General features: G+C 41.6%; 1 protein-coding gene across 5 annotated transcripts; it reads left to right on the forward strand.

Annotated features, from left to right (window-relative positions):
- Window positions 1–1,185: 1,185 nt before the first annotated feature.
- INO80D (INO80 complex subunit D) lies at window positions 1,186–44,944 on the forward strand. Of its 5 annotated transcripts, none has more exons than XM_057411790.1 (13): window positions 1,186–1,807; window positions 3,154–3,223; window positions 10,993–11,088; window positions 11,201–11,447; window positions 17,173–17,921; window positions 21,019–21,127; window positions 26,370–26,594; window positions 28,621–28,730; window positions 30,330–30,463; window positions 31,696–31,913; window positions 32,212–32,369; window positions 33,340–34,532; window positions 44,265–44,944. In XM_057411790.1, exons 4-12 carry the CDS (start codon window positions 11,230–11,232, stop codon window positions 34,506–34,508), a joined length of 3,090 nt encoding a protein of 1,029 aa, XP_057267773.1. In that variant the 5' UTR covers window positions 1,186–1,807; window positions 3,154–3,223; window positions 10,993–11,088; window positions 11,201–11,229; the 3' UTR covers window positions 34,509–34,532; window positions 44,265–44,944. The 5 variants fall into 5 exon arrangements, with proteins under 5 accessions (XP_057267773.1, XP_057267774.1, XP_057267775.1 ...); XM_057411791.1 differs by having other exon boundaries at window positions 44,268–44,944; XM_057411792.1 differs by lacking the exon at window positions 44,265–44,944 and adding an exon at window positions 35,277–37,469.
- The last annotated feature ends 10,465 nt before the right edge of the window (window positions 44,945–55,409 follow it).

The raw sequence follows: 55,409 nt of genomic DNA on the forward strand, positions 1-55,409 counted from the left end.
TTTGTTTAAAGATTACAGTAACTGAGCTAAACCAACGTATTTCAGATTTGACAGCTGAGGGGGAGAGGTTGATAACACACTAAGTAGTAATTCAATACCTGCATTCTTATGACCTTAGTCTGACTGCAGTTCAATTAGTCTGTAGCACCTGAATAATCATTACAAATGGAAAGAACTTAAATACTTTTTTTTTTTTTAATGTATATCCTATTTGTTTTCTAATTATTTCCTCTTAGTTCAGGACAAATAATCTTTGCAGTTCATCTCTGAGCAAGGCTGTGCATAATTTATCACAAGAAACATTATCACAGGTCTGCTGAACACAGTGATCAATGTCTTCACCCATAGATACACCATAGCATCTCACACGGTTTTGACAACATTTCTTATATTCTTTTACTATAAATAGTAAAACTAAATAGTAAATGGTCTAATAAAAACATCTGCAACAAACAAAACCACAACTATTTTATATTACAAGATACTGTAGAATACATTTAGAGCATTTCTCAACTCTGTAAATAAGTCAGGAATATTATTATTCATAAATACCAGGAACAAAGCCCCCAAATCAAAACAGTAACTTAAAAAGAACTAAAACTGATTTTAGAAGGCTGCAAAGCGCTTTGAAAGCATTAAAACCAAAACTCAACCAAATTTCTTGCTACAAGCTTTATTTTTTCACATCCCATCCTGAAGGGCAGACAATGGTACATTTATTAGCAGGTTAACAGAATTTCTCTGATAATGTATCATAGGTTCCACTGGCATTAAATCCCCCAGAGCTCCTCTACATAACCTATTCTAGGAATAAAAAAAAAACCACCCAAAACACCAGCCAACAGAAACACCCAAACACCCCCCCCCCCCAAGAAACCAAAACAACCCAACACCCCAAAAGTAAAACCTTGCTGTTTTTTTTTCCTACCTGTACATTCAGTTTTATTCACAATGCTTTACGAGAAAGACATAATAATACAGTTATGTGGAACTATCCCACATCAATCTCAGCTGTTTTACTGAAAAGCTACCAAAATAGTTACACTAACTTTTACAATTACACATTAATTTTAAATCTATCACACAACAACAACAAAGTTATCAACTCTATGCATTATAGAAAAACTTACGAATTTTTAATTTTTGAAGAAAACAGAAGTTACTAAAAATATATTTTTTACCGTACCTCCTTTAATTTTTTTTTTTCCAGAAAGCTGATCTTAACAGGTTACAAAGAAAATTTTTCTTCAGCCACACGCCTTTGTATTTTATTTTTATTTAAAATAAAAAGCCACATAAATGATAAAAAAAAAAACTGGTTTTGGCCATTTGGCTCCCTCCCGCAAACTGACACTTTATAAAAACCTTCCGTACTTTTTTTCCCCCTCCCTCTCTCCCTCTTTACTACCTCCAAGATGGTAGGAAAGTTGTTGTTTTGGAGGGCAGAGGAGCCGCTCTCTGATGTTATGTCCTCGCAGTGCCTGTAGTGGTGCTGTAGGAGGCTGCTGGCTCTCTTCTTGAGCAGCCCCAGCAGCCCTGCCTTCTTTGCTGGAGAATATATTCAGGGATTCCCCTTAATAATCACCTACCCTCTGAGCACTTTGTAGTTTTAAAATAATAAAGAGCCCCCAAAGCTTCCTCCCCACAAAAAGCAGGATCTTCTCAGAGCCAGGGGGGCAGCAGCTCCACAGCACAGAGCCCGAGCCCATTCCCAGTCCCTCTGCTGGGGAGGAAACTCTGATCTGTCAGCCCAACAGAGGGAAAGGGGGGAGAGGAGAGAGAGGAGAAAAAAAAAGCAGCTGGAAAGGTAAGCCAGGCCCGGCCTGCATCCCCGGGCTCGCGTAGCGCGGCAGGCGGTGCGAAGGGTGCAGGGCGGGCGGGGAAGCGGTCTACGTGAGGCCGGGGATCGGCCGGGGCGGTGTAGGCCGCAGCGGGGGGTGAGGGGAGCCGGGCGGGGGTTCGAGGCTTTCGGGAGCCGAGAGGATCGCCGAAGGGGGGTGAGACGGTCGCCGGGGCCCAGCGGGAGGGTCGGGGTGCGGCGCGGCGGCGCCTATGCCCGGGAGGTGAAGGGCGGCTGGGGAGAACGGGGACGGCGGGGGGCTAGGCCTCAGCGCGGCGCGGCCCGGCAGCTCCGCTCCCCGCCCTGCCGGGCCCCCCGCGCCGGGCCCCGGGCCCAAAGCGGGCCGAGCCCTGCCGCCGCCGGAGCTTGGCGACTTGGGGGAGGCGGCGGGGACGCTTCGGCCGGGGCCACTTCCCCCCCCACCCCTCCGGCGCGGGGCGGCGGGGCGAGGGGCGCCGCGGGACGGGACTGGGGGCTGGGGGCGGCATTAATTTTCCGAAAAGACTTTTAATGAGCGGCGGTGGCCGGAGGGCGGGGGGGGGGGGGGGGGGGTGTGCACCCCTTCCCCCAGCCCGGCCCGGGGCCGCCGCGGCGGAGGCGGTGCCGGTCCCGCGGGGCGTGCGGGGCCGCTCCGGCCGCGGCCTGGAAAGTTTCGCGGCGTTTTTAGGGTGCTTCCCCCGCCGCCACCGCCGCCGTCCGCCCCGCGGCCGTGGGGACGGAGCCGGCGGGGAGTTGGGGCGCCGCGGCTCCCCTCCAAGCCCGTCCCGTGCCCTCCCCCCACCCCCCCCCCCTTCCTCCCCGTCGGTGAACCCCCTCGCCCGGGCCGGTGTCGGTCTGACTGGCCTCACAACTTTTTGGGTGTGGGGGTGGGGAAGTGGTACTGGGGGTGTGGGGAGGCCGCCAGAGTGCCCCCCCTGCCCCGTAAGCTGCCGGCACATGGGGGTCCCAGACCAGTCCCATTAGCGGGGGCGGTGAGGGACAGGAGCGAGGGGCTGCCTCGGCCTCGCCTTTGCGACCCGCCACGTGCGGGGTGGGCAGCCCCCTCAGCGCGGCCGGGGTCCCTCAGCTACCCACACTGCCCGGGGACGGTTGGCATCAGCAGGACTGGGCCAACAGCCCCCTGGCCCCACAGCCACAGGAAGGGATCACCTCGGCGGCCCCTACACGGCAAAGGCTGTGTCTGGATTTGGGCCCGGGGACCCTAGCTGTGCCTAGGGGCCCAGGTCCCACTGGCGTGGGGGGTCCCTGTGAGGTGCTGCTGCCCCCCAGGACTGAAAATGAAAGGATAAGTTTTTTTTTTCTGTTGTTTTCAGGGAAAAGAACGTCTGGTAGTTGTGAAGTGAGTCCACTGGAAAGCCCACCAACGCACTTCGCCCCGCACAGGTGAAATAGCTCTGGTTTATAGTGTGGGAGGTGTCTGGTTTTGATCAAATGCTCTTTACTGTGTCTTTTGGCTTGAACTGCTAATGGCTCTGTACAGGTAGCCTCTAGTGAGTTTAGGAAATTAAAGTAATGCTTACCTTAAAGCCTTGTATTATACCATCTGATTAAGATACATAGATCTGTAGTTGCTTCAAACTTTGTTACCTAACAACATACGGTAAAGATCTATTTTAAGGCTGTTCTCAATTCTTGAGGATTGGTAGACTTAAAATTGGCAAATTTAGGGCAACGCATCAGTCCTCTGTAGTTGAGTGCCTTCTCTTATGGACACCCCTGTGCTGGCAGTGTTTCACACTAGGGCTGTCCATACCCACCAGGTACCACTGCAGATGCCTGAAAGAGCGCCTGTATTCTGTTCTTAACAGCTTGGTAGCATTTCCACAGCCATCTTCAGCCTTTTATATGATTTATTTGTAATACATACCTGTATCAGACAAGTTTTATTAATCATAAGTTATCTACAGAAAGCAACCCAAAATTTACCTAGTGGGAGTTTGATGTTTCAGTGTTGTTACGATGAGTGAATTGATCTGTACGTAGGGCCTGGTCCTACAGAGTTGCGTGTACTGTGTTTTTACAGTATGGTGAATCCTCAGGAGGTAGAGATTTATTGTAATATCATATTGAAACTTTGATAGCTTATTACTGCTAAAAGGCTGTTCCGTCAGGAGCTCTGCTCCTTTATTGAGTATTCCTACTGAACCAAGAATGGTATTCCTGTATTGTGTGAAAATGAACCTGTTTGTCTTTGCAATATTTGGTCTAAAAATAAGACTGAGGCATTTTGTTTAACCTCATATGCAAGTGCAGATTGTTATTTGAATAAATAAAAGACTTGGACTTACAGCCTTTTTTTTGTTCAAGTACAGATGTAAAGTATGCTGTGGTATGTTTAGTCTCTGCTTTCTCTCAGGATCATGGTTTTGATACTTTGAGATAATGTTTTAAAGTACATTTCTGCAATGTGGCAATGGCCTAATGTTCCATTTGTTGCTGTATCTGATTGAAGGCTGCCTCTCTGCAGCCACTCGCACCCTGGCAAAACATGGGCCTGTTTACAGCCACACTGAAATAAGCATGAGAATCTGCCTGTGAGGATGTGATTGCAGGACTGGGGCCTGCGACCTTCTGCTCACATAGAGAAATCCTTGTTGGAAAGACTTCGAAGATAAGGAGCCTGTCTAGAACTTTAGGTCCGGAATAACCATGTATAGGAAATTATTTTATTGAAGTCTATAGGAGTGTGCTCTTAGCGACAGTTTTGAATCTTCGCACTTAACATCTTTTCTCTTTATATATCCTTTGAATTTTCCAGAACAGAATTCCTAGAGTCTTAAATGGTTGTTGGTTTTTAGGCTTTGGGCTATCGTTGTCGCATTTCCTATATGGTACTGTTCATCAGATGAGTGAATCAGCTGAAATTAAAATTCCTGCCTAAGTTTTGTGTAGGAAAACAGAGAAGAATCTGTTCAGTTTTGGAACAAAAAGAGTTATTTTTCCATCCTCTTAATTATGTTTTCTGTTGTTGATTGAAACTTGTTACAAGTCTCTAAGTTTTCTAGCCATTACTGTTATTAGGAATAATACTTGAATTTAATTATCTATTTATTGCAGTGTAATCTGTGTTACCAGTATTGCCTAAAATACACTGCTGCTTTTCTGTTAATACATCTGACATCCTTATGCAATATAAACTGCCTTTTTGCACAGTTGAGGTAATAAGCTTTCAAAAAAGGCAGAATGAGGACAACGTTGCTCCTTCTATCTTCCTAGGTAGATCTTAACAAGTGAAAAGAAGTAGTCCGAAACATGATTCCAGGTGGTAACTAAAAATGTCTAGTAAGATCTTAACATATTACAGTGCCTTGATATGTCAGGCACTTGCATGTGTGTGGAGTACCTTGACTTGTGTGTGGCTTTTCAGAGGTCTTCTTGAGTAATGATTGTACTATAGTTAATAAAAGCGTTCCCTACAGGAACTCTTGTAGTTGACTTTGGTTGCTTCCCAGTGTTTTCTGTCTCAATTTGGATGCTTTTACTAACAAAAAGACTCTTGTTTTCAAAATTACAGTAAGCTTGGTTTGGTAGCTTAGTGTAGTAGAGCATTGAGCTGTTAAATGACCAGAACTAAGCCAAAGTTATGGTTAGATCGTAGAACAGGGACAAAAGTTATAACTTCGTTGTGTTGATGCCAACCACAATTCAATGTGGTGCAGCTTCCCTTGATAGAACAGAGCACTTCACGAGAGGTACTAGTTGCCTAAAGTCTCTTAGTATGGAATAGGAAAAAGGAATGTATTTTCTCTCTAATAATATCATTTTTACTAATACTGACTGAAAGGTTTTAGTTGAAAAAGTAGCTTTAAATGCTTGTCTTTTTGCAATGATTTTTATGGTCTATGTTAATCTCTGAAGAGTGGATGTAACTCCATGTTGCCCAAACATCTTCAAATCTCTGTATTTAGTGTTAGTTTCAGCAAAAGGGTCAGGCAGTGACAATGCAAGGAATTGTTCTTTCTTGGTAAAGTTGAGGAATCAACAAAACTACTTCTTAGCTGTTTGTGGAAAAACTGATGTTTTTGGAGATCCACGTTCCACTTCTGGCCCCAAGCTGCTAGTTTAGGAAACATATGTAGATGGTTATACCTTGTCTGTGAGATTTCATGAAGACACCAAGAAATTTAACATGAAATTTGTGCTAGTATTATCAAATGCTAAATGACATAGCTAAGACTTCTTTAATCGTGGCTTTTATTTGGATGCAATGTGTGAAGCTCAGAGTTCAGTCCTCTTAATTATACATCTTTTAACCACCGACATATAATTGCCTTGCAATTTACAATGCATTTGGGGATTCCATTGCCTAAAAGGGTCTTACGTACGTTGAATGTCAAGTTCTGAGCATACATTTAAGAATGTATCCAACCCACATGATTTAAAATATTATAATATTCTCAGCACAGTGTTTCCTCAAAATTACTGATTGAGTTTTGGGACTGTAATACTTTGGGCTTTCTAATAGTAACTAAGCCATTAACTTCTCTGTAGACTACAGATGATGTCAGGTACCAGATTTCTGCATTACATAATGCTGATACTCAGGATGGTTTAGCAAAGAGTGCCCCCCAAAGTTTGCTGCTGTGCCGTTTTCCAGCCTCTCTGAAGGACTGCTTAACTGTATTGGGAGAGGGTGTGTGGGGTGCAGAGCTACAGCTTTGTTGTCTTGGAGCTGATGTGTGCTGCAAGGGAAATGATGATGCCTGCTTGTGAGTACTAGAAGCAGTTGGAAGCTGGCTTCTTCCTGTGCATGACAGTAGGTACAGACGCTTGCGCAGGTATGTACCTGTGTGTATTTAAGTCTTTCATTTCTCTCTTTACAGTCACTTTGCAAACCACCTTCTGGTGTCTTACTGACCACCAGTGGCTGCACTCAGCAAGACAAGTAGCTCTGCTTTAAGTGATGATGTCACAGAGTGTGGCTTTGCTCTGTGTCCTGTGTGTACTTGCTGTAAAGTCTTGCTGGGATGCTAAGTTTCCTGGCCTTCACATGTACCAGATAGGGCTTTCGCCAGAGGGGTAGGATTTTCTTCCAGTCAACTGCTCAGGAATAAGAAATGGGAGAACAGGAGAAATGAGTGTGTTATAAAATTACAAATGTTAGCGGTAATCTCATAAAAGCATAAGAAATACACTGCACTGCTGGGTCCGATCAGGGGTTGATCCAGCCTAGTATTCTATCTTGGGTAGTAGGAATAGATGATGCTATTTAGGAAGAGCATGAAGACCCAGCTGCTTTAAGTGTTTCCTTCTCCACCATCCATATTTGTTAAATTAGACAGGCTAGGAGGTACATCACTTATGTCCCCACTGTCTATGAATTTTTCTATTGTTTTTTTGAACCTGATGATACTTCTATAGCCTCTTGTGACAGGAAGGTCTAGCAGTTCACTAGCCATGAGTGGTAAAAATGAAGTGCTACTTTAATGTTTTGAGTCAGTCTCTCACTAGCTTCATGAAGTGCCCGTAGTTCTAATATTGTGTGATATAGTATACAATTGTTCTGTACTGACCTTATACCCTACCAGGATTTTTTAAACTTCACTCATGTCTTACATGATTTGGCAATGGCACACATACATTTTTTTATCCTTCTCTGTTCTTTGCCATGTTGCTTCTGATCAGCTCAAAATCTTTTATTCAGAATGAGTTGTTTAAGGAAAATTAACGTTCTTCAAGAAGCAGCCTCTGGTTTCTCTTTCATGGGTTGTGGCTAATGCTAGTTTGAGTATATGCAGGCATAAGCTATGTTTCTATGCAGGCGTATATTATGTTTCTGTTGAACCTTTCTACATCTTCAATGTAGAGTGTAAATGCAAACCTCAAAAATAGCTTCCGGAAAGTTTTGTTCCCTGATATTTTTGCAGTGAAGTACAGCTGCTTAAGCATTTGACTTTTTCCAGGGGAAGTCCATGTTTCCGTCATCTCTTACTGAATCCTGTGGGACAAAAATAGTTTCTCCCCCACCCACTGTTTAGCTAAGTGTAGTTTCAGTTCTCTTCAGTTAAGCGACATGTGTCTATTCCATGTTTGTGCTACTTTTTTATGTTGCAACAAAAAGCTCTGTTAAGAACTCCTATATATTTTGTTCAAAATAAAATATGCCATCAGATTAAATCATAATAAGTAGATTCAACAATCTTTGTTATTTATATATATAAATATAGATATGGTAAGCCATGGAATTAATAAATATAAAAAGCTATTTTTTTAGATTATGTGCAATCTCAGCCCCCGATCCTGCCAGTGTATACGCATAGAACCACTGTCTTTTGGGAAGTCTGTGTAGGAAACTACCAATAAAGATATAATTGCAAGGTTGTGAGTGTTGCAGTAGGCTTTTTTAAGGTAACATTGGCTGCTAGGTGTATTAGCTTTGCTTTTGTTTGTTGCACTAATTGATTGCTATCAGGATTTTTAACATGATTATATTTGCATGAGCATCTCTTAGTATATATATAGACCAAAAATTGGTGTTCATGCTCATTGATTTCCCTGAGGAGTATTGTCAGTATTTTTTGCTTAAACGTTTCATACGGCATTGTACTTGGGCCCTGTATCTTTCAGACAAACGAGAAGTAAAATACTATGTTTGCCTTGACACAGTCAAGTTAAATGCAAAAATAAGACTTAATTATGAGTTAAATCCAAAACTAAGACTGGGGACACAAGAATAAACCCGGCATTATAGTGGCTGGGAACTGTGAAGCAGTTTCTTTACAGAAGCTTAATGGAGGCACATCAGGTATATATTTCTTGCTGGTTGCTTTGGAATGTTCTGAGGTACTCTTTTTCTTTGGTCTGCTGCCTGATAACCTTCAGAAAAGAATGTTGCTGGGTTGTGCAGAAAAGGAGAAGGTCATTGATCTGTCAAAAGCTCTGCAAAGCATGGTAGTAGCTTGAAAGAAGGTGGTAAATAAAACAGAAGTAGCAGCACGTGAGTCACTCCAGCTGAAAGATGCACTCATTCTGTCAAATTTTTCATCCTGTCCAGTATGCCACCAAATAAAAGCTTCAGTTGTGTGTATGGGATGCAACTAGTTAAGGCTAAGACAACTTTTTTGCTGCCGTAGTAATGGAGGAGGCTGTATCTCATATGGGACCCAAACCCAGATCACCCGTCATCACCCAGAGCACCCCAAGCCCTGTGTCACCATGGGATTTATGTTTTTATTTCATGTTGTTGCTGAAGTGTGTGTCAGTATGTGCCTTAAAGGTGTCTGAAAGGATTATTTGCTTCCTAGCATGCCAAAGAAGAGAGGGTTCCCTCTTTCCATTCTGTTTGTATGAAGAGCATGGCCAACTTTATTGTTCTTAATACTGATGTGTTGTGAAGGGTCATACTCCAATGATTGATTTCAGTTATATATAGTAAGTGCTCCTTACTTTCATGTACTCGTAATGCTTGCAGGCATTGAGGGAAGTTGGGAAAGGTGACTGGAACTGGATTCAATATCTGTGTTTGTGTTGTGGTTATCCGGTATAAACAAAACGGGAGGCCTCTACCCCTGGGCATGTGTGCTTGCATGTGTGCGTGGAAGGGGAATTTTGTATGAAGAGGAAATGTGAAATGATCCTTATTATTGTCAAATGATTAATCAGGTCACTTGCGCTAGTTATGTTTTGTAGCGCGTCTCCATTCCGTCTGCTGTGCATGCTGCACATGTACAACTGTTTCAGTAATTTTAAGTGTGTTTTTAAATTTTTAGTAGTCTTCTGTCCTTCTGCTCTTAGATAATATGCTAATGTAAGGCCTGGTTTATACAGTTTACTGTTAGAAGTGTGATAGGGTGTTTTGTTTTGCCCTGGTGACCTAAAGATGCTTTTGTAGGTCCTCCAGTGCCATAGTGCTTTTCGTTTTCTCATGGTACATTTACACAGTGAAAGGTGAAGCCTTATACCTTCACAAGAGGAAACTGCATATTTCCTCAAAAGTCTGTATAGGTTCCCTCCTTGCACTCATGTTCTTGCCGTTTCAGGCCTTGGGAATAAGTAAATTGATTGGGGTGGTAATCTGACAAATCGGTACGTTTGTCACATGCCTCTGATTTATAATGTATTTCCTCATTATCACCTCTGTGTACATTTGTTTGCTTGGTATATGACACATGAAACAGAACTGAGTGACGAATATACCATGTTTAAAAGCATTTATTCCAGTGAATATATGGTGTTTCAAAGAGTTTATTCCAGTACTTTTGGGATGGCCTTTCTGAATAAGAGCTGCCTTTGAAGGCTAAGCTGAGTGTAGCTGAGTAGCTGCAGAGTATGTGTACTGTTAATTTTATTTGAAGCTACTTTGGGTTTGTTTGTTTTCTTTGTTTCTTTGTTTGGGTTTTTTGTTTGCTTGTTTGTTTTTTTAAAGATGATTGCCAAAGACTCCGTAATGTTGGGAAATGAAAAGTATGATTGCATGAGTTTGCACTGTAGGAGTCTATTTTAGAGTGAGGAAAAAACCCCAGCCTCTTGCTGAAATATTTCAGCTCTCCTGGCATTGATGGGAGTACTTTCTCCGACATTATTAATGATCACATTTACCTAAAATTAGTACAAGGAGGTAGGAAAAGCTCTGAAGAGCCGTGATGACCTCAGGAAAGACTGCATATTGATGCTTGCAGAAGCTGCGGGCAGCCGCAAACTCTGAAGACTGTTTATCAGTAATGGTCTTCATGGCAAAGAAAGCTTTAAAACCAAAAAAGCGTCCTTGCACTGCTTGATGAAATTAAAATTTTGCAGAGCAGGGGTAGTCACCAGCCTTTTTGTAAGCAGATACTGGAAGTAAAACCTCTGCATTCAAATGGGTTAATTATCATTCAACTTGATTCCTGAAAGCAAGTGATCTAATCTGACACTTAACCTTTTTCAACTTGTAGCTTCCAGTCGCTGTATGGTAGATGAGTAGAGTTTTGTTTAACAGGTTTAAGTGCGGTGGCAGTAGCATTATCCTCCCCCCTCCCCCGCCCCAATAATTTCCTTTCATGGTTTCCAATGATCTGTGAATACTGATTGAAAGCTATTGTGCTAGCAGATTTGGCTTATTGGGTGCTAACTGAACCACAGGTTTAGTGACTGCACCTGGCCACTTAGTTCTTAAGCAGTAATAATATCTATTTTATTCTGTCTGACTTTGACCTTTTTGATATTTTCCTTAGACAATCTACTTCATCTTGACTCATCATCATTCCAGGATAGAGGTGTCCTTGGGGCTCTCTCTTAACACTGATATGGTACAGAAGATTTAAAATCAGGTATTGTTCTGGGTCCCTTTTTCCCACCAAAATGAAACACACGATCTAGAACTGAATGCCTTTTATTTTTTTCCCCCTTATGTGATTTGTCTTAACATTATGATTCTTTCAGCTGATGTTCACAAGGAATAGAGTCACGTGATGTATGAAGGCAAACACATACACTTCTCTGAGGTTGACAATAAGCCCTTGTGCTCATATAGCCCCAAACTGTGCAAGCAGAGGCGACTTAACGGCTACGCCTTCTGTATCAGACACGTTCTGGAGGACAAGACTGCCCCCTTCAAGCAATGTGAATATGTGGCCAAGTATAACAGCCAACGCTGCACCAACCCCATCCCCAAATCTGAGGATCGTAGGTGAGTTGTGGTTACCTGTTACAAAGTGGTAAGTGGCTGGGACATAGGCGTGAGCTTTCTTTTACGAGGCTGCCTGGTTTCAGAGTGAGGAAGGAACTGACCTAAGTGGATTGAATTCCAGGAGGGAATTTTTTAACAGTTTTAACACCAGTAAACTGTATTTTATTTTCTGTGGGAGCCAAGTACTCAGGAGACAATAACGTGCTGCCAAGGAAGTTTCTGGGAGTTTTTTGCTTTTCTCAAATTCACTATAAACTGTGGATCAAACCTACTATGCACTACCTGCTGTTCTAATTAATTTGCTCTGTCACTCACAGTATATGCTCTTAGAAAGGCCTGCTTGTTTGGCCAGCTGTGCCAAAAGCACACTTGCATCTGCTTTTCATGACAAACAGTTGAAAATGCATACCTTCTGGGCTTTGGGAGCAGTGACACATGGGGGCAAATCCAGAATTACAATTCAGTGTTTGTGATTTGGTATTGATATGTAGTGTTGTATTACTGGATTAAAATAAATATTTCTTAATAACAGATGAACCAGATGGGAAAGTGATGTCCACTCCCATTTCTTCTTTGCTTCCCCGCTTCATCTGCCCCTCTTCCCAAATAGAGATGCCCAGGGTGCCCAGGTATTAAATGTCTTGCAAGAGATAGCACTTGCAGTTGTTGGAGAGCTGGGAATTCAGACCATATTTACTGAATTGCAGCCCATACTGCAACCGCAAGGGCATTCTTCTTTGCTTTTTAAGGCTTTATGAACACCAGTGTCATTGGTGTTGCTTGGGTTGAAATAGTAGAATTTGTCTTGTCTTGTCTGCCAGGAATATATGACTTCAGTTTTTCAGTCAGTTGCATGCTTTGCCTGCAACTCAGTATTTAATTAATGTGTATGTTAACTATCTGAGGCTTGATCTGTTAGAAGTGATTTTTTAACCTAAAATATAAACAAAATATGCCAAAACCGAGTCAAGCCACCATTCACTGACCTTTCACATTATGAGCTGCTATTCACTAACCTTTTGCATTATTAGTCGTGTTCCCACTGTGCCCTACATACAACTTCCTTCTCAGCTCACAGCTCCCTCTCTTGTCTGAAACAACAGTTGGACTGTGCTCTAAATTAACTTGCACTTCACCTGCCATTTCAGTTGAGGAGACTGATGAAGTGAGAAAAAACCATGAATGTTTGTCAAAAGCTGTAGGGCAAATGCTCAAATGGCACAAGATGAATAACTTTAAGCTGTAATTTGACAGTCGGTGACTGTTTCTTTGCTGCTGTACAATTGAAGCTCTTTGGAAATAAGCTTGCAGAAATGATCATGGAAATTGTTAGCACAAATGGTATGCTGTAATTTCAGATGCAGGAGCTGACTGAACCAGAGTTGCTGTTTACCAAGGGTCATACTTAAAAACAATAGAAATAACACCACTTAATGACACTTTTTTAGGTCTTATATGTTGCCATGGAATTTGAGATTTTTCTTTACACCTTGAATTGAGTTCACACTTTGTTCTTTTTGATTTTTCTCAAGTTAAAGTGAAGTGTGGTCATGACATCTGGTGTATGTTATATTAGAATAATTCAATTGCATGTCGAGTGTCATATTACAGTACTTGAAGAGGACAGCAGGTGTCTGAAGGAGAAAATAAACTTTTAATTTCAAATGAGAGGATGTGATAGTTTGAAAGAATATTTTAAAAGACTGCTTCTTAGGGCAGAGCTTAACTTTAACAATAAAACTTAATGAATGCGACTGTGCCTGCTCTAAACTTCCTCTTTTTTGGCAGGCAAACCTGTATCTGTTTCTTAGGTGACTTTTTTCACACTCCATTTGATATAAAGATCTTTGCTATGTCTGAGGTCTTCACTCATAGCTTTTAATTTTCTGTGTACAAAATTGCTGTCAGATGGTCATTTTGTCACAGTTGTAGACATGTAACTGTACATGATCAGAAGCAGGCTGTATGATGCTCTGACAGCTATCTTTCTGGATACTTTTAAAGATGATAAAAAGAGTCTTAACAGGACACATGCATTACATTCCAAAAGCTTCATAGTCTGTCCACAGATAATTAAAAAAATTATCACTTGACCTCAGACAAATGAGATGCTACCAGCCACAAAGATGTTTAATATGCTCCCATAATAGTAGATTTCTTGTTAACCATTAACATTCTGCAAATTAAATCTATTAATAGTGCATGACTTCACTGCTTTATTTGAAGTCTAGTTTCTCTATTCACTATCTTGCTTTTTTTAAAGAGTCTGCATGGGGTGATACAGACATGGGTTCTGTATATGTATGCCCTCTGAATATGTTCCTAATTCTTTTTTAGCCAAATATATGCATAAATGCTGAAATTCAACTTCATTTTTAAGTACAGGGTTATTACAATTTAGCTGGGTTAAGTGCCATTTTATCTCTAATTCTCCTCTTTCAAGAGAATCTTTAAAATATTTTGTTAATATGCAAGATGCTTTCCAGTTTATTTGGATCTACATTTAAATAAGGGACAGAACGCGATACCAGTCTGGGATGTACTGGGAAGCAGAATGGAGTTGTATGTGGAAAGCCATGCCCTGGGATGTACTGGGAAGCAGAATGCAGTTGTACATGGGAAACTGTCCAGCTGAAGCTTTCAGAGCCTGTCACCCTTTGTGTGTCTCATGTTACAATAGTTTTAGTGGATATCAACCCACTTCTCTTACCATATGTGCTCATTGCATTTGACCTCACCTGCACAAAATAAGTGCCTTTGTCACCGAGTAGGGAAGGGGTGGAAAAGACTATATTAGATAACTCCATGTGATCCTGTTAGCTGGGAGTAACTCACAGGCAGGTTGTAGAAGTGACAAATTGAGCCACTAAGACAGTCGCATCAGAATTGGCTCTCATAGGGCCAGCTTGACCGTAACAGGTTTCACACTCAGAGCTATGTGGAAGGGCCTGTGCTACTTAGAGGTGCTGTTCCGGTCTTCCCAGTAATCTGTCATCCATGGTTATGGCTTAAACCCAGCCAAAACACAGTGCTGTACCAGCTACATGGAAGAAAATTAACTCTATCCCAGCCAAAACCAGGAAAACTACTAACGCCTTTCCTGGCATTACATCTGATCCAAAGTGTTTATTGCCTTAAGTCGGCTGGTTATAGACTGGTTCTGGCCAAGTCAGTTAATATCTGCAGCACTGTGTAAAGTCAGAGCCCATTTGGACCAGGGCCAACAAAAATGTCATCCTAGAACTTGAAGGATGGGGAAGTTGGTGTGTATGCCTGCCTGGCTGTGCATGGGAATAGCTAGAGCCTGACAAGGCCAGGGTTGGGTTGGTGCTATTAAATTATGTCTGGCCAAAACTGCCTGTGTGTAGTCTCTCTAGCCAGAGAGAGAAAGACCTAAGCACTCTTCCCAGTTTCTTCTTGCTTCTTTTACTCCAAGGTGTATCAACCTCAGTTGTGCTGAAAGGCAGAGAGTTGATAAGAGCCTAAAGCACAGAGCCAACTCAATGTGTACAGGAGTCTGCAAGTGCTTGTGATCTATGTTTTCATTATGTTGTAGCCTGGCATCTATGAGTTTGTGTCCAGAGGTGTAAGATATAGTTGATCCAGTGATGCAGTATGGTCAGTTGTAAGAGCCAAAGCTTTGTTCTGTGCCATATAAAAATGATTCTGTTACGGTTAAATGAACAAGCAAAACCCTTGCTAGCCTAAAACTCAGAGAATGTTATCAAGCTTCTTACCTGTTTATTTACCTTATCTATTATTTGCTTTCTCTTTGTTTTTCACAATGAAAACACACAGGCTAGTTTTACCTTCTCACTTTGGCACAAGCACAAAGTGGCAATATTTAAGTTCTGAACAATAGGAAGGAAGCATTCACGTGCAGCACAGCTCTCTTTTAGTTAGAATTAGAGGGGGGGAAAATCCCCTTGTATTTTTTGTCTGTTTATTGTTTTGTTTTCTGTCATACTTAAAGTGCAGTTGCAACTGATCTTAGTCTTGTTCAAACAAAATACTTTAAAAGTGCTTAATTGTAATTTTGGGAATAGTGCTGTTAACTTTAAGGAAAGCTTTGTTGAGCCCTCATTATATAATTTTATTTTTAGAAGTGTGTATCTCACTATGAATTTACAGTATTCCAGTGTGTTCTAATAAGGATTTCACACATCGCTGGCTTTCAGCTTGCCTCATCTAGATTTATTTATTGCTTGCAACTTAATTATTTAGACAATAATAAGTAGCTGTACTTTTCAGCCTTTTCTGATTTATGAGTCCTTATGGGTGTGGATGCTTCAAGAAGCTACTTATATGGAGATTGTTAAAGAGCATATATGAATTTGCTTTTTCGGTTTTTACCTTTTATGGACCCTTTAGAAGCAATTCATGCATTGTTTCTTTAGGGGTGGTTCAACAGGCTGGAAGTCACTAAACTGAAGTGTTAAACCTGGAGGGGGGGTGGGGGTGTTGGTTTGGGCTTTTCTGCTGTTTTTTCTCCATGAAGACCAGGAATAATTTAATTTTAATCTATTTATTCGAAAAAGCCCTTTTCTTGGATTTATATTGACTGGATTTTGAAGAATACCTTCATGGGTGTTTCCTTATCTTATCCATAGATACACTGATGTAGACATCACTCTTTCCCCATATCTTTGTTTTCATCTATAAGCTGCACGTTATAGGTGGAATCCTGCAAGGGCAGAAGTCTTGATTGCTGGTGGCATTCTACAGAGGCAGAAGGGGCCTGCCTGTGTGAAACAGGAAAAGGATCAGATAATAGTTTCTACATTTCTATTAACTGCTTGTTTTAATCAGACAAAGATTAATTGTTTACTTCTTAGTATGTTTTTTTTTAATCTGTGGCCATAAGTTGCAACTCTTTCCTTTTAATTTTCGTTACAGACTTTCAGAGGCTTGTTTTTTTTCTTTTAATAACATGACTTTCAAAGCTTTTTTTAATACATGTATTAGAAGAGTTTAAAATCCATGTTTATGGATTGTATGTATACATATTCCTGTCATTGTGTAAACATTTTCTAGCAGCAGAGAACTTCTTTTAAACTAGGTTTTTGTTTGAAGAACATTCAGCTAATTCTCTGGCTACAAAATTCGTCATGTTAAACTACTATTAAGTATTTATGCTACTTGTTCATCAGGTGCAAATAGTGACCCTTCTCAGCAGGTGTCTGTAGTGAGATTGTCCATATAAGAAACTGCTCCCTACTACAGTGGAATTAATAATAATACTAATGTGTGTACTGATGAAAATGTTAGCTACTTCCAGTGAAAGAACAGTCAAATGGAAGGAAGTAGTCTTCAGTGTACTTTTTCTTGGGAGCTTTTCAAATGATCGGATTTAATGGCTTGAGTTCTTGCTGGTTTATGTGTCAAGACAGTCCATTTGTTTTGTTCACTTTGTTTTGTGAGTATTTACCCTGTTAGAGAGTAAATATTTTGAATGGTTGTGTGTGAATTTCCTTTGAGTAATGAATGAAGACTTTTATATCTTGAGATTACAAATTGTCACTTGTAAGTTTTTGTTTTCTCTTACAGGTTGGGAACACCACAGTTGTCTGTTGTATTAGAAACAGTTGTGTACGCTTCTTATAAAACCTCTTGTGTTTCAATCTGTATTCACGAGATTGAGGGGGCTTCGCTTAGTGATGTCTGTTTTCTTCAGATTTTACTTACAGGAGTTGAGTTAGTCACTGACTGCTTTTACTTTTCAAAGGTACTGCAACAGCCACCTACAGGTACTTGGCTTTATACCGAAAAAGGAGAGGAAGAAAAAGAATGATCCCATAGAGGACGTAAAGGTCAGGCATCAGATGGATGCTATGGCCTTCAGTCTGACAGTGCCCACCCTGGCCTTGAAGATGCCCAATGGACTGGATGGGATGTCCCTCTCCCCTCCAGGGGCTAGGCTTCCTCTCCACTACCTGGAGGCAGAATTAGAAGACCCCTTTGCTTTCAATGAGGAGGATGATGACCTAAAGAAAGGGGCGACGGTGAGGAAAAAGTTGCAGAGCAAGTTGGCTCAAAACCGGCAGCGCCAGAGAGAGACAGAGATTTTAAAAGTTCGCCAAGAGCACTTTAGCCCCCTTCCTGCACCTTTGCAGCAGCAGCCTCTGCAGCAGCAGCGCTCCCATCTGCCACCTTCATCAGCTTCGTTAAAGCCGACAGGGCTACCGCAGGGCGTAGTCTGCAAGTCACCTCAACCTCCGAACACCAGCCTACCAATGCAGGGAGTGGCACCCACCACACACACTATAGCACAAGCCCGGCAGTTGTCTAACAAGAGACCTCTGCCTCTCCTGCCACCCGCTAGGGCTCCTGTCACGGACCCTCCAAGGACTGATCGGGTCCTCATGAAAGCCACAGCCTTCTCTCCGCACTCGTCCTGCATGAGCCGGCTACAGAGACTGGTGAAACTGTGCACTCGAAAACAGCAGCTGGAGACTGATCTGTTTCCACATTTAGGTGGGTAGATAATAGAGGCACTGCCACTTCTTTTTTTTTTAACTTGAAAAAGGGAAATATCTTCCTAGCTCTGTCCTGCATTTGTGTGTTGCCCTGACAAATAACCCTGACTAGGTAATATCTGGATGTTTTCTTAAGCCCTAAAGTGCTCAGGGAATGCCTGGACCCATCCAGCATGGTTTACAGCATTTTGCTTGTTTCTTAATGTTCTGTTAACCATTTGGGAAATCAGTCAGAAGTGTAGAAAACACTGCTTGTATGATACAGGCATTGTATAGAAGGTTCGCAACTCCAGTAATAAAGGTGATGCCAGCTGTACCTACACAAGTGAGCAAAGTCAGAGTGATAGCTGTGTGACAAGTGCACATTACAAAATGAGCGAAATTAAAAGTTTGGAGATTTAGTCCATCATTCTCTGCAGATCCAAATTTCCAGTGGCCTGGGAGAATTGAAGCACAAGAGAATTTTTCTTGATGGGGCCTATTGGTGTATGGAATACGGATGAGCAAAAGCAAAAGACTACTGCAGGAGGGCAGCACCGTTACAGAAGATAATTGGAGAGGTGGAGTCTTGTCCGCATTCCAGAGCAGGAATAATTTCCTTCTTATTATCTAGGAATCATTACAATCACTTGCTTCTTGAGAAGATGTAAGTTAATATAGCCAACTTGCTGCTAGGGCAGTAGTACTCTCTAAAGCATTAAAAAGGTAGCTGATCTCATGGCTTATTTGTCTGATTATGAATGCAGACCTAGGTAGACCTAGGCAAACTTGTTTTCTCCCTCACCTTCCAAAGTCACCTTACTTTTCTGGTTAGATTGAGCTTTTCTAACAAGTAAAATACTGACGCTGGTTAAGAGAAATGGGAATCGGTGGGTGATACTAGAGAAGGAATGCCTTTTATGATGGGCCTTTCTTTAAAAGAAAAAAAAAAGACTTCAAATAAATCTGGACATTTTTCATACAGCATCTTATTTAATTGAAAGCATCTGTAATTTTTGCTATTTCAATTAACCTTTTTTAATTTGCTATTAAGATCTGACCTTTGGCACTCATGGGATAGCTTGGCTATTTGTTCAGAAGATAATTAGCGTCCCATAGCATGTCTCCAAAGGAGGTTGTTCTTCAGAAAACCTCTTTGATGGTCCTATATATAATGCAGGTCTTTTGAGGAATGGCAACTCCAGAGGCGCTTCTGAGTGTCACAGACCCCAAAAGCTTAGAAAGTGACCCATGTTTTGAGAGACTGTAGAAACATCACTTTCTGTGTTTAAAGTTTCACATTCTCAAGTGGTGAAGTGAATACACTTTCCTGAAAAAGAGGCATAGTACAAGAACTGATTAGACCTACGAACATGTGCATCTGCATAACTGTATGTGTACGCAATTAGAACATTTTCTATTTGGCAAAGTAACAGAATTCACGTATTAATTATGTGAGAGTGGAAAAAACCATTTCTTATTTATTCATAATATGCCTTTATATTAAGGACTGCTTATGCTGGTTCAGAGAATTTCAGGATTTCTTTTTTATAACAGAGTAGCACTGGAGATGACTACACAATATTTAAAAAGATGCAGCTAGTTTTAGGTGTACCTACATCATAGCCAAGTAATTGAATATTAATGTAACTGCAGTCTTCAGTGTGAGTATAGCTGAATCTGGATTAGATTTTATTCCTTCATTTCTGCAGTGCCCATTAGAAGCAATTCAGAGCAATCTCTGGTTTTATTTTTAAACTTTAGGTAAATAATTTGTTACATGGTAACAATTGTGGACATCTTTATCCAGTTACCGAGTTATTTTATTCATTAATGGAAGGGGTGGGAGTTAACAAGTTGAAGGTAAATTCTGGCATTTTATTAAATGTCTTAATAGATTTGAGTTTATTTCAAACGAATATCTTGAAAATAGGAATGAAGAATAGAATTTTCAGGATGCTGAAGTTCTGAAAAATATGGTTTCTGATATTGATGGTTTATGTTAAAGTGTTGCTTCTCAATGATGAAGGTGCTCTTGATGGTGGGTGGTATTCTAAGTATGTGTGTCTAACTCTGAAAGCAGGTGACCAAGTACTGATGCATTTACCAAAAAGCATCTGACTTCAGAATCATCTCAGATAGAGTTGTTTAGTTTATTTTAGCAAAAATAAAGTGCTCCTTAACTCTGCCCCAGCTACTGCTCCATTTTCAGGGAGCACACAAGAAAGTGAAAACGTAATAACGCTGGCTTGTAAATGCAGTTATGGGATTTTATCCCACGTGCTGCAAGGAATTGGCAAGGATTCCCCTGGATGTGGAGAGATAGTAGGAAAAACTGCAAAAGGTGAAGCTCCAGATAAACTGTTCCACCTGAAAACTTGCTGGACTCTGCTTCTGGCTGTCCTGTTCAATTGTGTTTAGCTTGACTGAGGCTGCTGGTTCATACAATAAGTTGATCCTACTGCATCATCATTAAGCAAAAGCATGCTGCTTAGCAAAAGTGCAAGAGCATTTGCATCTCTCCCTTAAGCTCTCTTTTCATGCTAATGTATGCATTTGGCAGGCATTTACAGAGGCTGAGCAGAGGAACATTCTGTGTAGCTGTGTGTCTATCTCTGTCCATGCTGTTCTGTTTTGCAGTTTTCCTATTCTCCCTCTATTCTGGCACAGAGGAGGGGTCAGAATATGAGCAGAAATGAAAGTGACCTATTTAGATCATACAGTATTAAAAATTACCAGGCACTCATTTCCTCATGGCAGGGAGTTCTCTGTTACCTCTTCTCTAAAGATCTCGTGTGCTTGGTATGAAAGCTGGAATATTTTTCTGTATTTGAGAAAGCTGGTCATCTTTCTTCCACTGCTTGTGGATGAAGAAGCCAATAAGGATTTTTAAAGGCAAACTCAAATTTGACAAAAATCAGTGCATGCTGTTTGCGCACTGTAATGGAGCTGTTACTGTAACTTTTCCTATATAATTGAGGATATTATATGACTTTCTCAAACATAATTATGCTTGTGACTATACACACATTCATCTTCTGTACTATAGTTTGCTCAGAGACTTGTATGAGGTAGATACACTTCTCATCCAGCTTTCATGTTTTCAATTCCCTTAGGGCTGGATTGGTCTGAAGACAGTGGAGAAGAGTTGGAAGATTCAGAGCAAACCTCCCCTTACCAGGTTGCATGGTCTATCCGAGAAACTCTCGGCTATGATAGACATGGGTGAGTATAATTCTTTAGTATTCATGTTGGCACTGGTGGAATAAATCATGTAAATGTGAGCTTCAAGTGGAGTTAGTAGAATTTAAGCACTTGTTCAAGTGCTTTGCTGAAACAAAGGATTGTTTGAACTCATTTGTTTGTAAGAACTATGAAACAGCTTGTCACCTTCTGTCCCAGTTTCCACCTGACTTAGACACCTTTGTGCAGTCTGCTATCAGAAGGATGCATCGGGAAATAATTCAAGCTTATTTGCCTAAATTTAATTGAGTTTGGTTGGATTTATTCATTAACTTGCATGCCTTGCTTAGTAGAGATAATTCCTGAATTAGAACCAAATGAAAGTAGTTGACATTGGTTTCTTGTCTTTTCTACTGTCTGTGAATGGCTTTATTAGTAAACTTGCTACATTTTACTCATTAATCTTTACAGTAATTGTGCAGGATGATGTTTCAATGTGGTTTTTTTTAAAAGGGTAAGGCACTTTTCATAATTAAGTGTTGAATAAACCTCTGTCAAATAGTTGGGAGCATGGGAGAAAATGTTGTGATTGAAGGGATAAGCAGAGCTGGTGCAGAAAGACTTACAGTGTTCTCCGTATGCTGCTACATCATAAATCTGAACTTACAGCAGAATATGATAATATATGTCTATTAATGTAAACATTTTAAAGTGCAAAGTTAAAGCAAAGCATCCCAAGCATAGTATTTTAACAGAACTGAAGCATGTTGATAACAAAATGAAATTTGGGTCTCAAAATTTGTGCTTTTTATAACATGATTCTCTTTCACTAAAACTGGACTTTTTGAGACTACAACTCTCTCTAATTTTTAAATATCACAGAGTAATGATGTTAAAGAAATGTTATTTTGCTGTTACATGAAAATTCTGAAATTTACCAGCACTTCTCACCATCTCTAAAGTCTGCCCACAAGGTGAACAGCTTAGCTCTATCTGCCATGAGGACAGACACCAGGATGCTGCATACAGAGAGCCTTCAGTGAAATCAAAGCTGTGTAGACTTAACAGGAAAAACCCCTTCTTTGTAAGAAAGTTATAAATGACCATTGTTTTTTAGGGCATCAGCAGTCAGAAAGAGAGACTGAGCTTTCACAAACACTAATTTTAACTTAAAAGACAACTTTTAACTGTTTTGGGAAAACATGAACAGACTTTCAGACTTTTAAATCATACATAATTTTCAGAGCAGACATATCTGTTAAATAACTTCACTTGAACTCATCTCTCTTTGACATTTGATCTGCTTTTCCCATAGATCCTTTTTTTTTTTTTGTAAACTTATAAAGGTCATCTCTGTGTGTTCTGTCTTCTATTTGTCTTAACATCCTTCAGATTCTTCCTATTCTTTTCACATACTGAGAGAAAAGAATAGCTTGTCTGGATGTTTTCTATTCCATTATAGCATTTTTTGCACGTCAGTTAAACACTGTCTTAACTAACCATGATGGATAATTTTTTGTATGGTGCTAGCTGGTTTTGTACTTCCCATTAGCCTGCCCAGTGTTAGCTCTGTAACTACTTTCCTAATTTTGTTTATAGATAAATATTGATGCATTCACTTGATGTCAGACTTCTTAAACTTTAATTCCTATTCTGCAAGCTTCTGTAGTGGCATCTATTACCTGTAATGTTTCACCTTAACACTTCTGCAGTGGTCTGGCTGCTGCTAAAAACGAATTATCTCAGGCTATTTCTTAGGTGATCCGAGTTGTCAAGACTCTGTCTTGCTAATCTGGAGTGGTGTCTCCTAACTTAGTAAGCCAATGACTTGTTATGAGTCTGAATTTTACCAGGAAACCAATGGAGATTGTTTCCCAAGACCTTTAGATTCTGAAATCACATACCTGAATTTTACTATGAAAGCTACTTTTTCCTCTGTTCACTTGTGTTTGAGCTCATGGTCCCTGTGCAAGAGGGGTAATTCTCCACCAGCTAACTCCATTCTTTTTCCGTTTGACTTCGTGGAACACAGTGGGAGTGATGCTTCTCAGAACAGATCAGTAAAAGAAAGCCAAGAATCAATTTCTTTGTTACTGGACAGCTTGTTCTCAGCATTTCTGGTTGTGTGATTATGAGGGTAATGTAACTTCCTGTTGAACTTTTTTGTGATACTCTAGCTGCTCTTAAGCTATCAGAAATTCACCGGATTGATTTAAAATTCAGGTCTTAACAGTAATACATTTTTGAGTTCACCTGTGTTCTGGCCTTTAAATCTGTAAAACTCATGTTGTTCCAGTCATTTGTGTAAACACAGGGCAAATGTTTGCTTTTATTATTCTGTCCTTTAATTTTGAAAAATTGGGGTTCCTGTGTGTCACAGGGTTCCAGGATGCAGTGCTTCGAGGCAGGCATGTTTGAATTCACATAGTAGTGCAGGAGTTGGCGCTGGACACAGTGCAGACAGGAATTCCCTACAGGAGCAGTGATTTGGAGGGAAAGCAGGGGCTGTTCCCAGCCATAGATTAGTGAAGCTTCCCCCCAGATGATTCAGTTACTAGATCTTGCAGCTTAGAAAGTGCTGGAAAACAGATGACTTTAAAACAAAGTAGTTTTTCACTTCTTATGCTGAAATACAGATAAAGTGAACATTTCAAGTAGCGAGTTTGAAAACGGAGTGTGAAGGTTGGAGGCCTGCCTCATACCAGCTCACTCAAAGGAGGAAATACCACTACCGTATTGTGGAAGTTGGATTTAGTAGCTCCCTGTAACTAGGAGAACTAAAAAGAAGGGAAGGTTCTTCAAATCCCTCCTTACAGAGGGTTTTGAAGCATAGTTGTTGAGGTGTCTCAGACTAGAGAGTGTATTCTCCTGGTTCCCTGGTGGTGCCTGGCTGCTCCCAGCTACCCTTTTGCTCTTCCTTTCTGCTGCTTCATGCTGCCTTCGTTTTCTTCATGAACACACAGCGATAATTCCCCTGATGTTTACATATGACAGTCTTAAAGGGGAGGGTTGGGAAGGAGCATTTTGGATTATCAAATGGTTTGTGTGCACTTTCATAGGAAGGAAATGCCACACATTAAGTTGAACTTTGAAGTTTTGTATGCAGCTTAAGAGAATAAACTGAACAGAAGTTGGTAAACTTGTTTATGAAGAAACAATAAAAGTACCTTTCAGTTTCAGTACTTGCCTAATGAAGAAAAAAAAAGGCAGTGTTATTGTGATATTTTTAGGTTTCTTTAAACATATGTTTCGTTTAATGTTGCTGACCTGGAAACAGAGTTCTGAATAGACTTTTAGAAACTGCCTCAAAATAAGCCTTTGCCCATTGCAGGCATGATGTCTTTCTATGTCTTGTATGTGTGTCTTCATCTACTTCCTTAAAAATGATCTGGTAAACTGCAGTTCAAAATACTGTAACATAAGATGACTTTTCTCTGTCTATTTCAATAAGAGAGAAGTAAAAAGTCTCAAATATACGGACACTTGCATTAATAAACCATCTTTTCACCAGAAAGAAACACTGAGGAGTATTCCTGTCTTTTTAAAAACCTAATTTGTAACCATATTTAAAATTAAATCAGTATATATGCAACTTCATTTAAAAATCTTGGCCCAGAATCTGAGACCTTAAACCTACCTATACCTAATTGATCCCATCCATATATATTAAATAGCACACAATTAGATTTTTCTAAACAAGTTGTTTTTCCCAGTGGCCATTCTTGCTATCCCAGATCTTTCCATTGACAATGTTTAAGTTGTATTTGTTGCTAGGCACGTAACTGGAGAGGTTAATTACTTGTAATTTATGCTTCTAGAAAATTACCTGTATTCTGTTTTAACAAGCAAAATATGTAGTATGGTTGACTTTAGATAACATTATATAAAAATGTGTTTGTGTCAAGGCAGTGTTTACTCCTGTGGAGTAAATGTGGACAGCCTTAGTGGAGATGGATGCAGTCTCTTATATTTGGCCTGCATGTAAATAGAGTAAGAGTTTCCAGAAAGAAAAGTAGGTCTTAGTCATACTGCCTTTCAGGGATAGCTGTGCTGCCTCCATTTCTGGATCTTGCTTTATTTAGTAAATATAATGGCTGGTATCTTGCATCTCTTCTATCATCGGCTAGTTGGGGTCTACTTTGCTCTGCACAGGTTTGGATGTAAGCACATTCAGTGTCAGTGGCCAAGCGCTGCAGTCTGAACCCTGGGAGCTTTTAATTTCCTTCATTTGTTTGGATTTGGTTCTTTCCCCCTGCCATTCCTTTGTTTCACAGGTAGGGAAGTTAGCAGGAAGTTTCTCTGATCTGTAAGGAAAAACTGAACAAACTCTGCTTTGCTTAGATTCACTGCATGTACTTTGTTGCTCCATGAGCAAAAATTAATAATTCTACAAACTAGAGTTCTTGTTGTGGAGGGCTTCTGGGTAGCTTCGTAGGCCTTGTTGTTTTAAAAAGTCCCAGTGATGGTTTTATTGTTACATGATTTTTACTTCATTTAACTGAATGTGTTGTCATGGTTTGATGGTCTTGCTGACATGTATCTGGACATATGGAAAGCCAAGATAAATGGGAAAAGGCTTTCTTAAGCAGACAAAGAATTGGATTAGTGCTTCATCTGATCACTGCTTAGCATTGGTCTGATTTTTTTTCCCCTCAGTGCCTTTGAAGTTAAACGTGCATTTCTTCTCCATGGCTGTATTGTAACTCAACTGTAACTCTGCAGCAAGGGGAAAGCAGTATCAGCTGCTAGGTGTGTTAAGTGTGTATATTTGTTAAGAAAGGAGTATGCTACCTGCAGCAGTAAGAGCAATTGGAAAAAGTCAGCAGTTTTGGTACTTGTTAATATTGGACCATCTTTTCCAGCATGACCTTTCTTCAATAAGCTTCCACTACATAGTTCCCCACCCTTGTCCTCTCCATTAATTGCACTTTGATTTAAGAGTTTGTCTCATTTGCTGAGACATTTACAGTAAATAAAGGTTAACAGTATAGATTTTTTTTTTGAACAGCAGGCTCCAGACATTTGAATGTGTCAGATTTCATGATGAATTGATGTAATCTCTAATAATGACATACTAAGAAGGGCAAGTACCTTTAGACTTCAAAAGGAATCCTGCTGTTACCGTTTCTCAAGCACCCCTGCCTGATTTCAGCCTTTGGGTGTTTGTGGGGCTAGAAGATGGATACCAACTTAACCAATCTATTAAAATGACAAATTAGTTTCCTTGGAAAAAAAAAAAATTAAAGTACTTAAAGCTTATTTGTTTTTATCTTCCCTTCCTTAGGTGCGGTGATGACAATGCAGATGACAGGAGTTCCAGGGTGACCAGACTTTGCACTTACTTTCAGCAGAAATACAAGCACCTCTGCCGCCTGGAGCGGGCAGAATCTCGTCAGAAGAAATGCCGGCACACACTCCGGAAAGCCTTGCTGCAGGCGGCCAGCAGAGAGCCGGAGCGTACTGGGCAACTGATACAAGAACTCCGAAGAGCTACGTGTGCTCGTACCAGGTTAGACCTTCCCCTGTGACTGGAGTAACCTGGGGTCTGGACAGGGTGGAGATGGACAGAATATCCAGCAGCTGAAATGCTGAACTGTGAAACTGGTAGGCATGCACAAGGCAGAAAATCCTCATAAATGCCTGCTGGTGAAGTAAAATAAACATGGCATACAGGGCTTTCCATGAAGAGAGGCATTCTTCAGCTTTGTGCTTTAAAACCTGAATTGTTTGTTCAGCAGTATCGGGGTCCAAGTCCTTAAATGTTACAGAACAAGTTAGTGACATGCTAAAATTTATTCTTGTGAATTAGTCTATGCATTTCGGCTGCCTTCAAATATGTGGTACTTTACTAAGGCTGGTTCTTTAGAAGGTGTGCAGTCTGGTTTGCCGGTCACTGCTTCAATTCAGATTTTGTTTTTCAGACAGCTTTTTCTGAAAAGTCTTTACCTCCTCTTAATTACCTTCCCAGCAAATCAAGCTTCAGTTCATGCTTTTTGTTAGACTTAACTCAATCTAACATTAAATGAAACCTGGCAACAGAATGAATATCTTCTAACAACTCGGAAGGTTACCTTCTGTGGGAATTATTTCTAGATAATGTCAACATCCCTCCAGCTCTCAGCATACTGAGAGTTGGTTGGTTTGTGTTTGTGTAGAAGCAGAGTAAGTCTGAACCCTGGCGTTGTCTGGGGTATCAGCAACATACTTTTGCTGTTGTGATTTTGCTTTACAAGATGTATGACTGTGGGGGTAGGAGAACCAAATATGAGAGGCAGGCTGGAATAGGGTACTGAGAGTATATTCTTGTTATGGGATGCTTTTGTTCCTGGACAGCAGGCTGTGGTTCCTGAAAGTTGGAGGGTTTCTTGTTGGGGAGGCGGGATGATGCTGAAGAGCTGCTCAGAGATGTAATATAGAGGTATATTGCTAGTTTACAAAGTTGTGTAAATGCCTTCAAACTTAAACTACAGCAAAACCTTGCCAGAACTGACAAGCTTTTGCTGTTTGGTTTGGGTTTTTGAGGTTTTTCCATTATTTTTGCCTTCTGTTACGCAAAAAAGATGATGTTTTGGTAGACTGACAAAGTCAGGTATGCCAGTCATCACTGCTCTGGTTAATTTGAGTAATCACAGTCGTTTCAGTTATGAAATTTTTCACAGGAGTAATATTGCTAAGTAAAACTTTGCTCAGTCAAAGTGCAGTTGATGACAGAGATGGCTCAAGGAAAACAGTCAGGCTGCAGACAGCTTTTTGTCAACCTAGAAAACAACGTGTACAGAGGTGAAAGTCAGCCCTGGAATCGCCAGCTTTGTCTACATGAAGGTGACAAATGGCTCGAAAGCAGGCCAACACCAAGCAAGCTGTGTAACGCTTACAGTACTCATCCACACTGCTGTCTGGTCGCCTGCTTGCAGCTCAGGCTCAAAGCATTGAGGCTGTGCTGAGGGAGCACTCAGCTCTGGGCACCTGCTGGTGGATTGGGCTGTAGCACGTTGTTGAAGGAGAGCTTTTACCCATGTTGAGCACAGTCAGACTCTACCACTCCAGAGATCAGTCTAAGTTTGTTTGAGCACATGCTTGCATGTAAGCTCTGGGGATGCTCGGCATGTTTTGATTTATGAACAAGCTTGGAAGTGCACTTGACAGCCTATCTAGGCATACTCAGTTACATGGTATTCTAGAGGTTGACCTCATTTTAAGGGTCACCTGTGTTGACACTCACCTTCTGCTGTCCTTGGCTCTGTTGCAGGGTGTTGTACTATTTACATGGTAGTAGCACACAGCACCTTTCATTACAATTAAGGCCCTGTGAAATAAGCAATAATCCTGTTACTGCAGTCACGCCTTTGCCTGTCATTGACATCTGTCCCTGTGTAGAATCTGGTAATAGTGTGCACCCATCTGAATCATGACACACACACGTGTGTTACAATTTTTCATCCTACTGTGCCACATTCAGTGCAATAGTTTTGCTAACTAACCACCTGAGCCTGGGGTTTTGTCTCTAAACTCTTCCTTGTTTCTTTTCTTTCCAGCACAAGCCAAGTGAGGCAGAGAGATGCAGAACCAACAACCTGTAGTGGGACTTCGAAGGGAGAACAGTGCACTAACAAGGCCCTTCCATTTACCAGGCATTGTTTTCAACGTATCCTCTTAACACAGTGTGGGATTTGGATTCAGGCGTGGGTGCTGCTTTGTTGTAGGGTTTTTTGTTTGTTATGTTTTGCATTGCCAAATAGTTTTCACAAAGAAATACTTGTTTCTTAGTGTCTCACCATCACTCTTAGAATCATAGAATCATAGAACAGTTAGGGTTGGAAAGAACCTTAAGATCATCAAGTTCCAACCCCCCTGCCATTTTTCTCCATTATTTGGGTCTGTAGATGGTGGAGATAAGTAGTTTGCCAGTGGCACCTCTTATGGTCACATCATTTTACCTTTGTAAGCTTTTTTTGGTGGCTGCACATTAGATGTGAGGCTTGATTCTGAAGGCTATAAGTAGGCAGACTTCTGACCTGGAATACTTAAGAATTTTGCAGACTGTCTTTTTTGGTTTTAGCTGAAGAATTGTGCTTTTGTTGGAGTGGCTTCTTTTGTTGGAGCTTGTAAGTGACTAGTGGTGTCCCAGTAGCTATCAGACTGCAGCACCTTTACAGCCTTTTTGGTTTGCAGATGCCTTGCTTTTCTTAGTTAATTTTTGCAGTCTCCTTAGAAGTAGTCTGCAGAGAGCTCAAAATCTCTCTATGAGAGAGCACCATGGTGTACAGCTGTGCTTGGGATTTGCCTCATGATCCTGCTTTTTTTGTTTTGGCTTGGGGTTTTTTGTTCTTGTTTATGGTCTTGCTTGTTGGTGTGCATAAAGCAGAGAAGTCAGGACTAGTGATTTTACCCATATTTTTTCCCTTCTGCACTTCCTTCTCAATGGAAAGTGTTTCTCGTAAAATGAACAGGCTCTTGGTTCTGAACCATCAGTACAAGTCTGATGGCTGAACTGTTCTGAAGGTTTTTAATTTTCTTTGTCCTTTCTTTTGCATTTTAACATTTTATGAACATACAGAGTGATGTTGAGGTGTGAGAGCTGTTCAAGATGGAAGGAATGCTTCTAATGTTGTTTGAAAAAACACAATGAAATATCTGTTTGATTTGCTGTAAGTCTGGAAACATTTTCACTCCTGCAAGGGATTTTTCTGAAGGAAATCTCAGCAAGCTTACATTTGGATTTACTTGACCTTTCTGTCTGATTGCACATCTTTTTTTCAGAGGAGCAGGAAGGATCTTGAAACTTCTTTGTCTGTGCTCTAAAGATAAATGCCAAAAATGTACCTTAAAAGATTGAATTAAGAAATACTCTTTCTTTAATGTTTCAGTATGGATTGTCATTAGTCTGTAAGGAAATAGTCCTGTTGACTACACTGTTCCAACTGTTTCTATTGATGTATTGATTAAAACTCCAGGAAAAGGCTTCTTTTTGCTAAGAACTCATTAGTGAAATGACTGCTTCTGTAAAACTATCTCAATATATAATAAAATCATTAGAGATCCTGCATTTATGCAGTTTTTCACTTTAAAAGTTGGGTTTGAGCTTTACCTAGCTTTGAACTTGCATAACAAAGTTAAGGTACTCATTAAAAATAGCATCTATGGACAGGTAGAGTTGAAGGCTCTGATCTTCATCAGATTGATAAATCAAAGGGCATTCCTCCATCACTGCCTTCTGTGTTATTCCTGATTCAGAAATGTACAGATATCTTATTGAACCGTTCTCAGCAGCTCTTCTCAAGTTGCACAGCCAAGTTTGCGGATGGTCAGCAGTGCTCTGTGCCAGTTTTTGACATTACACATCAGACACCTCTGTGCGAAGAACATGCCAAAAAAATGGTAAGTACAAAGCCAAAAGTGTAATTTATATATTTGTATATTGGGATGATCAGGAGTTTTAACCCCAGTCTTTCTATGAACTCTTGCTCGACAACTAGGAAGTTTATCAACTTAAGAGCTTGTTTCCTTTTATTTCTCTTAAGAGGGTACAACATGCCAAACATTCCCATTTAGTATAAAGTATGTTGTGCAAGTCTTTTACATACTTTTGAGGATATAGTAAAATGTGCATGAGAATATCCTTCACTGGAAGAAATCTGATTCATCTCTTGAATCGAGAAATAGAAAATCATTGTGAGAGATCCTGTGGTTATTTTATTTGGGCTTACTCCTGACCATTGGATCTGAATATAGTATGAGTGTGGTGTGGGTAAGAACACTGCTTCTCAAGCAGTCTCAGTACATGGGGCCCAAAATATTTTCTAGAGGACGTGTAGATAGCAGTTACAGGCATACAGATAATGGGTTTGCTGCTTTATTTACCTGTTGGTGACTATTAGAATTTATCTTTAACATCCCTTAGGGATCTGTGGATCCCAGAGGGAAAGCAGTGGCCTACTACAAGTTGAGAGAATATGGAAATTAAGATGATGTTCTCTGCTCTCCTTTTATGCCTCCCATCTTCCAGAAAAAGCTTTTAGAATAATTCACAAACCCACTTCTGTGTAGCCCCTCGTTCAAGGCATTAGGCATAAAACTCCTGAAGACTGATGATGGTTGATTTATTTTTTTCAGTGGTCAGTGATTGCTGTTCAAAACCAATGAAGCCTTAGTTGTTCACCCACATCCTTGCCCTAGTCACACAGCATTAATTCTGTTTCTTCAGTGCTGTCCTACTCTTTTATGGCAGTGGGCAGCTGAGGATGTTGGCTTCAGCTGCTGCACCCTTTTCCCATTATCTCTACTTCACAACAGTGTTCTGTCTTCAGTACTTACAGGAATGCTGCCAAAGGTTACAGTTTTGCAATTATTTTAGTTAGGGTTTGCTATGATTATATTTAAAGCAACACTGCATGATCTCCTATTTAGCATACCTCATAATATAATCTATGATTTTTGCCATTGGGATCGATGAGAAAGGAAACGGCTTAATTTTTGTAACCGTGCCTGGGTGTAAGCTAGCAGTCTTTCTTGGATTACACATGAATGTCTGTGGAATGACTGGGGGAAAAAGAAGGGAAAGTACTGCATGATCCGGATATGCTCCCACTGTTACTGTCTTATTCCCAAAGGACAATTTCTTGAGAGGGGACAGCTCCCGTAAAGTTCAGCACCAGCAGCAGAGGAAACCCAGGAAAAAAACGAAGCCACCTGCACTTACCAAAAAACACAAGAAGAAGAGAAGGCGAGGCCCACGCCGGCCCCAGAAACCCATTCCTCCTGCAGTGCCCCAAGGGAACCTCACCATGCCTGCCAGTATCTCACTGCCAGTAGAGATGCCCCACATACGGTCAGTGGTAGCCCTGCCCCAGTTTCCCATTGCTACCTTTAATGTTGTCAGTGTTTTAGACTTGAGTAATTATTTGGTTTGTTGGATAAAATGTCTTGCTCCTGATGCTGCATTTTACCTATCTAATCAATAGGCTAACAAGCTTCCTAAAGAAACCTTCTAAAAACATTTCTTTTCCTAGAAAAAGAGGAAAACAAAAGGTGTGAGGAAGCACCCATTATAGATGGATATGCATTTGTAGTAGTTCTTTGGAGGAATCAGAATTGAACACTGGGGACTAATGGTACTTTCTGTCTAGGAGCCCCTCAACGCCAGAGCTGAGTGCCGATGAGCTGCCTGATGACATCGCCAATGAAATCACAGACATTCCACATGACTTGGAATTGAATCAGGAGGACTTCTCTGATGTCCTGCCACGGCTGCCCGATGACTTGCAAGATTTTGATTTCTTTGAGGGTACTGTTTTATTTTGTTTTATGCTAACGTGAACACAGTCAGTGAACTGAAAAAGGGAGTGTGTCTAACGCGCATTTTGAGGGGCTGCTTGCTTTCCTACAGAGGTAATAAATTCTAGACAAGGAAGTGTGCATTTGCTTTATTGTTTGTGAGCTCTGAAGGGAAGCCAGCATTAAGAAGGCTGGTGTGTGTAGTTCTTGCTTGCTCTTAGAACTACTGCTCTGAAAATCCTAATTGGTTTAGGATTTTAATAATTCATTTTACATTTTTACTGCCTGTCAGTGTTGCAGTTTAATCAAGAGTATTCTCCGTAATGGCATCTTTCTGCCATCGAGTGGGGCTGGAATCACAGTCAGTGTTGGCCTTTGATAAAAGGAGAAGAGAGTGAGAATAAAATCTTTAAATACGTCTTTGAAACTAGCTTTTGATCAGAACTGTACTTGAATTTCTGGATTCTAAGTCTTAGTATCTGTCACATACAAAAAAGAAATTAGAACAACCCAGCATTGGGGTATGTGATTTCTTTGGTCATTTTCTGATATGAGGTGACATCAGACTGTTTGAGTTGAAATTAACCTAAATTATACTGACTGTGTGACTTTCAGGTCCAGGCTGTAATGTGGTAAGTAGGAAAGAGTTTGTGGACTATTTGTGTTATTGCAGCATTGAAGAAAATCTCAATTCGAGTGCTTTTACATTAGGTCTAGTAAGCTGGGGAGGTATCTTGTAGTGGAAGAGGAGGGTGGAGAGAGGGAGTTCCATTGAAGAGGAAGGTGTAATTTCTAATTTTTTACTTTGGTTATCTAGTTAACACAGGTGAATGAAATTTTCTGTGTACCACAAGCCATTCTGAAAGGTTATCATACTCTGCTGCTCTGTACTGAACTGTTTGTACATCTGCAGCCTCAGAGTGCCAGTGCTGGGCTCACCTGAGAGGAGTGTGCTAACTTGTGTGTCCTTGTTCCTGCAGGTAAAAACGGAGATCTCCTTCCAACCACAGAAGAGGCTGAGGAACTGGAACGGGCCCTACAGGCTGTGACTTCTCTTGAGTGCCTGAGTACCATTGGAGTACTTACACAGACAGATGGTGTGCCAGTTCAGGAGCTGTCAGATAGAGGGATAGGGGTGTTCTCTACAGGTGCTGGAGCTCCAGGAATGCAGTCCTTGAGTCGAGAGGTTAACACGGATCTGGGGGAGCTGTTGAATGGGCGTATAGTACATGATAATTTCTCCAGTCTGGAGCTGGATGAGAACTTGCTCCGTTCTGCTACCTTGTCCAACTCACCTACGCCCCTGGCAGGGCAGATCCAGGGGCAATTCTCAGCCCCAGCCAACGTTGGCCTTACTTCTGCCACTCTGATAAGCCAGAGTGGCCTTGGGGAGAGAGCCTTCCCAGGACAGTTTCATGGACTTCATGATGGCAGCCATGCCTCCCAGAGGCCCCACCCTGCCCAGCTGCTGAGCAAGGCAGATGACCTGATCACCTCACGACAGCAATACAGCAGTGACCATTCACACTCCTCACCCCATGGAAGCCATTATGATAGTGAGCATGTGCCGTCTCCCTACAGTGACCATATCACATCCCCTCATACCACATCCTTTTCTGGTGATAACCTGGCAGCTACCTTCTCAGCAGAGATACCCATGATGGCACAGCACTTGCTCCCAACTCAGCTGGATGTGCCACTTAGCGGGGTGGTCAACCCCAGAACTCACTGGGGGAATCTTCCTGTCAATCTTGGGGACCCCTCTCCGTTTAGCAACCTTCTTGGTGCAGATGGACACCTCCTGTCCACCTCCCTGTCCACACCACCTACCACCTCGCACTCAGAGACCACACAGCCTGCCTTCGCCACTGTGACCCCCAACAGCTCCAGTGTGCTCCCGGGGTTACCGCAGACCAGTTTTAGTGGCATGGGTCCTGCCTCCGCTGAACTCATGGCCTCCACCTCCCCTAAACAGCAGCTCCCTCAGTTCAGCGCAGCCTTTGGGCACCAGCTGAGCTCCCACAGTGGCATCCCCAAGGACCTGCAGCCCAGCCACAGCTCCATAGCTCCTCCCACGGGCTTCGCAGTGACCGGTGCCACCGCTACCAGTACCAATAACGCATCTGCACCCTTCACCACCTCCAGCTGAGCTTGTCTGCCTGGCTCTGTGCAGGTAGATGGGGGACCTGTGTTTTCTACCTTTCCTTTTTTTCCTTTTTCTTTATTTTTTTCTGTCCTCCCTTCCTTTTTGTTTTTTTAAGAGGGGGTTGAGAAGAAAACCCCTGCTTCAATACTGACCAGGGTTAGCCCTCTGTGAACCTTGCTGTAGCGTTCACATGTGCTTGTTACGCACCGGTGCTCATTTCTTGCAGGCAGGTTCACCGTTCCCAAAAATTCCTTAAGGATACAGCACAGTTACTGGATGCAATTGATCTTAACAGTAAGACCTAGAAATAGAAAGATACCTCAGATTACTGATGCATGTTACTGTTCCCTAGGGTTTGGATCAGTGCTTGCCATCCCTTTAGCATCTGGTAGAAAGTTTTCCAGTGGGCAGAAGTTTGTTTGGTTTTTTTTTGCTTTTAATTTACCCTTTTCCAAAGGTAGCATCTGGCATGGAAAACTTGGCTGCACGCATTGATTTGAGAATGCTGCACTGAAGTCCTAAATCAAGGTCATGGTTCAAGATGAGTTTGGCATTTTCTTAAAATAGTCTTTTGACCTCCTCTGTGTGCGTGTGTGTGTTTGGGGTACAGGGAGCAGCAGTTCCTTTTCTGCCTTTGGTGAAGAAGTGGGAGTTGTCCCCTTCCAGAGCTGGTCACTGTTGTTGCATGCTGATTTTTTGTTGTTTTGTGGGGTTTTTGGTTTTGTTCTTTTGGTTTTGTTTTATTGTGATGTTTTTTAATTCATTGAGCAGCAAGGGGAGCAGTTGATTGGGTGCCCAGAAATCTGAAGGCTGATACAAAGTTAGCCCAGGGGGAAAAAGAAAGAAATTAAATCAGAAGGATTGAAATAGATCATGAGTGAAGATGAGTGAAGATTCCTGTGCAGAAATTCCCTCCTTTGCTGAATTACTGTGGCCTTGTAGCATTGATAATTTGCCTTTTCAAATGTGGCTTTGTCCAAGAACTTCTTGCCTGACAGGCTGACAGGTATTTCCCAGCTGAAACGGGAAGAATTTGGTTGGTATTCTGCCCATCCACACAAGTCTAGGTCAGACCCTTTGATAAGTTTCAAATGGATGCATTTCTCAAGTTATATCTAGCTACTGAAACTTTTTTGGATAGTTTTCCTCCCACTGGGAGCCATACTATTTTTTCAACGCGTGTGAGATTTGATGCTCTCTATGGGAAGCTGAATGTATGTAAGGAACCAGCAAGTACCTATCAGCAGTCATGGCTAACTAAAAGAGAAATCACTAAAGCAAAATAGAAAAGAACCCCTTCTGTCTGCAGCACAGTTTTGCCTTTACTGCCCACCTGCTAAAGGTAGTATTCAGACTTTTTGGTAGTAATTTGAGTTCTTAAAGAAAGGAGTCCACTAGCTTTTAGATTTTTATGGTTTTTAATCCAAGAGAGAGCAGCAGCAGAAATCCTTAGGTGTGTTTAATTGTATCTCTATCAGGAAAGGGAAAAAGGAACTTGCTTGTGACTTTATAGGGCTCAAACTTGCTACTGTACTCTAACTGTAAAAGTAGCTCCTACTTAATGTAACAAGTCTCTACTCTTCTTTGTTTCTGAGATGCAGATGAGAGAGAATGGAAAATCCCACATTTCAGTCTCTTACTGACATATTTCATTCTACCTTACAGTAAAACATCCTACCTGCATGTATTCTAAGATTAATTCAGGAAATTAAGAGGTACCAAGCACATGTAACAGAGAGGCCTAATAAATCGTTTGAGCAAGGGATCATTGAATGAAGTTAAGTTGCTATAGAAACTCATTTTGTTAGCAGTCAGGCCCGCACCAGAACCTCTGACCCAAACCTCTCCTTCCGTCTTGCTAAGGAACAGAATTTAGATGGGATAGGTCTTGTGTCTTCTTACTATCATAGCAATCATTCTATCCCTCTTTTCTTGAAAGATTTTTCCTCCTTAAATACAAAGGAGTATGGATGATGCATATGTTCTTTTCTGAAATTGCAAGTGTTATGTGGGTGGAGGAAACAAAAATTATTTTCATGCTTCTGTTGTTATGACGTCCTTATTTCATACTTGGTAAAATAGATCTTAATAATATAAGCCGAATATTTTTAAGTGGTGATTTAAATATGTTTGTAACATTTAAATGTTTTAAAATCATGTAAAAAGTTGAAGCCTATGAAATCCTGCTTGTGATTGTCCTGCTGATTGAGGAATGCCCAGTGGTATTGTGAAATGAGGCAAATCTGACAAGGCATTTATTTATGTTTGTATTATGTTCCCCATACTTTGTTGAGGAGACAATTGTTTGATTTGCAAATGAATTTTGTTGTGTCCATATACCTTCTTAAATGTGTTTGGATGACTGGCTGAAAAAGAGTGGAGAATTAGTATACCAAATGGTTAATTCTTTAACCTGCCTCTTTATTCATGTCATTTTAGAAGATGTTAATTTCTGTAAATTGGTTTCAGGACTTTGGTCTTGATATCATTCTTGTGCCCACCAAACTTCAAAGAAGCTGCAGCTAGTGCAGGGTATATTTGCCCCACATTACATTTCTCTTTCTTAGCAAATGCAGGGGGTGAGGGGAAGGGAACAGAGGAACAGAGAGTCAAGTTCTGCTTGGTCATGTTGGTATAAGTTATGGAGGAGCTCTTTGGTCTAAGGTCATTGTGAGGTTGTACTGGTCTAACTGGGAACAGAACCCAGCTCCTAATCTGGGCATTGATTTAGTCAGGGAATTTCAAAATTGGGAAAAGCTCTACAGGTCCATAATTCCCATTTGAAATCAATGGTCGTTTTGCACCTACCTGCATTCCTTTAAGGCAGCCTAGGATAGCAACTCTCTTCCCCAACACAGACTTCAATTTTTGTATAATCCTTGATGACTCTTCCTCGGAAAGTGACTACGTAACGTTTTTCAATGAGCAAACTGAGTTTGCAATAAAGCTGCACTTTTAAAAATAGACTTTGGTTTGTATACATTTGAAATAGGAATCCTTCTGTCCTGTCTGACACAGAGCTCTGAAATGGGCCACCACTTTTGCCTTTTCCTGGTTCACCTCCTGTTTTTTCACTGCCACTGATTTCATGGTTACAGCCTTCTAAGCAGTTACGGGTCTTGATCTTAGCTTTACATGGTGGATCATTCCAGGTGGGCTTCTGCGCTCACGCAGCCTGTTGACTTCAGTGAATCAGTGTCTTATTGTTGGATGTGAGAGATACAGTCTAAGATACATGTGCAGCCAGTTTCACACCTCTTCCTCTAGGAAATACTGCAGTTCTGGTTAAGGTGGTCTGTGAGGCCATTATTTATGTGGTTCCCGAGTAGTATCCATGCTCTTTCACAAAGGTTTTGGTGTATCATCTTGCATAGCAATTAGCACTCTAATCACCCTTTCACCAAAGAGCCAGTGTAGCAATTTCAGTCCATTGATTTGAGATGATCAATGCTTGTCATACCCTTTATGTATTAACAAATGGAATAAAGGTAGTTGAACCTAAAAGTTCATTTCTTTACATAAGATTTGAGTTTTAAAGAACTGAAAAAAAAAAAAAGACTTAGAATAAAATACCAGGAACATCATTTTTTGTAATAATATCACCTCTATTAGTCTTTGTACAAAAGTACTTAACACAGGATGAACTTTGACAATGTACAGGAACAGCCTTATGCTCTCCTGGTGTTTAAGGCATTGTGTAAGAGACACTTTAATGTTTCCTTTCACTTGGGAAGACTGTATGCCAACTTTGAGGGGAGTCGTATGTGCTTAGATACCTCAAAGTTGATTTGTTCTTTAGCCTCGTAGTTACTTTGATACAAGAAGATGTACGTCTGATGCAAGAAGATGGAATCATTTTGTCTCATCCTGCCTTCTAGTTCCTCCAGGTTTATGCTTAATTCCCTTCTTGTTAGTAGCATTCTTCTCTCTGGTTGGCATAAAGCTTTAAATTGATAATGCTGAGAGGTAGCACAGTTGCAGGTCTGCCTCAGGCACCGTGGAGAAGATGGCAACAGCTAGATTGCCCACTTCATTCAGCAGGTTAGTGAAATGAGGATTTGCGGTACTCATTTGGAAGGCACTGGAAGGCCCCGAGAAGCTTATCACTTGCTAGGGAAAACTCAAGAGATGTTATTAGTACAAATGCAAGGAAAAAAAATATCAGAGGAGAGTCATCCACAATAGCAAAGAAGGCAAGCAAAGCGTCTTTTTTTGGTTTTGTCTTCCTAGCAGGAGATGGGTATTGAATAACGGGAAGTTTTGTTGTGAGTTGTTAGGCATAGTGTGCTGCTACTGGCTTCAGGGGCATGGCTGGGGCAAAGGGCCTAGGACTGAACTTGCAAGCCAGTTGCCAAATTCAGTTTGAAGCGTGACTGTGACCACATCAAAGTACAGTCTGGGCTTGAATCTGCTTGCCAGGGAAGGAGTCTCATGAAGGAGTATAATCAACAGTGGACAGATGTCTTCACTGAGAACATGGCCCTGATGGTTGTGTACATGCATTGTTAGTCTGCCTCTGAACTCCAGCTCCTACCTGAGCTCCTGCAGCACCTTGACTGCTGTGTTTCCTTGTAGGCATCAGCAGGGCTCCAGGGGTATTTCTCACTGTCTTTGTGCTGCATTGAGCTGGTGAATTCTCCAACAGTATAAGCCTTGGTACAGGGAGGTGAGAATTCTTAGAAGAGCCAGCCACCTACCTGCAGTTGAATCTTTCAGGGCTTGTAGGTCATATGTTTGGTGGCAGGAGGTGCTTTCAGCAGACAACAGTAGAGAGCTTACCTGCAGTGACCTTCTGCAGTGAGGCAATGGTGTGGGTGTCTGGGCAGCTTCCCTGGTAGGATGTTTAGTTTTGCTTTTGTATTTTTGCCATTTCCTGTGAAGGCTTCTCGGTGCAGGCCTGTTGCAAGGTCCAGTGTTGGTGTCAATATTAACTGAAGGAATAGTTTTGGGCTAGTGTACTGACCAGATCTTCAGGTCTTTCTGATCTTCTGGGCCACATTTAATGATGGAGTGTTGTGGGATTCTTGTACCTCCTTTGTTTCCTTCCCCTCTACATTCTTCATCATTCTTTTATTCTCCCATTCCGAGATAGTTCTCCAATGTAAGTAATGCCAACTGGTAAGTCTTCTGTGGTCCTGAGCAAATACAGCTGTAAAATGAAAAGGAGGAGAGATTCCTGCATTTCATAACATACATTTCAGATGCTGGAAAGACAGTGCAATAGATCAGAGTATTTCTCAAAGCAATGAGCAAGATCATGCTTCACAGCACGCTAATATGCCATAAACTAGATGTTGTGGGTACAGCATTGTTTATGGGAGTGCACATGCTAGCAGTGAATGTGCAGGTATTTTTAGCAAGAGTTTACCTTCTCACAAGTTCCTCTTCTTTTGAGAAGTGCATCAGTAGAAAGTCATAAGGAAGACTGTAAGTTGTTATTCTCAATATGCACAAGCCCAAATAAAAGTAAGGAGACTTGGTGGAAAAATCTGCATTTCTGTTTACAAAACTTAGACTTTAGGAGGAGAGGCCTGGTCATGAGAGGCCTTTAGCTCTATCAGGTGAAGTTTTGCTTTTTTCTTTAAAACTAGACAAAAGCACTGTTACTGGGAAAGAAGAGTTTGGTGGAGGAGAAGGAGTTATGCAAGAAATGCTTTTGACAATTTTCTCACTCATGTTTTCAGCCCTTTTTTAAAAAAGAAAAAACCCCACTACATCAGTGACTGGCTTGGGAGCTTTTTCTTTGCTGTTCTGCTACTTTTCCTGGTTGTTGGGTTCTTTGCTTTCCCCTGTCGTATTTTGCTTTTGCATACTCATTCTCTGTCTGCTGTGGAATAAGGTAACATAGTGAAAGAATGAAAGGAGAAAGTGGGCTTGGCCATAGATCGATTGCAAGAGTTGGAGAACACTTTCTGTCTCCTTGAAGTACGTGTTGGCATCTTTCAGTCTACTCTGGCTCACAGAATTCGGTTTGGAAGTGAACAGGAGGAAACTTGTGCTTTTGACCTTAAAACTGTACTTACCTGATATAGAAAAATGCATTCTTCCTACTCCTTCTCCCTGCTAGTCCCCCAAACACACACACAGATGCCCAGAGTACCTGTGTATCGACCACATACATGTGTTGACCTTGGTCGAGTAACGCTAATGTTTTACCTGCTTTCTGTCATCATCAGCCGGTGCCCGCAGGGGGGGGAACTTTGGATAGGTAACGTTCCCAGATATCCTCTGGAAAACTTTAACTTTGGTGCAGATTGCTCTGCTGTAGCTAACTGCGATGGCATTGGCTTCTGCCTTGGAGTGGGCTGATTTACCCTGAAATGACTCTCTAATCTGCGTCTTCAACGGTGTGGTTGGTTCCTGTGCAAATAGATTCATTCTAAAATGATGGACAGTTCAATTCTCATGCAAAATAGCTACATCCTACCAGAAAGGGTTGAACCAGTTTCTCTGAACAGTGATGACCTTCACTGTACAGTTTTGGGTATGTCTCAGGGATTCCTTGTAGAAATAAGGGCAGTTAACAAAAAACAAAACATAAAAAAAAAAAAAAAAGGAAAAAGAAAAAAAAAGTGAATAGTTTTAAAAGTAAATAATAATTTAAGGTAGAGCGTCACCTATGTGAGAGCGCAAGAAAGAGAAATCTTTGTTCAGTTTTATAGTAAACCGTGTCTGGCTTAGGGACTCTTCTCGGGGCTCTCATCTCAAGTTCAACGTACAGAATCTTTTTCATCACGCTCAGCTTTAAACTTTTTATTTAAAGATACCCTTCCCCAATGAGCTTTCAGAATACTTATTGTAGATTTAAAGAGAAATGGTATATTAATTTATGCTATTAACATCACCTCATAAATTATAAGTTTTATACTAAAGCTGTATTGAGTGTAATGAATTATGTTGCATATGTGTTTTTAATAGCTATAAAATTATATACAAGCTTTTTGGAAAAACAAACTAGTGAAGCACCTTTTTACACTGGATCTTTGCCGTGTCAAGGTGTACAGCTATTCTTTGCTACCTTGCAGATATCTATATCTATATATAGATATATATATATAAATAAAATGGTATCCTGTATCAACAAGCATAGAACTCTTTTTAACCCTTATATTACTGTTCATATAACTCTTTCTAAATTGTTACATTCTGCAATAATTTCTCTGTGGTTTGTACCTATGATTAGAAATTTAGTTACAGGGTAAATAGATCAAATTAAAGAAATCCAACTACTGTAGCTGGAAGTTGTGAACCAAGTTTGTAAGACCTTTTCTTTCTTTCTTTTTTTTTTTTTCATGTATTTATTTCCAGTTAGCTCTGTGAGTTGGAATTTGAAAAGTCAGAACATTAGGAATCTACAGTGTCTTATTCAGGAATTTTTCCCCTCCTTTCCTCACAAAGGAATTCCCACTGTGACTTATAAATAGAATTAGACTGCTTGTGTGCATGTATGTATTATATATACACACAAAAAATATGCATTGGGGGGGATGTATGTGCGATACGAATGTGTATATTGTATGTAGGTCATAGTTTTGTAAAGAGAAAAGTAGTCAAGAGGTGATGGAATGTATTGTAGAAATGTGATTATTTAGTAGGGGGTTGTTATGTCTTCACTGTTGTATAAATAACTGAAACTCTCTACTACATAATCTTCTGTTATAAGGCTAACTCTGATATCATGTCAATTTTACTGTTTTTTAAATGCGTTGCATTGAGCCCTATTTAAAATGCCATGAAAATACCAAGCTCCCAAAGACAGCCTTGAAATAAAACTAATGGGGGAGGAGGAAAGATGGGAGAAGTGAGTGATGTTTTCCAGGAGAAATTGAAATGGGAAGGTTTGCATTTGATGGATGGGGAGGCGTGGGAATTGCTGTATCTTTGCAAATTAATACCTGAATCTCCTGTGGTCTGACTTGGAAAATGTTGTCAATCAGTGTACTTGTGTTTTCAAATTAGGTTGTAAGGGGCACTGTTTGTGTTCTGTAACAGGATCTTGTCTTCAAAGTAGATTATTTTCTTTCACAAGTGTTTTTGTGTATATTAATTTTGTCCCAAAAATTGCTGTTGTGGCATTGCAGAACAAAATACATTTTCAATCCAGGGAGTTTCACTTGCGCTGTGAAATTCTGAATTTAATTATGGCCATTTAACTTTTCCCTCCCCTCCTTTCCCCCTATAATTGGAGATGGAAGATTTTGTTATGGAGAGTTCTCGCTTGCAATTGTGAGAAGTCAGAAACATTCTTACAGATTGGCTTATTCTTCATACTGTTCTGTTTAGGCTGGAGAAAGCAACCTAATTGTTATTTATTCATACAGTATCACTTTTAATGATGATGATCCTGGTGACTTTAGAAATCTGTTTAGAAAAACAGAGCTTCCAGTGTTGCACAGACACTTGAATTTTTTGAAGGCATTTTTTAAGCAGTTGCAAATCAAATCATAATTTTCAATTTTTTTTTTTTTTTAATATCCCCCTCCCTAACAACACCCCCCTAGGCATCCCTCCCCTTTTCCTCTTCCCCACAATTCATTTCTGGCACATACACATACAAGTGAAAGGGCAGGGAGGTGGAAGTTGTCAGAGGCCTTTCCTTCTGCTTATTTGATGGTAATAGGAGTTATGAGCATAAATCTTTTATGCCTTTATGGTGAAGAATATACCAATTTTTGTGTATACCTGTACAGAGAGATGTATCTGTATATGAGATGTTGGTAGCACTTTGCGGAATGTGGACTTGCCCTCATGATGTACAATAAATACGTGTGAATGCAATCAATCTAAACCTATATATACATGAATATAGATGTATAGGTGGGGTATACATTGTATCACACACATGTACATTAGTTGTAACATGAGCGAGTGTGTGAGCTAAAGAGAGAGACTATCCACGTAGCATACGTGTAACAGGTAAGCACTTGTGCCAAACAAGGTTGTTTTAATTCTTCTGAGGGATTTGGATGACATCAGTGACTGATAGGAGCTTGGTCACCATTGATCTGTGTTACCTCAGCCCTCATGGTGGAGTTGCCTTGGTACGTTTCTGCTTTCATTTATTCTATATTAATACTAACTGAGGCCTCTTGCAATGCCAACCTCTTCTGCTTCTCTGCTCCATTGCGTCCATTCCAGCTCCTCCTTGTCCCTGCATCTCTACTGTTTCTTTTGCTGTCAGCAATCAGGTTTAATGGCCCAATCCAGCTCTGCTTATGCATTAGGGAAATTCTCTTGGTGACTGTAGTGGAAGCTGAATTGGGCCCTAAGCACTTGCTTGAACTTATGCAGAATTTCCCAGCTATTCAGTTGTGCTTGAGTATGACAGTGATTTGTAAATGAACACAGACTTTTCTTAGAACCTGATGCAAAGCTTCCTAGCATACTAAAAGGTTAACCTGGCATTGTATTTTAGAGGTAAATGCTCAAAAGTAGAAAAATGAACACACCAAAAACTGTCTTCAATTTTCAGCCCCAGGGAGAAAAAGGGAGCTTGGTTTGTGTTTTCTGTAGTGCAGGCAGTAAACACAAGGCAGCCCTGTGCTCTGTTCTGAGCAGTGAGGTTGTCATCAAAAATATCAAGAGAAATACAGCTTGTTATATTTTACCATCAAACATTTTAAAACGAGCTGCAGAGTTGACCATTAACGTGCTAGCACTTTGCATCCAGTTGTGTATTGAGTGATCTCGCTTATATAAGTGCATTGTGGTTTTAAGTGTTCTGTTTTCTGGCTAAGTGGAGCTTCTGTATCCTTTTAGCAGAAAGCAGCTGTCAGAACCTGCTCAGTCACATTTAAGCACTGTTGAAACTCCTGGCTAACTTAGGCTTCAGTTTCAATGCAGAATGCTGCTCCAGTTCTGTCATCGAGTCGTACTGCATTCCACGTTTTCCGTATGGATATGGCACAGTTTTTTCTTGGCCACAATTCAGCCATGGAGCTTTGTCTTCCTTGCATTTCTATTAGAAAAAGGTAACTGGTGTGCTGTTCCATCTGAGCTTTCATGCAATCATACATGACGATTTCTATGATACATATGTTGGGGCGTGTGTATGGGTATGTCTGTACTGTGTGTGTATTAATACATATTTATACACACACGTATATTACGCTATTTCAGTTTATGTATGTGGAGAACGTACCTGTTGGTTCTCTCCTGATATATACTCATGCATACGTATATTAAATATGTATATAGAGTGTAGATGTCCTGCATATACATGTGTATATGTTATGAACTTTGGTTGGCAATTTTTTCCCCCACTCTTTGCAAATTGCGCTCCCTTACATCATACTTTCACTGAAGCTGTATTATATAGAAGAAATGGAGAAATGTGTTATCAAAGTTTTATTTTAAAAAGGAGACTCTTATTAATTATCTAAAGCCATCTAATTGTCTTCTGAATTTTTACTAGAAGGGCTGTTATTTAAACAAAAAAAAAAAAAGGAGAAAAAAGGAAAACAAAAGCAAGCAGACAAGCCCTTACTCCCACCATTGCTTATATGGACATAAAGAAGAAGTGGAAACAAAAGTTTCTATGTATTTATTTCCTTCAGAGGTTTCTGAGGCATTCTGTAATTGCATTCTGCCCCATCCCCCTTTTGTCCAATTATAATTAATGATTCATGGTTTCTTTTACGGAGCTTTTTCCCTCATTACTTTTCTTTCGTAAATCATTGTTCACCTCCTACGTTTAGTAGTGCTGATATCACTGAGGAGATTTCATGTCCTTCTGTCCTTTTTGAGAGAAGTACCAGTGCATCGCTATTGTGTTACATTTTAACATACTTTGTGGAGGATGGATGTTCTTACTGAAGATGTCTGTAACAAGTCTTTAACTTATTTAATGTGAGAAGCCTATAGTTTGCTTGTTTCCAATGAGTTTCTGCAACAGTTTTTTCATCAACATATTAAGTAGTTCCCTTCTTACTTGATTCCTGAGGTTTTAGGGTTTGGGTTTATTGTTGTGGGTTTGGGTTTTGTTGGGTTTTTTCCTTCCGATTCCATGAAATGCTTTTCTGCAAGTGCAGCAAAAGAGATGTCAGGATCTCAACCAATATCCTTTTGCAGTTAAGGGTAAATATCCCAGATTTAATAAAAGAGAAGGTGGCAAGTGGACAATCCAAAATGCTTAGAGGGAATGCTCACTCTTTTTAAGGCTGTCTCGAGAAGTTTGTGTTTGGTGTCATTTTAAAGGTAGCTTGATCACATTTTGATATCAGAAACAGCCTTGTAACAAAGAGCCTCGTACAGTTGTTTGGCCACTAGAGTTTAAAAAGTAAAACAAGTTGCAGTGGGAAAGCAAAGGTGAGGCAGTGTCTTTTGAACCAGTGAATTGTAGCTTGCAAACGTACCTGATTTTGAAGTAACTGCATGGTAGCAAGGATTAGCAGTCTCTTACACCCCTTCCTTCTTCCCTCTCATCCCCGACATGTGTTCAGCATACTGTACATTGGGAAAAATAAACAACTGAACTCCAGCAAAGCTAAATCCACTTAATGACTGCTTAAAGGGAACATACAAACTTGCATTGCTGCATCCCATCTCGTGGTATTAGCTGGAAGACTAGCTAATACTCACAGAAAGCCCAGTCCAGATTCCTTCTGTGGATGTATTGCTTTTGGAGAGTGTGGTGCATGAGGATGCCCAAGAAGAAGGGTCCCTTCCTGCTGGGTGCCTGGCAGCGATAGCAGCTCACACTACTGCTTCTAGTGCTGGAGGCTCACAGACAGCATTCCAGGGGCAGGTAGGGAAGCTTGTGTTTGTACTTTCCCTTTAAATAGGAAAGGTTGGCTCTCATGTTCCTCATACTTCTCAATGAATGTACTGTATTACAATTAAAAAAAAAAAAAAATCAATGAAATGATAATAGATTGGTCTCCTTTTGTTATCTGGTCCTTGTTTAATTTGTTTAAGGGTTTTTGTATACGAAAGTTTACATTTTTATGTATATTTTTCTTGTGTAAAAACTGATGTAATATGTGTATAAAACACTGTATGTATTATCTGTATATAGTGTGACAAAATGATTTTCTTTCTTTCTTTTGGATGTATTAATAAATCTTGCTGTGAAGTAGCTGTGTTTACTATGTTGAAACCCTCTTCCTCAAGCCATTTTGCCAAGTCTGAGACGTATGAATATTGCCCAGGCTGCAATCTAATCCATAAAGTGATTTCTTTTTTTTTAAAAACGTATCCTAAGTACAGTTATTAAACTGTCCTTAGCTTAGATAGCTGTAGAGTCTGATTCTACTCTTGCTTATTCTTTATTGCTTTCTAATGACATTAGCTAATCAGTTTTGCAAACAAACCAGGATCTTCAGTCTCAGTCCTGATTCTAATTATAGTGCTTTCTAGCTCTGGATCACTGCCCTGGAGACCAGATCCCCCTCATCTTATTTTCTGGTTTGAGTTTGCAGAACTGTACTTGAAATACAATTTAAGGTGTATGGAATAGTTTTTTTTTTTTGTTCCTTACATGTTGTTATGTTTTCTGAGGTCTAAACAACATATCTCTGCTTCTTCACTGGAACTGGTAAATTGGAGTTTGGGATTATTTTGAGGATTGGTATATGGATGAGAAATGAGGGTTGCTGTGAGCTCTGGTCAGCTTTTTGGCAGGATTGCAAGGCCAGGGCCTGCCTGTGGTGACTACCTCGATTGTCCAGATGTTGGGAATCACCACTGCCTTGTTTGGACGCAGACACCTGTGCTCTGGGGTAAAGCTGCTGTTCCGCCACCTTGCTGTGGCTGGTGCAAACTAGGCTGCCTTGTCTGGCACTAACCTTCTGGTGCCATGTTTGCCTTCCAAAAACAGCTTTTCCACCTCTTTTCAGACAGACCTATGCCTTGGATGCTTTGCAGTGAATAGATTGCTGCTGCATCTTCCCCTTTGCTTTCTGACACAAGGGGTTTGTGCTTCAGCTGATGCTTGCCTTGCTAGTCTTCCATCTCCAATATGTTTGAGGTTATGACTTGCCAAGGGTAAGTAGTCATGTCCTATGTGAGACCATCTTCCAGGTTCTGTTTTTCATAAACAGTCTCACTTAATTCTGATTTGATCACCAGAATAACCATGAACAGAGATTGATGAGAAGGGGATTTAGTAATCTGACTTTTCTTGTTAATGAACAGTGGATCAGCTTTTCTAGACAGCATAATTAGAGCAGCATTTCACAGTGCTTGGTTGTAATTCAGGCTGAGGGGTAAGCGGTGTCAGTGAATGATGCAGTCTTCCATGCTAACACATGCTGCAAAGGTTTCATGGCAAAGGACACAACTGGATTGTACTTTAATGCCTTATCTTCCTGAGAGATGAGAGTACACTGAAAGTGCTGCATCCAGGCATTTGTCAAGACAGAGTGATCACATTAAAAATGAGACAAAGTAAGCAAAAGGAGAGTGCAGCAGCTTAAGTTCAATGCGGTATGGCTGGAGAAAATCTACCCCAAGCTTGTCCGTTCTAGGGAATTTTCAGGGTCTATGATAGTTGTTAAAAATCTGCTTTTAACAAAACAGCAAAAATAAGTTGCTATTTTGTGTAAGGTTTGAGGCCACAATGAAGAGTAAGGTTCTTCCTTTGGGATGACTCCCTGGCAGAAACAGACTTCCCTGGTCTGGTCCCTGACTGGGCATTCTCCGCTGTGGGCTTGGAGAGAAATGGGCTGACACTCCTCTGCTGACTAAGATGGAGACCAGCTGAATCACCTGGGTTTCTTTCCAGCATGTCCATGAACAACAAAGGAATGCTGCTCTTAGAAAGTGATTGCATGGCTCTCAGCCTGAAACTTAACAAAAACAACTGGTCATTGCTCTAGTGCTGCGTTTCAAAACACAAGTAGGCTTTGTTTGAAGTATCAGCTCAGGAAGAATGTGGTTCATCTTTCTCTGTATTTTAACAGTCCTCTCGAGCTCCAACAGTAGTCTTTTAATAGTTGGCAACTATTTTCTCAGGAGAGCTCATTGGGTTTGTACTGGAAAAGCAGGTGACATTTTGTTACAAGAGCAAGCGTTGCTCTTGTATGCGGCAAAGCAATTGGAAGGATAAACCTTTATTAAATTTGGGAGGTGTCTTCCTGCAGAGGTGAAGACAACCTCTCTCTCCCTGTATAGTCACAGGCACTTGTCCCATCTGCAGGAAATAATGGGGGATATCTTCCACACTCCCTACACCCCAGAGTGCAGGGCTGGTACTCTGCAGCTGTCTGGTATGAATTGGAGATACAGGATGCTTGTTTTAACAGGCTAAGAGATGATTGGCGTGTTTACTGATGTGCAGTTCAGGCCAGGAATGGCTGCCTTGGTTTACTGCTATTGCTAATTTATGACTAGTGGAAGATGCCAGTGAAGAGTTTTGGTACCACTGCATCTAGTAAGAAGACTGAAGTGTTGTGCTAAAAATGTTCCTGAAAGCAAAGTAGCTCTGATATTCACACGCGTTCTTGTGTTTCTGTAGGGGAACAGCAGTACAAACCTTCTACACCCACATCCAGTAAATCCCATGGCAGATGTCCTTGGGACCAAGATGCTTGGTGTCCTGTTCACCCCTTGCAACTTGCTTGCGATGGCTGACATAGCCACCGGTGTGGAGTAGAGTCCTGTATTGTGAACTTGGTCTGGCTCTGATGCCTGTTTCTGCTCAGCTTGTGCACCAGATTCAGCTTCTTGACTTTAAAATACAAAGCCTTTGCTTTCACACTGTGCCAGCCAGCAACCATCCCAGGGGCTCTTGCAAACCTCATCTGTGAGGTCCTCTCCTGTGATGCCTACCAGGTAGCTGATGCTGGTTAGGCTGCTGACACAGACATAAATGCTGTCACGCTGACCAGTGTGTTCTTGACAGGTACCGTGTGTTTCATTTCCTGGGAGGGTGTCATGGACTTCAGCCACTTCTAGCTTCTCCATTGTATCTGTGTTGGATGCAGTGGTGACCCTTTGCAGTAGGAGACAAAGTGCTGTGGTGAGAGGGAGGGGAGAGGGTCTTCCCAGCTGCAGACTGGTGCTGTGAGCCTGTGCTGTGACCCCAAGGAGGGCAGTAAGGCTTGTGAGGAGCACAGCTGGCATCTGATGCAGCACCATCTCCTATCTATATAGTCCTTCATCAGAGAGCTGCAAGGTACATAGTAGTACGGCTCATGCTGAAAAGAACCTTGCAGGTGATTTCTCATGGGGTTTATGTGTGTTGCAGCATTTCTCTTCAAGCTGTGGCTTTCTTGCACAGGGGTCGAGAGGAGCAGCACTCATGAAGAAATTGGGCCCAAACTTGATCTGAAGGGGTAGCAGCAACCCTGCCTCACCCAGCTAGTGCCAAAGCATCAGCAAGAGTAGAGAGGCTGATGTATGTCAAATTTGGGCTTGTACTCTGCCAAATTTTGACTTCGAGCTGTGGGTCTCAGTTACAATACTGCCACATCAGCATTGGTCCACATTTGTGCCAGTGGAATTGTGCAGAACTGGACCCTGGAAGCGTTCATAGGTATTTCCCAAAGTGACCGTTGTCACTGTTTCTACATGGAGCATGCGGCACCTGGTTACAGCTTCCCTGTGTCTCTCCATGGTGGTGCTGACCCCTTCCAGTGCTGGGAGAGCTGCCCAAGTCCAGGAGCCTTGAAGTTCTTACAACCAGTTCTGGGCATGTCTTTTAAACAATGCCTTTGTTGGGGTTTATTCTCCATTTGCTAATGAAAAATGTTCTTTGCCATCACCCCAGTAAGACGAACCCAACTGGGAAGGGGGGAGTGAGTTAAGTGCCTAGTAGCATACAAATGGGTTAAATCAAGACGCATGAAGCATCTGGGGTTCTCTGCACATTCCTGCTGCCTGAATCAAGAGGCACGGATTATCATCAGCAGAGGATACCTCCCCAAGTGTGTAGTCTCCTCTAATTTGTGCTTTCAGCAGTTTGCATGTATTTGCCATGCTTTGGTAAAGAGCTTTTCCAGTCCAGCTGAGTGTTCAAAGTCGGTAAAGCCACTTGACTTACATACGAGAGCACTTGGTTGCTGTTTGCTTTTGCTGTGGGTTTTTTTCCCCCTCAACCACTTTAATGCCTTGTTTAATCCTGCAGAATTTAATTTTTCAGTTAGCCAGCATTTGCTCAGTGGAGCCAGCCAGTTTTCTCTATTACTAATCTCATTTTTGCTGCTCTCCCTTGGGTCCTACTGTTTAATATAGCTTTTGTTTGTTGGGTTTTGGGGCTTTTTCCCCCCCTCCTTTTTTGCCCGGTGTTTTGCCCATTCCACACAATGTTTTTGTTGGTTTTTTTTCCTCTCCATCCCCTTTCCCCTCAGATTTCAACTGAAATTGTTGCTGAAGCGATTCTGCTAAGCAAAATTAGATTCTTAGAATTGTCCCTTGTCAGACCTTATTCTCCTCACTTGGCTCCTTTATCTCTACCAGCTCTGCCCAGGTACAAGGCCTTGCTTGGCAGAACTACTCCTAATACCCCTAATTAATGAATTAGAACCAGTCAAGGTCTCGTACAGACATACGTGTTGTCTGAGGTAGGCCCTTTGAAGGGTGATGGAGATGAGGATCTTGACAAATAATATCTCTTCAAAAAATTCACCAAAGCTGCTGTGATGAGTCTGGAGAAGAGAAGGTTTAGGGGGGACCTTACTGCTCTCTACAGCTACCTGAAAGGAGGCTGTAGTGAGGTGGAGTTGGTCTCTTCTCCCAGGTAACAAGCAATAGAACAAGAGGTAATGGCTTCAAGCTGCACTGGGTGGGGGGGGGGTTCTTCATGGAGAGGGTGATCAGGCATTAGAGCAGGCTGCCCAGGGCAGTGGTGGCATCACTGTCCCTGGAAGTGTAGATGAGGCCCCCAGCGATATGGGTTAGTGATGGACTTGGCAGTCCTAGGGTAACAGTTGGACTTGATGATCTTAAAGGTCTTTTCCATCCTCGTTGATTCTATGACATTTTGTGTGCCTTGCAAAGCTGCCTGCCTGTAGCAAATTTCCTGTGATGACGTGCCAAAAAGATGATGCCTCTATCAGACGCTGTTTCCCATTAAACATGCTTAAAAAGCTATCAGTCCCGCTCATATCGGCTCCTAGTCCGCTGTGATGTTGGCTGCTTTCACGCAGCCTGTGCTACAGGGAGCAGAGTGTTTCACAAAGACTGTGGCTGCATCTCTTTGAGCTGTCCCTGCTTTGGGGCAGACTTCGCCCACAGGCAGCACCGTTTCCATCTGCCTTTGCCAGGTTACAGAGAGTGGGGCTGGAGGGTGGCAGCCTAACTCTTTCTTAATTATTGAATACCTGCAGGATCTCTTTTCCTTCATTCACCCCCGGTAACACAGGATATTTATCTCTTCCTGCTCCTTCCTCAATTCTATGACTGGTGTTCTCAACCAATGCCAGAATCTGTGGGCTGCTCTTAGCAAAGTCTGTAAGAGACAAACAACGCATGGATCTTCTAGTAGCTATGTATGTCTACGACAGACAGTACTTTTCATCTTCCCCCCCCCCCCCCCGCCCACAGTGCTCATCCTATCCTATATGGGCCAACAACCAGGTGTAAGACTCCCTGGTTGGAAAACTGGTGGGTTTTAAGCGTATGGTCCCTCCGTGTTACTCTCTGGTCCTATAATTGAAGCACATCCTGTGGTGTAAAATTCTTAAATGCAACAAAACTATAAAACAAGATCCTCTTTTTACTTTGGTCATCTCTAATGCCATAAAATTTAATCCACTCTTTCACGTAATTCATAATTCAGTCTAGTTTTCCTTCTGCCTCCTGTTTTTCCACCAGCTATCTGGGACTTGATTTGCAGTGTGCTCCACAGCAAGCTTGTGGGAACTGCTGAACATGGTGTCAGGCCCTGCAAAGGAGCAAGCAGTGAGAACCTGCAACAAGCAGGCAGGTAGCCAAGGGCAGGACAAAGGTGCTGCTTGCCACAGAGAGTCATTGACCTTACTTGGTCCATCAGCTTTAGTTTTGCATTCCCGGTTTTATTCATTGCCCGAAGTCTGCAAGGAGCAGCATGCCATTATAAGAGGTTTTTGTAGTATAAGTATTGCCTGAGTTTTTAATAATCAACCCAAAGTCGTTCCTGACCTGCACCAAGTTTATTCTAGGGTGGCCACGACAGCGCTGCCAGTGCTGATGACAGACAGCACCTGATGGAAATGACAGTGACAGTGGGAGAGCTGTGGGGCTGGGGCTGTGCAGGGGATGCTCAAAGCAGGACAGGTCCCTCGGTTCCAATTGTTCTTTTGAAACCCAGACATTATATCTTGCAATATGTGGCATAGTCTGTGCAGAGGGTCACATGTGCAGAACTGATGCTCCCCGAGCAGCGTGAGATAAGGGAAAAAAGCATGGGGAACTGGAATGTCTTTATTACTTTTTTTTCAAGGGGAGATTCTCTTTCACTTTTCATTTCCTCTTGTGTTTCCTTTCTGTATTTGTGCTTTAACATTAGCTTTGATTCTGTCCTGATAGTATTCAAGTGAAGGCTTACATATTTCATCAGGTTTGTCTCTTTTGTTTCCAGGGCTGAAAGTCCCAAACAATATGAAGCAGTCACAGCCGCGTACACATCTGGAGTCCTTTCATCCACTCCAAACAGGCACATTCCTTTATTCCTATTCACCGTCATTACTTAATTTCCTAAAGAGGCTGCAGCTCTTTAATGCCTGAGTGACGTATGTCAAAATGTCTCACTAGGCTCTTCCACTATGTGGTAATTCAGTATATCCTGTTTCCAGAGCTGAAGAAATACATTTCCTTCACTTTAGCTCATTACTCTTTAGGAAATTGCTTTTCTTCTATTATCCTGACAGCCTGGATTTTGACAGCTCCAGACTTGCTGGGTGAAGCTCATACAGTCTCTGCAAACACTTTTCTTCCTTGAGACTCCCCTGTCTGTCACCTATCATGTCCTTCCTAGAGCGGACCTTTTATTTGTGACTTTTCTTACCTTTTCCAATGGAGGCTGGGTGTCAGGACATAATTTACAATGCTGACCCTGAAGGTTTACAAAAAACAGGCTTGCCATACCCTCTCCATCAAGGTAACGATGCATTGCTTTACAGGCTCACAGAGATCTCCATTGCTGAACTTGTATTACCAATTCCTGTGTTAATGTAACTGTTATGGCCAAGTTTTAATAAAAGGAGCCATCACTTGTATTGCCTGGAACAGGACCTTCGAGAAAGCATTAGCAAAGATAAACTACAGTGCGCTCTCCTCAGCACTTTCTAATCTAAGAGCCACTTGACCTATCCAGAGGAAAACCCACAGACTATCTTGCAGAAAGCTGTCATGAGAGCTTTCAGTTACAACCGAATACACAGGAGCCAAACTTTGCTGGCTCCCCTTCCTCCTCTGTGCTCTTGCTTGTGCATGTAGGAAGATGGGTGTCCACTTTTCCCACACGCTATGGTCCTCGAGCCCCCGAGCCCAGCAGCAGCAGGGGAGCTGGCACAGCCCTTGCTGGGATGGTTTAATCAGTAACTCCAGCAACTTCTCGCTGGTCCTTTCCCAACACTTTGTGGTGTCCTCTGGCATCTTGGAAGGCTTGGATCCAGAGGGATGGTGGCCCCATGCTGAGACACCTGGTTATCTCATGGCTAAACCAGAAATGTCCTGTGCTCCTGCATATGCTTCTTGATGCTGTAGGCTGTTAATAGCACCCTCCTACCTCTCAGGGACAGCTTGAAGAGAAAGTATGTGTCTGTGAGGAGTTCCCATACCATGTGAGGAAGGAAGCAGCACAGACGGAAATCTAGACCTGTTCACAAGAAAACATTCTACCAAAACAAGGACCTATTTATACTTGATGAGAATCTTGCATTTGAATCCTAGACCTGAGTAATCCCATTTTTTCTTCAAAACTGCTTCATTTTACCTGCGTAAGGGTCATGGCTGCAAACTGCCCCACCTTTCCTATGGGCTGTCCTGACACAGCCATCTGTCTGCTGCAGAACTCCGTTTGCAAGCAATCCCATTTGTTTTCTCCTTGCTTTCAGTTTCCGTCAGCTCTAGGTGACACCTGGAGAACAGCATTCCATGGCTCCCCCCAGTCTCTCTAAGGAAGTAAAAGCCTCCCAGCTCTTCCCTTTCACCATACCCCACCAAGAATGACATGGCTTATAGCAAAGGTTCCCCTTCCTTAACTGGTGTCACTGGGTAAGATGCATTTATTCACTGGAGACCTGCAGACACATGTTGATGCTATTCCCTTCCTAACTGCTGCTCTGAACATGTATTTCATTTTCAGGTGTAATGAACCTCTCCAAGCTTCTTGTCTCATCTGCAACTCTGAACATTTCTGGCAGTTTCCCATGGCAGTCTGATGGGGAAGAAGCCTTACCAGATGAGCTTACTGCTTGCTAATCATTTCTTTCCTCTTTTGTGATGAATAAGATCCTGATGGGTGTTCAGCTCCCGGGCCCTCCTTCAGGAGAGACTGGAGAGTGGCTGGTGGCACCTTCATCATCAGTGGGCTGCCAGGTAAGTGAGTTATGGCAACTGTGCCCACACCCATTGCTCTGTCCTGCTGGTGTGGCTCTTCTGCAGGCTTCACCAGTTTGCTTTGGAGTGGTCCTAGGTTTTGTAGCTGTTTTGTGGCTGTTTTTAAGGCAGCCTCACACCTGCAGTTGTGCTCTCCTGCTGACAACTCTCTTGCCTCCAGTTAAAACCAGACACCAAGCTCGGGGGAAAATTAATGACACCTGCAAATTACACATGCTCAAATACTGCTGCTTCATTTGCAAGTAAAATCAGATATTTTGGTATCTGAGGCCTGTGCCTTATGCATCTGCATATCTTAAGCATATAAACAGCTGGAATTTGCTTTGCAGACATGCTCAAGTTGGCAGCCAGGCACGCTGGTGTGGCTGTGCACAGCCTGGCTGAGATGGCTCCTCTGCACATCCAGCGTTGTGTGTGTGATGT

Source organism: Pezoporus wallicus, unplaced genomic scaffold, assembly GCF_028554395.1.
Source record: "Pezoporus wallicus isolate ANWC-B61680 ecotype Strahan unplaced genomic scaffold, APGP_CSIRO_Pwel_v1 contig_6732, whole genome shotgun sequence".
Taxonomy (NCBI): Eukaryota; Metazoa; Chordata; class Aves; order Psittaciformes; family Psittacidae; genus Pezoporus; species Pezoporus wallicus.

Excerpts from the sequence above, each read along its gene's own strand:
- INO80D (XM_057411790.1), top strand. The coding sequence starts at position 11,230 with ATGTATGAAGGCAAACACATACACTTCTCTGAGGTTGACAATAAGCCC. Across the intron at positions 11,448-17,172 it reads CCCAAATCTGAGGATCGTAG|GTACTGCAACAGCCACCTAC; the intron begins GTGAGTTGTGGT and ends TACTTTTCAAAG. Across the intron at positions 28,731-30,329 it reads TACCAGGCATTGTTTTCAAC|ATATCTTATTGAACCGTTCT; the intron begins GTATCCTCTTAA and ends AGAAATGTACAG.